Source organism: Lolium perenne, chromosome 2 (genome assembly GCF_019359855.2).
Source record: "Lolium perenne isolate Kyuss_39 chromosome 2, Kyuss_2.0, whole genome shotgun sequence".
In the NCBI taxonomy this organism is placed as follows: domain Eukaryota; kingdom Viridiplantae; phylum Streptophyta; class Magnoliopsida; order Poales; family Poaceae; genus Lolium; species Lolium perenne.
Window position 1 is genome coordinate 54808091 of NC_067245.2, and position 72089 is coordinate 54880179.

General features: G+C 43.8%; 2 protein-coding genes, 1 long non-coding RNA gene and 1 pseudogene across 6 annotated transcripts; 1 reads left to right on the forward strand and 3 right to left on the reverse strand.

Moving 5' to 3' along the window:
• Positions 1-5004: 5004 nt before the first annotated feature.
• Positions 5005-10018, reverse strand: LOC127332656 (uncharacterized). Its single transcript, XM_051358970.2, has 4 exons — positions 9814-10018; positions 9112-9490; positions 8820-9001; positions 5005-5321 (listed from the first exon to the last, which is right to left on the reverse strand). Exons 1-3 carry the CDS (start codon positions 9847-9849, stop codon positions 8829-8831), a joined length of 588 nt encoding a protein of 195 aa, XP_051214930.1. The 5' UTR covers positions 9850-10018; the 3' UTR covers positions 5005-5321; positions 8820-8828.
• Positions 10019-12062: 2044 nt separating this feature from the next.
• LOC127332654 (uncharacterized) lies at positions 12063-15449 on the reverse strand. Of its 2 annotated transcripts, none has more exons than XM_051358969.1 (10): positions 15089-15449; positions 14909-14965; positions 14711-14781; positions 14395-14596; positions 14216-14316; positions 13900-13975; positions 13718-13777; positions 13602-13652; positions 12961-13039; positions 12063-12401 (listed from the first exon to the last, which is right to left on the reverse strand). In XM_051358969.1, the coding sequence occupies exons 1-10, from the start codon at positions 15164-15166 to the stop codon at positions 12310-12312; spliced, it is 867 nt and encodes a 288-aa protein (XP_051214929.1). In that variant the 5' UTR covers positions 15167-15449; the 3' UTR covers positions 12063-12309. The 2 variants fall into 2 exon arrangements, with proteins under 2 accessions (XP_051214929.1, XP_051214928.1); XM_051358968.2 differs by having other exon boundaries at positions 14216-14319; positions 15089-15351.
• A 19418-nt stretch (positions 15450-34867) lies between these two features.
• On the forward strand, positions 34868-39111 carry LOC127332658 (uncharacterized). 3 transcript variants are annotated; one of them, XR_007870594.1, is made up of 4 exons: positions 34868-34922; positions 35014-35218; positions 36238-36419; positions 38853-39111. It is a non-coding gene; the product is annotated as an uncharacterized lncRNA (long non-coding RNA). The 3 variants fall into 3 exon arrangements; XR_007870595.1 differs by lacking the exon at positions 38853-39111 and adding an exon at positions 37443-38224; XR_011750880.1 differs by lacking the exon at positions 38853-39111 and having other exon boundaries at positions 36238-38224.
• A 4826-nt stretch (positions 39112-43937) lies between these two features.
• On the reverse strand, positions 43938-45989 carry LOC127332657 (vacuolar protein sorting-associated protein 27-like; annotated as a pseudogene).
• Between the last annotated feature and the right edge of the window lie 26100 nt (positions 45990-72089).

Here is a 72089-nt window from a genome sequence, read left to right on the forward strand (position 1 = left end):
TAACATGTATATCATTTATATACACCTGAGCTAGACTTTCTAGTCTTTTCTTTCTTTTTGCCAAAATATCTTTTGTAGTTTCTCTTTTAGCTTTCCTCATTATTCATAAAAACACTTCAACATCATTAACTTCTAGGTTTGTTGGTCAAATACCAATAACCTTGAGGTTCTTACTTTGAAGTTGATCATCATATGACAAGTGTTTCAGATTTCACTATTAGTAACCTTTTAATATGATGAACAATTTCACTCATAATTTTATCCATCATATCATGACAACTTTTCGAGACCATGTCTGTACATGTTAGGCTCATAAAGTTTAACCTCAGTATTCGCATGTGCAAATATGGCTTGCACCCGTTGTAAGCACACGTAGAATCTATAACACCCGATCATCACGTGATGCTTCGAAACAACGAGTCTTAGCAACGGTGCATACTAAGGACAATCACTTCATGGATATGCGAATATCGTTAGTGCCCCAATAGTTGGAGGATTGGGACGCCATGCGTCTTCAACCTTCGTACATTCCCATAAAACTTATGAGTTTATGTAGTCTCACCAAATTATATTCTATCATCTTGCAATAAGGTCTTAGATATCACATATATTTCATACCTTGATTATTTCTGAAAACTAAATTTTCAGCTCCTTACTTTTCAAACAGATTTGAACTTCAAGTTTCACGGAGACAAGATAACTTTAGGTACTAATTGAAACTACAACTCTTTGAATCAATAATGTGAGGTTTACTAAAAGTTTGCAATAGGACTTAATAATTTCTTGATTCTTTAACAATACGGTACCAGTCCGTAAAGTTTCTTGTCAGACTTAACAGTATTTCTATCTCAATTACAAGACTAGCGCATGGTAGAAAAACGGATTCCAATACTACAAAATTAATTCAAAATACTACTCAGAATATGTTTATGAAAATTAGTTCATGTTTTAATCTAATTACTAATGAACTCTCACTTAATACAACATCCCTCATAGTTGTTAAGTGGTACACGATCCACATCCACTACACCAAAACCGATCATCACGTGAGATGATGTAGCTTCAATGGTGAACATCAACATGTTGATCATATCATCCATATGACTCGTGTTCAACTTTCGGTTTCCGTTGTCCCGAGGCCATGTCTGTACATGCTAGGCTCGTCAAGCAAACCCAAGTATTCTGCGTGTGCAACATGGCTTACACCCGTTGTATGTTGAGTTTATCACACCCGATCATCACGAGATGCTTCAAAACGACGAACAATGCAACGGTGCATACGAGGGGAGAACACTTTATTATCTTGATATTAATGTGAGGGATCATCTTATAATGCTACCGTTGCGTTCTAAGCAAAATAAGATGCATAAAGGATTAACATCACATGCAATTCATATGTGATATGATATGGCCCTTTAGTCTTTGCGCCTTCGATCTTCATCTCCAAAGCACGGACATGATCTCCATCATCAACGGGCATGATCTCCATCATTATCGGCGTAGCGTCAAGGTCCATGGCGCCGTCTTCATGGTTGTTCACCTCATGTAGCAACTATTACAACTACTTTGAAATACTACTCAACATAAAATTTAAAGACAACCATAAGGCTCCTGCCGGTTGCCACAATACAATAATGATCATCTCATACATATTCATCATCACATCACGGCCATACCACATCACCAAACCCTGCAAAAACAAGTTAGACGTCTCTAATTGGTTTGCACATTTTACGTGGTTTAGGGTTTTCGAGTAAGATCCAATCTACCTACGAACATGAACCACAACGGTGATACTAGTGTTGTCAATAGAAAGAGTAAATTGAATCTTCACTATGGTGGGAGAGACAGACACCCGCAAAGCCACTTATGCAATACATGTTGCATGTCGAACGTGGAGCAAGTCTCATGAGCGCGGTCATGTAAAGTTAGCCCGAGCCGCTTCATCCCACCATGCCACAAAGATGCAAAGTACTCGAACTAAAGACAACAAAGCATCAACGCTCACAAACAATTGTGTTCTACTCGTGCAACCATCTATGCATAGACACGGCTCTGATACCACTGTAGGGATTCGTAGCATAGAAAACAAAAAATTTCGTACCGCGAGAACGCAATCCAAGCTAAGATGCAATCTAGAAGATGGGAGCAACGAGGAGATGAACGAGACTAACCCTTGAAGATTTCCAAAGCCTACAAGAGGAGGCTCTCGTTGCTGCGGTAGACGATCACTTGCCGCTTTCAAATGCGCGTAGAAAATCTTGACGGTGCCACAATCGGGCGGCACCTCCGTACTCGGTCACACGTTCGGTGTTGATGAAGACGACGTCCTTCTCCCCGTTCCAGCGGGCAGCGGAAGTAGTAGATCCTCATCGGAATCCCGGCAGCACGATGGCGTGGTGGCGGTGGTGGTGGAGATCTCCGACAGAGCTTCGCCTAAGCTATGTGGGAGAGAGAGGCAGGAGGAAACCGCTAGGGTTTCTGGGAGAGGGGGCTCTTGAGGGGGTGCGGCCATGGTTGTCTTGGTGTGGCTGGCCAACCCCTCCTCTCCCCTCTTTATATAGGTGGAAGACCCCAAAGATTAGGTCAAAGTCTCCGAATAAGACCCCAACATAAACCTTCCATATGACCAAACCTAGGGGAGTGGGACTCCCCCTTTTCCTTTGGTGGTGTGGCCGGCCACCATGGGGAGGAGTCCACTTGGGACTCCTCCTCCCTTAGGCTGGCCGGCCAAGGTGGGTGGAGTCCCAGAGGGACTCCACCTTCCATGCTGATTTCTTCCGGATTCTTCTAGAACCTTCCAGAAAAATACCGGATCATTTTCAAACCTAGAAAATGACTTCCTATATATGAATCTTATTCTCCGGACCATTCCGGACCTCCTCGTGATGTCCTGGATCCCATCCGAGACTCTGAACAAAACTTCAAACTCCATTCCATATTCCATATCTACTTAAACGACATCAAACCTTAAGTGTGTCACCCTACGGTTCGTGAACTATGTAGACATGGTTGAGACCTCTCTCCGACCAATAACCAATAGCGGGATCTGGAGATCCATAATGGCTCCCACATATTCAACGATGACTTTAGTGATCGACTGAACCATTTACATACGATACCGATTCCCTTTGTCACGCGATATTTTACTTGTCCGAGGTTTGATCATCGGTATCTCTATACCTCGTTCAACCTCGTCTCATGACAAGTACTCTTTACTCGTACCGTGGTATGTGGTCTCTTATGAACCATTCATATGCTTGCAAGCTAATTAGACAACATTCCACGGAGAGGGCCCAGAGTATATCTATCCGTCATCGGGATGGACAAATCCCACTGTTGATCCATATGCCTCAACTCATACTTTCCGGATACTTAATCCCACCTTTATAACCGCCCATTTACGCAGTGGCGTTTGATGTAATCAAAGTACCCTTCCGGTATAAGTGATTTACATGATCTCATAATCGAAGGACTAGGTAACTATGTATTGAAAGCTTATAGCAAATAACTTAATGACGTGATCTTATGCTACGCTTAATTGGGTGTGTCCATTACATCATTCATATAATGACATAACCTTGTTTATTAATAACATCCAATGTTCATGATCATGAAACTATGATCATCTATTAATCAACAAGCTAGTTATACAAGAGGCTTACTAGGGACTCCTTGTTGTTTACATAACACACATGTATCAAAGTTTCGGTTAATACAATTATAGCATGATGTGTAAACATTATCATAAACACAAACATATATAATAACCATTTATTATTGCCTCTTGGGCATATCTCCAACAGAGATCACCTCCAGCCCATCCTTTTTAGGAAAAAGGGTAATGTTGGTGGAGTTTAACCAATGAAAGTTGGGCACATGGAGGTCCCCAAAGTGATTGATAACTCGCATAACGTCTTCACGAATGATATCCCAACAATGTTTGTAGAAGACACCCGTATACCCATCTGGACCATGGGCCTTGTCACCCGGAAGAAGGTTAATGGCGTTTTTGACTTCATCCTCCGTGAAAAGGTCATCAAGAGAATCCAAATCTAGCTCCTCAAAGTGAAGGCTGGCCCAATTGAAGTCTGTGCGGCGACGTTGCCCTTTACCCATGACGTCCTCAAAATGGTCGGAGATGACCTTCCCTTTATGGCCGTGGTCAGTGATCCATCCTTTTTGGTGCTTAAGGCAATGGATGTGGTTCTTCCTTCTTCGTCCATTAACTTTCCTATGGAAGAATTTGGTATTAGCATTGCCCTCTCTAATGTTGGTGATCATTGAGCATTGCCTCTTACGGGTGTGCTCAATGACCGCAGAGCTCACCACCTTCCTCTTAAGCTCATCTCTCAAAGACCTTTCTTCATGAGAGAGAGCCCTTGACTCTTGTGCAATATCCAAATGCAAAAGGATGAGAAGGGCGGCATGGTGCAGTAGTTTGTTGGTGGAGAAAAGGTTACGACTTCAAGCCAATCCGGTGTGTTGGAGCTTGTGAAAAAGGATTTGGCATGGCTCTACATGTGCGCAAGGCGCTCCCCAAGCTTTAGCAACCTCGTACTTGAACCCGGGCACCCGCAACCAAAAGTTTCAAACTTGAAGGAACCGCAGGTAACAAGGTCCCCTATCATCGGCGAGAAGCAACGAGCAATGGTCCGAGAGAGAGGATGAAAGGGCGAAGAGGACATGAGAATTGAAGGCAAGGTCCCATTCGAAGTTGTAAAAGAAGGTGTCAAGCTTGCAAAGAGTGGGGTTGAGCCTTTCATTGCTCCAAGTGAACCTACGGTTTTGGAGATGAATCTCTTTGAGCTCGCAATCTTGTAAGGCGGACCAGAAGCGATTTATACGGCTACAGCTACGGTTGATATTGGTTTTGTTCTTTTCACTCGTCTGGTGGTTTTGATTGAAGTCTCCGAGGGCCACCCATTTGACCACTCCTAAGGGTTTTAACCCTCAAAGCTCGTTGAAGAAGTCATCCTTTCTCGCGGAGGTGGAGGGATCATAGACAGTTGTAAGCTTTGAACTCTTCCTCGGAATTGATAATACTCGTTCTACATGTGGGCTACTACTTACTAGAGTCTTGATGCCTATTCTACAGCTCATGGTGATCCTACTCGGGTGAGCAAAGCACTGAGCACGTACACATTGTTAGTCCGAACATTTCATTGTTGGTGTGAATTATCCAATTTTGGAGGATGACCCAGGCGCTGCATCCAATAATCCGGCATTCACTTCCAATGAGACGTCACGGCCATCGGTGCCCTCTTCTCTTGCACTGAGGCAGCCCACTTGTTGTAGTTCTTCCTTCATGGACGCAACGCCTACACACAAAATAATGTAAAGAAGTCAGGCCAACTATTCTGAAAAAAGAGTTTGGCCAACTATTCTGAAAAAAGAGTTTGGCCAACTATATATTACTAGCAAATTTACCCGTGCGTTGCTACGGGTTGCTTTTTGGTTTAATATTGTAGTTGATATCTAATAGATTACAGGCTTCTGATTTTCCAAAACATTGTGGCAGCTCGAATGTGCTGTCATCGAGTCTAGAGGTGCCACCGACTCGGCTGGCCATAGAAGGGCCTCGTACTAATACACAACACAAGGAAGATATATTGATCAATTTGCCGGGTGTGAGCATCATCACCATGCTAGCGATTTTGTAATCTGTGTAACTACTCTTCCCGCACATGCCTCCCCGATGACCTTTGGATATTCATGGTAATCATCTCGTGGCGCACCGGTGATGACATCGATGGCTCTCTTCTCGTGATGATTTCCTAGAGCAAGAGAAGGAGTACCCATGCTTTCAGGTGGAAGGTGGTGGTCCTACGTGGTAGCAGTGGCGGAAGTTAGTGTTGCTAGCCCGTAGTGTCTCACAAGTCTGTCCTATGTGTGCAGTCGCTCCGCGGCGAAATGAGGAGAGGAATTAGTCAAAGAAAATGAGATAAAATAATTGCTGAATTTTGTACGACATGTATGGTGTAGTGTATTTTGCTAAACTGTATCAAGGTTCATGCTAAATGGTAAATATTATTACGACTACCCGTCTAATAAATAGGTGTCTTAACCTTTTTTAGATACATGTGTATCTATAACTAAAATGTATCTATATACATCCGTATCTAAACGAAAGAGAGACATCTATTTTTAGACGGAGGAAGTATTATATTATAATTAAATCTTCATGATCTTTTCACTCGATTATGGCTAACAAATGATGCAACTTTTCTCATACACTCACCGATGCATATGCCACCAAATTATGAGGCTCATACAGAATAGAAGAGATGCACGATTTTTTTTCTGGCACCGCTCTAACACTGACACTATGTGTACAGTCCATGCGGCCGTCGAAATGCTAGACCTACACAACTCGGCCCAGTCAACATCCACGGAAAAAACGCCCCTTTCTCTCCATACAGATCGGCGGAAAATCCCCTTTCTCTCAATACAAATCGGCCTCCGTTCTCCAAATCTTCTCTCCAATTCAACATTCTCCTCTTCAAATCCATGTCATGTCATCCCGTGACCCGTAATCGCTTCTTAGGTCTTCATCGGCAGGAGTTCTTGGGACGAGCGTAGACGCAACTGTATGGTGCGATGACCGGTGTATGCTTGGGCTGGGCAAGTTCCTAGGCAAAACCAAGATACTGCATCGCGGAGCTTCGGAGAGCAGCCGAGGAGCGTCCACCGGATCTTGCGCGCATCGTCAGACAGAGCGTGGTCGTAGATCTCGCCATTGCAGTGTTAGGTTTCACTCATGCTTATATGAAGGACACAAGTGGCGGCGTGCTTGCATACCTTTGGTGCAGCGGCGGCGTGCTGGCATCCCTTTGGTTCAGCGGCTGCGGCAGTTGCTCTGCGCGAGGGCTTGTCGGGGATCTTATGGCGGACCATGCGGCCATGGAGTGGGGAACCTGGAATTGGATCGACGTCCAAGTCCAAAACTAAACTACCAACTATAGTCCAAATATACTCGATCCAGTACGCGTCCAGTTCAAATAAAAATGAATAACATCCAAATCCGTCCAATTCCACATATGCTGAAGTACAGGAAAAACCAATTCAATTCAAAAAAAGAAGTACAGGAAAAACCAAATCCAAATGGACTCCACCGTGAAGCAGTCAACCTAAATAAATTCCCCAAATTCGTCGTGCCACCGTTAATTCGACCATCGGCCGCAGCTGCGGTGAGGGCGCGAGGTCACGCCAGTCAGGGCGGAGCCCCAGGGCCCTTCTCCCGGAGCTCCAGCCCGTGGCGGACAAGTCAATGGGCGTCGAGGTCCTGGCGTGGCGCGCACCAGCCGCCGCCGGCGGCGGCGCTTCCTAGCTCGTTCGCCACCGCAAGGTCGCTCAAGGCTCACGCCAGCGCCCACCACGGCCGCCATCAACTACTCAATCCCCTCCCTATCTTGTACCCGAGGACACAGTCAACGAATTGCAGCCGAGGACCCGCACAAGCGCACGCAGCCTTAGCGCTGATGGGATGAACAACCTCAATCGCTAGCCAGCAACGTCCAATGAATCTTATCGTCTAAGCCCAACCTTATCCAGTATGTATTTGACATTAGCCCAACAGGTGTCCAGGTCCAGTATTGCCCTGATCCAAGGTGTGTTAAGTCCAAAGTCCATCGGCGACGGGAAGTTAGCCAGAGGGTGAACGAAAAAACGTTTCGCGGTGTTGATCTAACTTGGCGGTGGCAGAACAACGTAATATTCCAAATCGTATAAGGGTAAACTCGGAAAAAAATAACTTACCACGGTTGTATTGCAATTTAATAGTAAAGAAAGATTAGAAAGGTGAACAACATTTCTATTATGCTGTGTTTGGTTGCACAGAATTCGGGCTCGGAATTGGAATTGAGGTCCAAATTGGCGAATTCTGCTGTTTGTTTGTGCTTGGTATTGGATCCTGGAATCGATGGGCCAATTCCGAGGGCAGCCCGCGGGGCTATCTTTTGTGCGTACCGATTCTGTGGGTCAGTCCTGTGTTTTGCTCTGATTTGGAGAAGACGATCGCTCGCTCGCCCTGGCCGACCCTCTCGCTCCGCTCCGTCTGGCTCGCCCTGGCCAACCCTCTCGAGCGCCGCCGCCGACCGACTCTACGCGCCGTCCTCGACTCCCGGCGCGCCGTCCCCTCTCCGGCCTCCTCTCCTCCACCGGCCGGATTCCGACGCCGCCTCGCCGGCCCTCTCTCGGCGCCGCCATGGCCAACCGACCGGCGCCGTCCACGACTCCGGCGCGGTCGTCCCCTCTCCGGCTCTCTCTCCACGCGGCCGGATTCCGACGCCGCCTCGTCGGCCGGCCCTCTCGGCTCGCCATGGCCGACACTCTCCGGCGCGCCTCGCTGGCGCATCTCCGGCCTCCCCGCACCCGGCTCGGCACCCGGCAGCCCCACGCGGCGCGGCCCAGCCTCTTCCCTCGTCCATCCGCGGATCTCGTGCACCTCGCCGGCAGTCTGGCGCTTCTCCCTGCCCGCCGTCGTCAGAAGAATCTCGGGCTCGCGGGCCGATGGTCTGCTCCCCTTGCCCCATTTACATTTCGATTTTGCAGATTTGGTGGAGAAGAAGAAGTGCTGATTAAAATTGAAATTTTGCAATTCCACACAATGTGCATCCAAACAAGATTTAGAATTCCATTGATCTTTTGATTCTATAGCTGAATACCACGCGCATCCAAACAACATTTGTGGTATTGAATTGAATTGGTTGATTTGGTTTTCCATTGCCAATTCAATTCAGAGCCCAATTCGTTGCAACCAAACACAGCATTAGACGCAATATGACTGGTACGACTAAAAGGTAGTACTGAGTACAAACCTCTCTCTCTCACTTGATCATCCAACATCCATCGTATCGATCGTCAGCAGACTTGAGTCTCTTGTTGCCGCGACGTCTCCTCGATTCACCAATCCAGTTCGTGTCATCGACGTCCTCGTCAACGAAATTCTGATCTGACCCCTCCGATGAAACGCACGAGTAGGTGGTTCTCTTGCAAGTATCTGGCCATGTCACCCACCCAAGTTAGCGATCACTGCCGAATTTCAAGTGCTCAAAAATCCAGTATCAAACAAGATATCTTGACTGCCTGGCCTGCACAGATACAACGTACCTGCAGTCCTGGAAGGGGAATGCTCTCGCTTGCCAGAACGGCTCGCAGAAGACCGTCCATGGCTCGTCGCACTTGCTTCGGAGCTGCTGGATTCTTGTACCGTCTCGGTAGTTGACGCATCATCGTCCGTAGAGTGGTCTTCTCCATCTTCCTCATCCTCACAAGAGGAGAGTGGTCTGATCTGCTCAATCTTTCTGCAGGGCATGGCTCTGTCAACCGTGGACTTTGGTCTGGAAGGTCTTGGGGACAGACTGAAGAGTCCTTTGAAGCCGATTTCATGTTCGTGCAATCGGTTCACGAAAGATTCCTGCAGTAAGCTAAGGTAGACCTTGTGCTTCTGATCCGTCCATCCAGCAGAGGAGCACACCGCCAGGAAGTCCTGCCAGCAGAAAGGAAGAAGAACTTCATGAATCACGGCTCAGAGCTTAAACCATCCGAAAAAATTAGAGGTGTAGAATCTGTATACGCATGGCTGAGGAACAACATGAAAGGCATATATGCTACCATGCTAGGACATCCTAATATCAGCATGGTTACTGCCTAACAACACTCGTTTAAAGTTCGAATCCACAACTTTCTTCTACTCGACATTAAAGGACAAGTTGCTACGCCAGCCCACGCACGCACATGGCCAAAAAATCGACATCTGAATTCGCCATAACGAATCTTCAGGTATTCGCCGAGGAAGAAGAGAGTACTTACCGGCAAGCGTGCGAGCCCCCGCAGATCAGCCTCCATCGTCTTCTTCGCGATCGCTCCAAGCCTTTGCCTGCTTCGACTCGACTCCGGCGTGCTCCGGCCGAACGACCGGCCGATCTTTTATCCTTGGTGGCGTCGCTTTTCCACGTGGTGAAATATCTGGAAGCTGTTACTCGCGTCCAGGTGGGTGTGGGGAGACTCGCCGCACCGCCTACCTCGTGGCCTCTTTATTCTCATCCGGGTGGTTCCACGACATTGCTGGCTGGCTGCTAAGATATTTTGCAGGGCAGCGATATTTTCTTGTCGACGACATTAAGAAAGAAACACTGCTGTTCTTTTTTTTTTGTTTGCAGTTCTTTATACGGTAGAGGTACGGTATTTTCTGCTCGGCAATACTAAGGTTTGGGTTTGGACGTGCTGGTGGCTGCCGTGACGTCGCACCTTGTACTGGTAACAAAGTTTTGATGCATCTTTTGTTTGGGTGATTATATTACTTTACGGGACGATCGGCTGCTAGCCTGTTACATATCCGATTGCATCCATGATTCATCCAAGTCACCGTCGTCTTCGGCTGTCGCGGTCGCCGACGAGTTCAGTGGTCGCTGTCCATGGCAGTTAGCAGAATGAAGCTGCTTTCCAACAAAAAGAAACAACACTATGGAGCTGCATTGGGTCAGAGAGAAGAGATCGGTGAAGATGGATAAGACCCAGCACGCCAGATATTTCCGCCGGCAACAAAAGATCTGCGCGTGTTGCCGCGGCGGCGCTGACGAGGCCGTGATGAGCGCTGACTTCACATAGCATGGCCAGGGGTGCGAGGTGACAAGGACAGGGGCTGACATATAGTTTTTCTTCGAGCCACTGCCAACTACTGGTATCACGAAACACAGATACTCAGTAGCCGAGTACTCAGTTGGCCTATCTTGACCTTGCTCGCAAATACTCGAAAGAAGTGGTTGTTCTTCTCCCCTTCCCTTCTGGTTACTGTAGCATCTGTCTGAGAGTTCGTGCCTTGTGCCGGTTTGCCGCCGGCTCCTCTCCCTAGCTCCTCTGCCGGCGCTGCCGGTCGGAGTGAGGTGGGGAGGGGAGTTGTGTCGGCCTGTACAGCTTTTGCTTCGTGCCTTGTTGCCAGTTTGGAGCTTCACCATGGCGTGTGTGAGCAGCGCTTGGTGGTTGCTGGTTCCTTTCCCTGGTGGTCGTCCGTGGTGGCCGATGAAGATGGGGGCGGGATCTGGTGTTGTCTCCTTGAATAAGCTCGTTGTTGGAGCAGATCACGCAGGCATGGGTGCTTCTTTTTCCTTTCCTGGCCACCGTGGAGGTGGAAGAGAAGAGGAGGATGATTCTACTTTTTGTCAGCCAAGATCTACTCCACTGGGTCCTCTCAAGCTGAAGATGTGGCCGGATCCTCATCATCCTTTGCCGATCTGGTCTGTGAGCGCATCACCGTCGTATATCTGTACCAAGCTATGGCGCCGCCTGTGGCTGGCCGCCGATCTTGGGTACCTTGCGGTGGTATCTGCTGGCCGAAGGGCGGCCGTTGTCCAATTCCTCCTGGCCGTGTGCCATATGGGAGGCAGCCCTACTTCTTCAGAGAGGCCTCTCCGACGGTGTGCCGTCGTCGAGAGGCAACCATGGCGGACCAAGTGGTTCGTCCCCGGTGCTACCATGGCCAATCTTCTGGAGAGTAGTTTGAGGACTAGATTGCTTTCTACCTTTTTGCTGGAGGGTTCTCCTTGTAAAATTCCAGAATGGATATGCATTTTCTTTCATCTTCTTGTTCTGGATGTAATATGTCCGCTCCACGTCCTCAGTATAATATAATTCTGGGTCCTTTCTGGGCCCTTCTGTGTTAAAAAAAAAAAAAAAAAAAAAAAAAAAAAAAGATACTCAGATACGACAGTTCACAAAACTGTGTCAACAAGTCATCATCTTTTAGTATCAAGTACATAAAAAGTTCATTGTAACATACTACGTCCTTTGTAATCTTTTTTCCAAAACAAGTAAACCTACGCACTAAAACGCAACATTCGTATCTAGACCAAAGCTTTAAACACAAACGATATATGCCTGCTCGTATTCAAGTACTCCCTCCGTCCCATGACTCTTGTCGTGGTTTTTGAACTGAAACCGAGACAAGACTTGTGGAACGAAAAAGAAAAAAAATGGCCAACACTATGTTTCACACCATATCAATGCCAGGAACATAATTCACTTTTCAACATAGGGAGAAATCACTATATCCAAACATGAAAACGCGAAGAAAATGTGAGATTGGCCATAAATAAACTTATTATTCAAGGGTACAAAGAACAACCGCCTCTGACATTGCGACCTTAATACATGATGATGGTGTGATCCCAAATGAAACACCGTACCCCAGCAATGAGCTTTCAGTCCGACAAATGGTTTATTTGTAATCAATCATTCAGAAGCAGAAAACCATCTTTTGACATATGGGGAGGAGATCAGCTAGCAGAAAAGGCCCAAATGATGTCTTCCTCACTCAGCCCTTTGTGACGCAGCAAGCTCTTCCATCCTCTGCCGCATTTTGTATTGCAGCATGGGTGGAGCACAATCCAAGGCAGTTTCCCCTGCTCAAAAAGTTCACGAACGTCATCAACTTTATCACCAGTGTCATTTAAGCAGAGCAGCATTGATGATTAAAGTATCATTTTCAAGTGCTGATGTTTGGATATGCTGCTAACCAAGTTTATCTGCTTCTAGAGGCTAAAACACTGGATATGCTACTAACCAAGTTCTAACTTTACAAGGCTGATTGGAAAAGCCCATAGATATAGACTTTTCTTCTACCAGAACTTGTACATAAGTTAAGTGACTACAAAAGCAATAAAAACATCTAAACCACCAGGGAGCAGTTGCAATTCAAATAACTGACCCCCCCCTTTTCTTCATGCTAACTGCTATTTTGCTTTAAACTGAACGGATATATGAGCATAAAGAGCAATTTGACAGTATCAACATAAACTGAGTGGAAATGGTAGTCCGGATGGAAATATGTTGAACAAATAAAAGAAACTTTTGTGCTTAATGAAGGTTAATCAACTTCAGCAACACATCGATATACAGTATTTGAGAATGTATGCCATTCATTCCATGGCAAAACACCTTCAGATTGTAACAAAAACCAACCTTGACCATTTTTGCGTTGAATATTTGCTCCACTATCCATGAGAATAAGAGCAATCTCAGTCTGGTTAAACAGAGCAGCCTGCAATTGTCCATATGCAGATATTTATTAGATGGAGATTTGCTAATTTTATATCTAACTGCCAAACAAAACAATCTTCTGTAGTACAATAAAGGATAAGAACCAATAAGCTATTTATAAATGATGAGGATGAGTAATCATGTTGATATATGCATAGGGATTATCAAATTGCAGAAAATGATATAGCATCTGCATCTGGTGCATACATAAGCACTAATCAGGGAAGACAAACTGATCCAGTCAAGTCTATCCTTAGACATTTCATTTCTTGGCAGATACTCCCTCCGTTCCGATATAATTGACTTTAATTAGAGCCTTTACTTGTCCATTCCTTTGTCTCCCTCGCGTCAATTAAACGGAACAGAGGGAGTACATCATTTAAGTATTAATGCACACGTGTTGTATATATCATCCTAATGCATGAGTGTGCTGTGGCCTTTACGTTGCAAATGTTTTAACTCGTGTAGGACTATTCATTATAAGCAAATGGTTACGCAAATGGTAGAGTGATGTGTGAATATAATTTGATCACAGGGGAGGAGTTAGTAAAAATAAGACATACCAAATGTAGCAGAGTAAATCCTTGCTTGTCGCAGTAGTTAGAATCTACTCCCTGCCAATTTAATTATAAGAATCAAGTTGACAAAGATAAAACGAGAGAAAAGATAGAATAGCTACCTGGCTAAGAAGTTTCTTCACAGCTTTAATATCCCCACCTTTAATTGCTTCTCTCAGTCCCTAAAAGGAATAAAGACTGGATTTAAAGAAGAAACACCGAGATTTCCAGGCCAGAAATATCACATGTAGCCGATGGGTTAAATAATATATGAGGAGAACTATTGAGCTGTTTGTAGGCTCACCTCTCCAGTAACTTCATAGTCAGATGGAGTCTTATCACTGATATCGTTGCTCATCAGGCCAAGATTTAAGAATGAGCTGGAAGAACAGTGAGGAACACAAAGAGATGAGAAGATCAGTTACAAGAGCACTAATGCATATATGTAATCCTCCTACACAAAAGAGTAAGGTTTGTTACAGTAAGATAATGACCAAACTATGCTACAGATCTGGCCAAACAAAGTTGATAACATACTGCGAAAGCATACTTGAAGATCAACAGAGACATGTGACAATAAGAGACATCTTAACAATGCCCGAAAGTGAAGTCTGCCGAACCTTGAATTGTTGCTCGAAGTAGCTGAAGCCTTCTTGGTGCTTGATTCAGGTTTTTTCGGCTTTGGGTTTGGTTGTGCGGTTGACGAAGCATCGCTGATATTCTGCTACATAGGATAATTAGGTTGGTACACGGCTACCACAGACGATCAAATGGATCGGATTGTCGTCTAAGCGTCTACCTTTACAGGCGCAGGTTCTGGCTTTGGTGCCTCGCATATGCACAAAGGCATCCCACATTTGCACTCAATAACGGCGGCTGCACTCTGAACCGCGGAGTTTTTCCTGGGCGAAGCATCATCGTTATCCAAATTCAGCCCTGAAAAGGAGTCTGCAGCACTCGAAACGCTCTCGGGCGAACTCGCTTTATCAACACCACCACGTCTGCAACATTAAGCAGGAATGTGTTAATTGTACAGCCAAAAATTCTACTTATATCCAAACTAAACATAAGTGGAAGTGACCACGCAATCAGATTCCAGCAACCGGGATTGCTACCTGGAGGAGGATTTGTTGAAGCACTCGTAGCAGACCCTGGCGTCCGTGTATATCCCGTACTGAGGCAGGGCCTGGAACCAATCGAAGCAAAGAGTTCAATCATCTAAAGCTTCACAACCCATACTCCCCAGCCCAGGAGCCTCCATTGGTTAAAACATGATTCGTACACACAAGCTTGCTCAGGTTTTGGTTTCCTACCATGTGGTACGAAGAGTGCTCGTGGCAGAGCGTCCTCCCGCAGCAGCGGCAGTGATGCTGCAACAGCGTAAGATTCGTCAGAAAATCAGAGGCATGGTGTTCCAGCCGATCTACGGAGCGATTCGCAGCAGCCAAACCGAGAAGTATCTGCACGGATGTGAGAGGGGAGTGGGTGCGTACGCGGCGGCGGAAGGTGGAGAAGGTGCAGCCGCAGACGTCGCAGTTGGCGGACTCCTGGAACGGCGGCGGCGTCTCCATGGCCTCCTCCGGCGGGACCGGCGGCGAGCCTGAGATCGGATCGGTCGGTCGATCCGAGGAGCTTCCGGCGGTTCGCCTCGCCGATCTGAGCCAAGGGAGATGGGTGTGAGCCGGTGAATTTGGGAGTCGCCGACGACGACGAGAGAATTATTGCTCGATTTCAGATGCGCGAGCACGGATGGGGAACAGTGTGTTGCTGGAAGGTTTGGGGCCGTCGATTCGTGGTCAATCTACGGCCAAGATTGCAGCTCCCGTGTTCTCCTCTGACTCTTGCTCCGTTTAGGAAACAAGCAACATGTATCAATCAAGTCAACTAATAGCGCAATAATAACGCACATAATTTCAGCATACTACTAATAACTTCAGTTCTAAGTCCTAACACATTCAGAACATGAAGTGTGCCATTTAACATCTGACAGCAAAGAAGTGATTCAAGATCTTCAACGATCAATAATTGCAAATGTTTTTCTACAAGGGTAGTTAATTCAGCAGGGAAAAATAAGAGCAAATACAATAAGTACTAGTCAGCTGGCTATAAATATTAAAATAATATATTGTTGCCTAGTTGGAGGAGAGAGAAGAGGAGTGGGTTCTTATGCAAGAGGCAGCTCTAGCACGTGCTCCTAGGCACTATGTGAGATTGAACGGTAGGTCATGCACTAATAAAATAGTACAATTTTATAGCTCACGATTGTACATGTTGGCTCTAAGATGACTATAGATGACATGACACTTGACTTATAGCCAACAGTTGGCTCTAGTATTGAACTTGCTCTAATCAAGGCATGCATTCCATTGGGTTTCCAAATTCTGGAAGGCAAATCAATCAGCTGATCGTGATAGTAGAATTTCAAGAGTCGGACTCTAAGCAGCTTCGAAGGTAGGCATAGGATGATAGGAATCATTAGAACCCTCCATGCTAATCTTCAAATTCCATTCAGACTTTTCATGGTTGGGTTTCTTGATGACGGGCATTACTGCACTTCAGGGAAGGAAAACAAAACCTTCGGGTTTTCAAGTGAGTGACAAGAACAAGTGAACCCATGCATAATCATCTCACTTGCAGTTATTATATGGTTTCAGGAGTGAAGGCAGTACAAAACGGGTCAGATTTAAAATTCAAATTTGTATTATGAGGTAGACAGAAAATCTGCAGGAACAAATAACAATCTATAGAGTATTCCGACGAGGGCACATTAAAAATGTCCTGCGTTTTGAAAATAAGCCGTAGGAAACCTGGTTAAATCAAAGTCTGACCATTGAGGCCTCATCAATCGTCATATGGGTTTCCTCATTGGGAAGAACATCATCAAGAAAACCAAGGAGTTACAAGGAGAACACTGATCAAAGACAGGCCAGAATAGCTTCACTTTATACAACATAAATTCAAATAGTATAAATAAGACAAGACCACATAATCTTGCCTTAACATCAGTGGCATGACACTGTAATCACCAGGCACTTGCAATTCTCAAGGTTTCATAGTCATCATAGTTGGAAAAAATGCATAAACCACCTATGGATATTCGTTAAAATGAGCAAAGCAGTTTAGATTTAAAATCCAAATCAGTATGAAATGCAGAAATAAATAAGGTAGAAACAAATGATGATCTCAAGTAGACAATAAGTATAACTACTATATTAAAGGGCAACAAACATCTTTTTTCTCAGAATTTTGAGACCTCCTCTGAATTACTGTGGTGATTCTTCTGTGTGCAGTTCTGTGTTGCGTAGCAATTTCGGCTAAAGTGTTTCTTTGATTGTCGGCTGTCCTGGTATATCACTTGGGTGGCTGTAGCTAAATGATAGGTTGAGCGGTGGTGGGACATCCTGGTTTTGTGGGAATTGGTCAAAGCGGTCTCGCATCTTCTGTCGGACAATCCAGACTGCTCATCACCATCTTCCTTCTCCTAAATCCCCCACCATTTCTTCCATCGCCCAATGAAATCTCCACGCGCGTGACCCTCGACAGCCTAGATGTTCACAGTCGTGCAATTTCTAGGATTTGAGTGGAGGTCGCCGGCGATGAGTTGTCTGGCCATGCTCATCTCCGACCTAGCCGCGCCTCCTGCTCCATGCTCGAGTTTCCTCCTCGATAGAGCAACTCAGCCTTCCGACGAACGGCCGCCTCCATGAGAAAGCAGGGGATATGTAGGAGCCGGGAGCATCCCCGCAACACCAAGATGTCAGTGGCGGGGCGGCCAATCGCCACCAGTGGCGGATATGCATCTCCACCGGCCTCTCCCGCCCCCACATGATCTCCTCCCTACTCGACCCCCCTGCACGAGCTCTCATCGGCCGAGCCCTCCTAGCCACGAGCTCCTCTCTCCGAGCTGCCCACGGACGGGCGGCGGCTGTGCTGGATGCGCGCGAGGGCGGCGGCGAGGAGCGCGCCGGAGACACTACGAACTCAGCGTCCAACGACGAAGCGTACCGCGGAGGCGGAAGACCGAGCGCCGATCGTGGTAGGGCTCCCGTGAGAGATCCCAGCCGGTGCAGAGCAGCATCTCCACCTGTGCGTTGGGCGGTGAGGTTGTGCAATTGGAAGATCTCGCATAAGGTAGCTAAGCTCATCCCATTTATTACTTGAACTCTTAGATCAAGTTTACGATGTACTTTTACCTTAATTTTGCAAACTCACATCAACAGTCCTTCATAGTAAAAAGTTGTGGTCAGTTCCTTCATTCAAATCAGGTGCAATTTTTTCAGGTTGTGGTCTTCATCCTGATTGATGGTCAAATCCGAGACACTATTATATATCCAAAGAACACAGTGGTATGTACAATTATACCATGTTCAGGTTTGTACAGCCAAAAATCACACCTACATGTCAAATTATACAATGTTCAGAGAGTCGGGAGCAGTGAGCAGTTCGACGTGCTGACATGAAGCTTACAAGCCAATAGTCTAATTGAAATATTTCAGTACCCCTAATTTGAATCAGATTCGTTGTCAGTTCCTTTCTTCAAATCAGGTGCAATTTTTTCAGGTTGTGGCCTTCATCCTGATTGATGGCACAAACTTGACATACGCTGAGATGTATGAGCTGCAGTTGCTCTTAGCACGATACTCCACGCTTACTGGGATGTGCTTGCAGTCCCTCTTAGCACAACAATGCAACTTGCTCTTTTAGCATTTTTTTTCCTCTAGAAGGATTGGTATAGTGCATGTCTGAAATTATTATTTGCAAAATTCCAGCGATTCTTGCAGCGTGAGGATAGAACTGTTTTTATATTTAGTGCTGATTGGTATTTGTCAGGGATTCCCTGCTTGCTCAATCAATTATTAACATAGGGGATTCAGATATATATCAGGTTTTGCTTCCTTTTAATACCTATCTGTGGGGAATCCTGCAGTGTTAATTGTTTGTCAAGAGAAGTACCTAATTTCAAGTCCAATGTTGGTCATTTCGATACAAAATATTTGAGCAATGTGTGTCCAGGTTAAATTGTGCTAAGTCGTCATATTGGCACTTATAGGGTTGGCGTCTGGTATTTTTTTTTGGTCATCACACTGGCTCTTGGCACCATTGGGGCATTACATATGGTGGTACTGCATGCAGATAAATTATGAAATCCCGTCTTGATTGTGCCAAACTTGTTTTCTGAACGTATGATAATATACATGTCAGAACTGTCAAGACCGACCATTTTTTTTCTCCAGTAAGGTTCATTTCTGTTTTAATGACATGACAAGGCAAGGTACAAAATTATAAATTTATCCTGGCTTTTAGACATTCACGGATTGACTAACATGACTTTTCACCAGGTTGTTTTCCATTGACCCTTTATACTTCTCTATCTCACAAATTAGTTACATCATGAGGAGATAAGTTGTTGGCCGATAGAACCATAGTGTGATCAGCCATTTTCCTGGCAAATAAGAGCTGAAGTGTTTCTTCTTCTGAAAGTTGGGTATGCAATGCTCTTATATTCATGTTAACACACTCAGCTTTCTATGTACTTTGTTATTTACTCAATTTTTTTAATATAGCCAAGTTTTCATGTGTGGTAGCTCCTCTTATATCCATTTGTCTGCAAGCGTTGTATGCATTTCCAGTGGCTATGCATTAGATTTTCTCTTGGTGTAACTACTATATTAAAGGGCAACAAACATCTTTTTTCTCAGAATTTTGAGACCTCCTCTGAATTACTGTGGTGATTCTTCTGTGTGCAGTTCTGTGTTGCGTAGCAATTTCGGCTAAAGTGTTTCTTTGATTGTCGGCTGTCCTGGTATATCACTTGGGTGGCTGTAGCTAAATGATAGGTTGAGCGGTGGTGGGACATCCTGGTTTTGTGGGAATTGGTCAAAGCGGTCTCGCATCTTCTGTCGGACAATCCAGACTGCTCATCACCATCTTCCTTCTCCTAAATCCCCCACCATTTCTTCCATCGCCCAATGAAATCTCCACGCGCGTGACCCTCGGCAGCCTAGATGTTCACAGTCGTGCAATTTCTAGGATTTGAGTGGAGGTCGCCGGCGATGAGTTGTCTGGCCATGCTCATCTCCGACCTAGCCGCGCCTCCTGCTCCATGCTCGAGTTTCCTCCTCGATAGAGCAACTCAGCCTTCCGACGAACGGCCGCCTCCATGAGAAAGCAGGGGATATGTAGGAGCCGGGAGCATCCCCGCAACACCAAGATGTCAGTGGCGGGGCGGCCAATCGCCACCAGTGGCGGATATGCATCTCCACCGGCCTCTCCCGCCCCCACATGATCTCCTCCCTACTCGACCCCCCTGCACGAGCTCTCATCGGCCGAGCCCTCCTAGCCACGAGCTCCTCTCTCCGAGCTGCCCACGGACGGGCGGCGGCTGTGCTGGATGCGCGCGAGGGCGGCGGCGAGGAGCGCGCCGGAGACACTACGAACTCAGCGTCCAACGACGAAGCGTACCGCGGAGGCGGAAGACCGAGCGCCGATCGTGGTAGGGCTCCCGTGAGAGATCCCAGCCGGTGCAGAGCATCTCCACCCAGGCGTTGGGCAGTGAGGTTGTGCAATTGGAAGATCTGCATAAGGTAGCTAAGCTCATCCCATTTATTACTTGAACTCTTAGATCAAGTTTCTGATGTACTTTTACCTTAATTTTGCAAACTCACATCAACAGTCCTTCATAGTAAAAAGTTGTGGTCAGTTCCTTCATTCAAATCAGGTGCAATTTTTTCAGGTTGTGGTCTTCATCCTGATTGATGGTCAAATCCGAGACACTATTATATATCCAAAGAACACAGTGGTATGTACAATTATACCATGTTCAGGTTTGTACAGCCAAAAATCACACCTACATGTCAAATTATACAAGGTTCGTAGAGTCGGGAGCAGTGAGCAGTTCGACGTGCTGACATGAAGCTTACAAGCCAATAGTCTAATTGAAATATTTCAGTACCCCTAATTTGAATCAGATTCGTTGTCAGTTCCTTTCTTCAAATCAGGTGCAATTTTTTCAGGTTGTGGCCTTCATCCTGATTGATGGCACAAACTTGACATACGCTGAGATGTATGAGCTGCAGTTGCTCTTAGCACGATACTCCACGCTTACTGGGATGTGCTTGCAGTCCCTCTTAGCACAACAATGCAACTTGCTCTTTTAGCATTTTTTTTCCTCTAGAAGGATTGGTATAGTGCATGTCTGAAATTATTATTTGCAAAATTCCAGCGATTCTTGCAGCGTGAGGATAGAACTGTTTTTATATTTAGTGCTGATTGGTATTTGTCAGGGATTCCCTGCTTGCTCAATCAATTATTAACATAGGGGATTCAGATATATATCAGGTTTTGCTTCCTTTTAATACCTATCTGTGGGGAATCCTGCAGTGTTAATTGTTTGTCAAGAGAAGTACCTAATTTCAAGTCCAATGTTGGTCATTTCGATACAAAATATTTGAGCAATGTGTGTCCAGGTTAAATTGTGCTAAGTCGTCATATTGGCACTTATAGGGTTGGCGTCTGGTATTTTTTTTTGGTCATCACACTGGCTCTTGGCACCATTGGGGCATTACATATGGTGGTACTGCATGCAGATAAATTATGAAATCCCGTCTTGATTCTGCCAAACTTGTTTTCTGAACGTATGATAATATACATGTCAGAACTGTCAAGACCGACCATTTTTTTTTCTCCAGTAAGGTTCATTTCTGTTTTAATGACATGACAAGGCAAGGTACAAAATTATAAATTTATCCTGGCTTTTAGACATTCACGGATTGACTAACATGACTTTTCACCAGGTTGTTTTCCATTGACCCTTTATACTTCTCTATCTCACAAATTAGTTACATCATGAGGAGATAAGTTGTTGGTCGATAGAACCATAGTGTGATCAGCCATTTTCCTGGCAAATAAGAGGCTGAAGTGTTTCTTCTTCTGAAAGTTGGGTATGCAATGCTCTTATATTCATGTTAACACACTCAGCTTTCTATGTACTTTGTTATTTACTCAATTTTTTTAATATAGCCAAGTTTTCATGTGTGGTAGCTCCTCTTATATCCATTTGTCTGCAAGCGTTGTATGCATTTCCAGTGGCTATGCATTAGATTTTCTCTTGGTGTAACTACTATATTAAAGGGCAACAAACATCTTTTTTCTCAGAATTTTGAGACCTCCTCTGAATTACTGTGGTGATTCTTCTGTGTGCAGTTCTGTGTTGCGTAGCAATTTCGGCTAAAGTGTTTCTTTGATTGTCGGCTGTCCTGGTATATCACTTGGGTGGCTGTAGCTAAATGATAGGTTGAGCGGTGGTGGGACATCCTGGTTTTGTGGGAATAGGTCAAAGCGGTCTCGCATCTTCTGCCGGACAATCCAGACTGCTCATCACCATCTTCCTTCTCCTAAATCCCCCACCATTTCTTCCATCGCCCAATGAAATCTCCACGCGCGTGACCCTCGACAGCCTAGATGTTCACAGTCGTGCAATTTCTAGGATTTGAGTGGAGGTCGCTGGCGATGAGTTGTCTGGCCATGCTCATCTCCGACCTAGCCGCGCCTCCTGCTCCATGCTCGAGTTTCCTCCTTGATAGAGCAACTCAGCCTTCCGACGAACGGCCGCCTCCATGAGAAAGCAGGGGATATGTAGGAGCCGGGAGCATCCCCGCAACACCAAGATGTCAGCGGCGGGGCGGCCAATCGCCACCAGTGGCGGATATGCATCTCCACCGGCCTCTCCCGCCCCCACATGATCTCCTCCCTACTCGACCCCCCTGCACGAGCTCTCATCGGCCGAGCCCTCCTAGCCACGAGCTCCTCTCTCCGAGCTGCCCACGGACGGGCGGCGGCTGTGCTGGATGCGCGCGAGGGCGGCGGCGAGGAGCGCGCCGGAGACACTACGAACTCAGCGTCCAACGACGAAGCGTACCGCGGAGGCGGAAGACCGAGCGCCGATCGTGGTAGGGCTCCCGTGAGAGATCCCAGCCGGTGCAGAGCATCTCCACCCAGGCGTTGGGCAGTGAGGTTGTGCAATTGGAAGATCTGCATAAGGTAGCTAAGCTCATCCCATTTATTACTTGAACTCTTAGATCAAGTTTCTGATGTACTTTTACCTTAATTTTGCAAACTCACATCAACAGTCCTTCATAGTAAAAAGTTGTGGTCAGTTCCTTCATTCAAATCAGGTGCAATTTTTTCAGGTTGTGGTCTTCATCCTGATTGATGGTCAAATCCGAGACACTATTATATATCCAAAGAACACAGTGGTATGTACAATTATACCATGTTCAGGTTTGTACAGCCAAAAATCACACCTACATGTCAAATTATACAATGTTCAGAGAGTCAGGAGCAGTGAGCAGTTCGACGTGCTGACATGAAGCTTACAAGCCAATAGTCTAATTGAAATATTTCAGTACCCCTAATTTGAATCAGATTCGTTGTCAGTTCCTTTCTTCAAATCAGGTGCAATTTTTTCAGGTTGTGGCCTTCATCCTGATTGATGGCACAAACTTGACATACGCTGAGATGTATGAGCTGCAGTTGCTCTTAGCACGATACTCCACGCTTACTGGGATGTGCTTGCAGTCCCTCTTAGCACAACAATGCAACTTGCTCTTTTAGCAATTTTTTTTTCCTCTAGAAGGATTGGTATAGTGCATGTCTGAAATTATTATTTGCAAAATTCCAGCGATTCTTGCAGCGTGAGGATAGAACTGTTTTTATATTTAGTGCTGATTGGTATTTGTCAGGGATTCCCTGCTTGCTCAATCAATTATTAACATAGGGGATTCAGATATATATCAGGTTTTGCTTCCTTTTAATACCTATCTGTGGGGAATCCTGCAGTGTTAATTGTTTGTCAAGAGAAGTACCTAATTTCAAGTCCAATGTTGGTCATTTCGATACAAAATATTTGAGCAATGTGTGTCCAGGTTAAATTGTGCTAAGTCGTCATATTGGCACTTATAGGGTTGGCGTCTGGTATTTTTTTTTGGGTCATCACACTGGCTCTTGGCACCATTGGGGCATTACATATGGTGGTACTGCATGCAAATTATGAAATCCCGTCTTGATTGTGCCAAACTTGTTTTCTGAACGTATGATAATATACATGTCAGAACTGTCAAGACCGACCATTTTTTTTCTCCAGTAAGGTTCATTTCTGTTTTAATGACATGACAAGGCAAGGTACAAAATTATAAATTTATCCTGGCTTTTAGACATTCACGGATTGACTAACATGACTTTTCACCAGGTTGTTTTCCATTGACCCTTTATACTTCTCTATCTCACAAATTAGTTACATCATGAGGAGATAAGTTTTTGGTCGATAGAACCATAGTGTGATCAGCCATTTTCCTGGCAAATAAGAGCTGAAGTGTTTCTTCTTCTGAAAGTTGGGTATGCAATGCTCTTATATTCATGTTAACACACTCAGCTTTCTATGTACTTTGTTATTTACTCAATTTTTCTAATATAGCCAAGTTTTCATGTGTGGTAGCTCCTCTTATATCCATTTGTCTGCAAGCGTTGTATGCATTTCCAGTGGCTATGCATTAGATTTTCTCTTGGTGTAACATTTAATCACTATAACGATTCTGAGTTATTCGATGTGAACGCACATATTGTTTTTATGTCTAGCTGAACACCGCCTCCTTTAATTTTTTTTTTGTGTAGCTTCTGGGAATTTGTGTCAGAAAATCTTCAATATCTTCAAATTGAGCTCAACCTCAGTTGGTACATCTGCAATAGTTAATTGTTTGCAGTGACATTGTGATGGACTGATACACTAGAAGTGTGACCAACCTTAGCAATTGTGCGCAATGGGTGCAATTTTTTATGTTTAAATTGGCTAATTGAGCAAGGGAATTTTTGTCTCTTGCGGCATATGCTAATCCAATGAGTTTGGTAATTTAAGAGAACCTTATGTGTAAGATTTTTAAAACTGTTCTTCACCATTGTTCTGTGTTCAAAATCTGTTGGTATAGCCATGGGGAATATCCTGAACAGTCCTATCAGTTGTTGAATTTTTCATGATGTGCTTGCACTCTTTCCTGGGTGACAACCTAGATTTATCTTCTCAAACTCCAATACCATTATGGTTGCTACAGAGGTAGACGCTTTCATGATTCCTGTTGTGATTGACGATGCTACTGGTGTGTATACTTATATGTGGTTTCAATAAATCCTGAGTTGTTGTGGGGAATCCAGAAATGATTCCCACTGATTACGGTTGCCGCTCCGCTCCTTCCTCCGTGCGGCGCATGGTTTTGACTTTTGAGAGAGCTGACAGGTAGTCAAGACAACAGATAAAAAAATTAATAGTTCCATGTTTCTTCATTAATCATTTTGTGGAAAGGACACTTGCTCAGATGAAACATTTCCATGGGAGCTTGATTATTAGCTAGCTGAGCTGAAATGATCTGAGTGAACTGCAGGAATGAACAAGAAAGAAGAAATGTGGAGAGCACCAGTGCTAGGCCTGCAGCCATGGTGACCTTCAACGCCTAGGAGTGGCAAGCTGAAGCATGCACAATGCTCTACAGGACAAAACAACACATCGTTGTGCACGCCACATGCATATGTTGGCCTTAGCCGTCAGTTGCCCAAATTCAAGAGAGGAACCAAGGTATTTTTGTATACATTGTGCTGTTATTCAGCAAGCAACCTACATCTTTTATCGCTTCACTACAATGGTGCTAAATCACTTTTTCTTAATATGTAACCCGTGTCTTTCATCATTTTTACTCTATTCTTAATTGTACTCAGCGCATGTACATACTACTTTGATTTCCTTCACACCCTCATAAGAACAATTGTTTCTTCATACTTTTTAAATGTTTGGCATATGCCTAGATTATTATTTTTACTACTTTGATGTCCCTGCCCTGAAATTGTTTGTGCCAGAATTTTTTCTTTACTGCTTATTCGATTCTTCGAATTCGACTACATTTTTCCATTTGACACACAATCTAAATGGAGTATTATATTTGTTGTGTTTGTACAGGCTAAGTATGAGGCTATGAGTCAGGAACGCTATGTGGTCGACTCCCCCTCTCAATTTGTACAGTAATTCAATCTATTCCAGTGATATGACCATTCATTTGTCTACTAATGAAAAGATCATAAAGCCACTAGGAGCCGAGAAGGATTTTTTTGCATCAATTGGTCTGTTTATCGGTTCTCAGTATGACATATACTGATCTACCTAAGAAGTGCTTATCACATTACTAAAGAAGAAGACGGTGCACCAAGTGAAAGAGCTCACCATCGCCTCCTCCAACCATGAAGCTCTTAGCACTAACGACCCAAAGACATGGGAACACTGAAAAGACCCACCATATGTTCCACTTTAGCATCTCTGCTTAGCTTTTCTCGCTAGAAAAGTGTTGTCATGTATACTAAATAGAATTTACGGTCTATATAGGACAATTCCATGAACTATGTAATGAAGTTCCAAGTATATATTAATACGGCGGGCTAACTTCTATTTTATAAGTGGGATTTCCCTCCTATGTGTCACCCCTCACCAATGTTGTGACAAACTCCTCATAACCACCAATGCTGCCTCACGGGCGTGGCGTGCTTATGTACAGTACATGTGCTTGTGCTTATGTACAGTACATGTGCTTATGTACAGTATGATGATCAATATACAAGAGACCTACTCTTACCAGACTTAATTTCTGTGTCTTCCCGATGTTCGCTTATTTACTTGATTCTCGGAATCATTAACTTTCATGCATATTATTTCGATGTATGTTCTATCAAAAAAAAATCCAACCATCTTAAAACCCATTGTTTAAAAAACAAGTATCGGAAATTCAATTCGGCTCCCGGGTGCGTATGCTCCCTCTACCAAAAAATCATATTTTGAAATGTCGAAAAATTTGGACAAAAAAGTCGACATGTACATCTCCATAATATACGTGCGTTCGACAAGTTTCACGAAAAACCAATATTTTATGTGATCTATATAAAAAAAGAGAAAGTTTATCTTGTGAAAAGCATTATTTTTAGCACTGAATTTTGTCTTTTTTACACACCTGACATGATAAGTTATTTTTTATGAAACGATTTTGTGAGCACGTAGCACGTGAAGATGTACGTGCGAACTTTTAGTTTCATTTTTTTAAAATTTAAAATATATGTAAGATGCATTTTGAAATATAGGAAGCATATGCACTCATGTTCCAAAACACCGCTCTCAACAAGCATTAATTACTTTTATCAATTCAAGCGTGGTCTTAAATTTATTAACACCATCACATTATACGGTCGGCGCGGCGTGCCGCCATGCCCATTCCTGCTAGTATAACTACTATATAAAAGGGTAACAAACATCATTTTTTTCATAATTTTGAGACTTGCTAGGAATTAACGTGGAGCTGACACCTCTGATGTATGGATTGCTTAGTTTTCGCTGGGTTCTGCATGTGTACAGCTTTGGTGCTTTCTAGCAGTTCTAGGTGCTATGTGACTCGAACGGCTGCTGGCGCGTGTGAGATCAGCTTCACTTCTGCGTGTGAGATCATGTGGCTTTTGCATTTTGTGGTAGGCCAGCATCAGTTTCTGTTCAGGGCTTTGTCGGCACCGCTTTGACCTCTCTTCTGACCTCGGTCTAGAAAACTCCCGTCGATTCTCACATGCCACGCCGTGAAACTGCCTGCTCCTCCACGGTGGATTTCTCCGTGCATCACCTATTTCGGGTCTTCTTCTCCTGATCGCCATTCCCGTTTACTCGATGCTCCTTCCGCCGCTGGCCGGGCCGTGAATTTCTCCCCACACCCCCAGCGATGGCTGGGATGTTTGGGGAAGAAGGGGAGGGTCTGCTCCTGCCCAGCGCGGAAGCACTACATGCCGGCGCCACCACACCCCAAATCGTCCCTGCCGCTAGGGGCGCCCCGCGCTTCACTGCCTTCCCCGCGCCACCGTTGCCGGCAGCCCCCAATTCCCGCGTCGCGGCTGATTGGGAAGAGGCGCCGATGCCGGATTCGAGCGGCTGCGGCGGCAGTGGCGGTCTCTGTGGTAGGGGACGGGGCGGCGTGGCGGTCTGCCGGGGCCGGCTTATCCCCTGCTCTATCGCTCTTCTGGCTGCCGACTCGTGTGGCGCGCCGGCGCCTGGGCCAAATCCGGGCGTGAGACTGCCCAGCACGCCGCCTTTGGTACACCGACGCTCACCTCGCAGTGATTTTTTTTTGTTTGCCATGTCCATGGTCGCCGTCTGATTTGGTTTGTGTGCACGGGGACGGCTATCTAGGAGGATCTTGGTGTGCCGTAGCGTGCTTCTGAGAAAGGGGGCGATCCCGAGCTAGCCGTGCACAGGTGAGTGTTATCTCCCCTATGTCCAGCGTTGTAATTTCCTTCCCCATCTTATTTCTTCTTATTTAGCAGTGGCGGCTCAGCATCGAGATTCCCGGCTTAGGATTTGGCTTCGTCGAGCGGGATGATGCCGGCGTCTGCCGACGACCCTCTCATCATTGGGTGGTAATCTCGGTTCTCCGGTTTCCATTTGCATATCCTGTGCTACTGCCAATTGCGAAGGATGAGACGAGTCGTGATTCTTGCCTGCCGAAGATTGGTTACTGTAACTCTGTTCATAATTGGCTGAGCCGACCTGGACATCGGTTTTTTGGGATCGTTTATCATTACCTTGTTATAATAATAAATCTACTCCAGATGTGTGCTCTAACTTGTGGAATTGTGGAGATATCCGCTTTCACTTGTGATGTGTGCTGATATATAGCTCAGCAATGGAGCACGGGCCACCACTGAACGTCACCATATTAGGACGCCTACACCCCTCCTCCGTTCCCTTTGTACCTTCTCACCGTACGACCTCCCTGGGCTGCCTCACTACCTTCTCCACCTCCACGAGCTGTGCGGTTGAGTTGTTCTTCTTCCGCGGTGAGCTTTTTACTGCTAATCGATTGTGTGGTGAACCAGCGACTGCAGCCCTCTCCTACACGCTGCTGCTGCTGCTTTTTCTCGCACGAGCGTTGTGTAATTGTTGTGTACAAGTGTATTGCTGATAAGTTATCTAAAAATTAATTAATGGACAAAGCCTCCTTCCGTGTGACAACCTCTGAAAACCAGCAAAAATGATGCTGCACTTTTTTACTAATTCATCTGTAGTAAAAGTAAGTGTATGATTGTTGCATTGCTCTGACCATATATCCAACATGACAGAGGTTTACGGTGACCTGACCGTTGACTACTTGAAGAAGATGTTCCACCAACTGTCGTTGCTCTAGGACTATGAGTACATCTACATTTCTTTTCTTTTTACAGCTTGTGTACTTCTCAAGTTAAATTTGAACTGTTTGCAGCAAACATTCTTTTGCTACTGATGCGGAACTTCCTATTTAGTTATGTCAGGCAACTCCTTTCATGATAATTGATATTTGTTGACCTGCTTGATAACCTGACATGAGCCTTTTATGAACTTGACCTGCTGACATGAAGCTTAAGAGAGGTAAAATTATATCATGTTCATAGAGTCGGCAGCAGTTCAACAACTTGACCTGCCGACATGAACCTTTACAAGCCAACAGTGTATATTTCAGTTACTTCTAAGTTTGAATGAGATTCCGTGTTAGTTCCTTCATTCAAAGCAGGTGCATTTTTTTCAGGTTGTGGTCTTTTTGCTGATTGATGTACTGATAGGTGTTGTGACCGATTGGAGGCACAAACTTCACATTTGCTGGGATGTATGAGTTGCAGTTGCTCTTATTACAACACTTCACAACAATGCAACTTGCTTTTGTTAGCATTTTTTCTGGAAGAATTGGTATTTTTTTTTGGGAGAATTCTGGAAGAATTGGTAGTGCATGTCTGAAATTGCTATTTGCAAATAAGGACAAGAGTGTTTTTATTCTTAGATAATTGATATTTGGCAGGGATTCCCTGCTTAAAGCTCAGTCTACTATTAAAATAAGGGATTCAAATTTATATCAGGTTTTGCTTCCTCTTAAAATCTATCTGTGAGAGATCGTGCAATGGAAAGTTACAAGATAAGTCAGTGGAGGCAAATTAACAAAGCAAAATATCTTTTGATCCTCCGAGATAAGTCAGTGGGTATATGAACTTCTCTTTGTTTCTCACCTGAAAGTTACAGTGTGATTCTTAAATTAACTGGAGCTTACTTCTTATTATTTACTTATTAGTTCATCACGTGTTACTTTTGTTTGTATTCCCTGTGAAAATTTTGGTCGGCATGGCACATGATGAATGCTTTTGTCATATTTATCTTTTTATTTGCATTTACTTTTTATTCCATGCATTAGTCATTTACTCTGTACATCTGTGTTCATGTACAAGATGCAAAAATGCGGCTCTGTAATTTTTCCATGCACTCTCAATTGCTACCATACCAAATGATTTGATAGCAGTAACTGGTGGTGCCTGTCGATGAGTTGATATCCATGTTCTTCTTTTCTCTAGAGCACTTCTATTTGTAGGATATATCTTCATGGCTTTTCGTGCGAGTTCCATTGGTATTTGTTGATTTAAGGCATACTTAATCAATCTGATGAGAACTTTAGTCGGGACAGATGGATTTTAGTGAACTTGCAGAATTAGTATCATACAACCTTTTTAATAATTACTCGAGTGATCATTTTCCTAATCATGTGTAGTCATTAACTTTTTAGTAACTTCTCGAGTGATTATTTTACTGATTATATGTAGTCATTTACTTGAGATACTTTTTTCCATCAGGATCTTATGAAGAAGGATCCATTTAATGGCGTAGAGGTTGAAGCATCAGGGTGCAATGGACACCAGGTAGATAACCATCCTATGCTTGAAAGGAAATCTAAATCGATACCTGAAGATTGTGAACGAAAACAGTAAGTTCAGATAAAGCCAATGATAGGGGCAATCATTGGACCATTCGAGAGATGTCTCATTGCTTTGGCTTTCATTAAAGGTATCCTCTAATTGGTGACCAGTTGCTATCCGTTATTATCTTACTACATAGCATTGTGTTGTATATAGCTTTCTACACAGCGAACTGGTGTTCAAATTACATAATTCTATCAGGAATTGTTGATGCTAGCTTCCAAGAAAAACATACATATATTTTGTTCACATTATGTTGAGATGATCTCAACAAGGGAGATGTGTTTCATGCCACTGCAATTAGATAATTTTTAACTACAGATACATTCTGCAATATATTCTAAACATGTAGTTAGGAATTTTATGTGTTGGTTTGACAAGCAATAAAGGAAAGTGGCTTATTAGCATTTTTTCTCAAGCATATATGAGCATGGAGGAACCATGCTGGAAATAATTGTCCTTAATGATATTTAGAACCTGCCTTTTAGCTCACCTTAGCATTTGAAAGGGCAATCGGATTATAGTATTCATGTATGTCACATGTCACATAATTATGTAAGAATGATGTTGGCGGCCATGTGTCACCTGATTATGGTATCCGAATCAGTGTGCTTTTCTATGATACGCTGCCGTTCACTTAAATATGCTACCTCTTATTTCCCTATTTTTTGCCGATGGGTTTTTCTAGATTGAATTTACCAGATTCGATCTCAAATAAGCGAGTCAAAATTCACCCATTTGTAGTTGTATGTGTGCTACTGACTTTAGTGGTTTCACCATAAAGTTAAGGTTTTTACTCAACAAGATGAACAATTGAAGTTGGAGTGGCACATGACGAGCTAGAAGAACATCGGTCAAAGAGTACTATACCCACATAAGCTTATGAAACTGCCATGTTGAATTCCCATGGAATGGGTTGTCAGTGCTAATTTTGAGATTATGAGTTGGATGTTAATTACTGTGACACCAGTTGCAACCGGTACCGATCATTGTTCCATCACTTTTTGTGTTTCTCCTGTTTTTCTTTGTTTTCATGTTAGCTCATTGTCATGTTTAAAGTCTAACAAAGTTTTTTTAGTCCTATGTTGTACCATTAAAAGCTCGGTTATTTTCCTCCAAAGCCATCTGGAAGAGTTGGGAGATCAGACCCTCTCGACCATGGACAACAAAAGTGAAAGACCTAAGTGCTTTATTATCACTAACATCGTGCCTGTGTGCTCAGTTGTGTCCTCACCAACTGACATCCAGGTGAAGGAATGTGGGCGGATCATATGTTGAAAGGACTGGGCAAACAAGCATTGGCATCATGAAGGAAGGCGGGTCTGTGGTGTTGTCCGCCTGTTACAACATAGGTAACTCTTCGATGCCGAATAAATAGAAGCAACCGCCGCACTGCTGGGCATGAAAACTGATCATCTTGGAGACTGATTATGTTGTTGTCATTGCTGCGCTAATTTCTGGCACAAATAAGCGAGGCCCTTGGTGTGGTGCAGCAGGTCATGAAGCAACACAACTCTGTACAAAATTATCAAGGTGGGGAGAGAGAGTAACAGGGCAGCAGATGCCTTAGCCAGCCAAGCTACAAATCATGAGGACATCGAGGCCTCTCCCGACAATCGTCATAGATTTTGTCAAAAACGATTGTGATCCCGTGTCCTTTGATATATATAAAGTTCTTTTTTGCCTAAAAAAATATTTTTTAGTCAAATCAAGGTAGAAACTGGACTTGGTGTCACTTACAATGTGGTATCCTCATATTATCAGATCACACGCTTTGATAACCATAAGTTAATACCACATCCATGTAAGATAGAGGCAATAAGAAATAACGAGAAGCTGGACAAAATATCAAGCGATATCCTCCAACTGGTGAAGCACAAATGATGTTTGATTTTAGTCTTGGTTCAGATGGACTAAATAGGGAAATTAGATATGATTCTCGAAATGTATATGGCAACAAAATGACACAATTTAAGCTCATTTCATTTCACCGAAAATACAAGTTCAGAATCAATATCTTGGTACGACAATAGTACCTGCTTTGGTCAGTCAATGTAGAGGAATATCTACTTAGCTATAAACCTTGGTCTATTAATGCGCATCAATAGCAGGAATATATATTTATCTAGCAACCTTGGTCTATTAATGCACATCAATAGCAGAAATATCTACTTAGCTAGCAACCTTGGTCTATTAATATACAATATATCAGTTTCAGTCCAAGTCAAACTATAGATTCAACTAAAGTTGGATGTATGCCGAATAAACAATTTTCAGTTAGTAACATTTCTGTGACATGGTGACAAACAACAGATATTCAATATCGTTCACAGGGCATAATCGAGTTGTGCTACATAGATGGACAAACAAGTGAACAACCTTTAATCATAAATCACCTAAATTTGCTTGCTTCCAGTTTACTCGGACATCATTGTTAGAACCTACAAATTGAATAGAGAAAACCTCCATTTCAAGCATCCAACGTCTAGACCAACCGAGTGAACAGCTCGCTGACCATAAACGACCCTGCAAAACTCACCACTCCCATTCAGTAAACCTCTTCTCCAAAGCAATAGCTTCTAGGTACCAGGTCAAAGTCTACTTTTGATTGCTAGGAGAACAACAACCACCGTTGTTATCTGCGTTCTACTGTTCTGATGAACTGCTAGATGTCAGCAAACTCTATTGGTGCGCCGAACCATTATCTGTTGTAAGAAAAAGATGCATTGTCTGTTTATATTGCCAGTATTACTCATATGTTCCGTGTTGATTTGGATTCAGTTGAATGCTATGTTTAGTTCCTGTATTAAAATCAATATTTTAACTGTCGCATCTCACCAATCTATAATCCCAGACGTCACAAAACAGGCGCGGCGTGCCGCCGCGCCCGACCTGGCTAGTACTATACTATTTGGGAACAAACATCTTTTTTGTTAGAATTTTGAGGCATGCTCAGAATTAACTTGGTGTTGACACGTCTGCATTTTGGTGGTCTGCTTTGTGCTAGCTTTTTTCTTGTGTACGATTTCTGTGTTCTGTAGCGTTTTTATGGTGGTTCAGAATTAGTCTTACTCCTCACACGTGTGCAGTTTTCTTAGTTTCCATTGCTGCTACTTCCTTGATCATTTTCTTGGTGAACCAATCGTGTGGATGTAGAGGTGGCGGGTCGTTGGGAAATCGAGCGCCGCTTTGACCATAGAACAGTACTACGTAGCTGGCTAGCACGAAAGTAGGACAAGAGCAAACTCGTGGAGTCGTGGGTTATTGGGCGGTGCGTATGGGTTGATTGCCACGTGTGCACTTTGTTCAGTTTGTCTCATCTCTCCCGAATCATCTTCTCCTTCCTCGGTGGCTCAGTCCCTTTTTTATGGTTCTCCACTAACCTCCGTCTCCCGCCTGCTCCATCGGCCTCCCTCCTCCCGCTCCTATCTCTCATGTGCCCGTCATGGTTTCTCCCTGTCGAGCTCTGATGTGGCCGGCCTCTCTCAGCGGCGGTTAACTGTCGGAGGGACCGACGGCCGTGGCCCGTGTCCCGGGTCTGCTCCTCCTACTCGCGCCGAAGCGTTCCATCGACCCTCCGCTCTTCAGTCCTTCGACTAGATGTCGGGCGCCGAAGCCAGCAGTGCGCCACCGCCTGTTTTGGATCTAGGGGCGCGAAAACCGGCAGGTGGGCCTCGGCAGCGGCACACCAGCACTGATGTGGCCAAGAAGGGATTTCCAGTGTCGGAGTGCCCGCCGCAGGCCACTGCGTCGCCCGCACCGCCTGTGCTCGCGCTTGCGCCCGCTGGTGGGGTCGAGCAGCGTCCGGCTCCGGCGGAAATAAGGCGGGGGCGGCGGCCAAGAGTGGCAGCGTCGCTGCCGCTCTCTGCTTTTTTAGCCCCATCCTCTCTCCCCTCCCGTTTCCTTTTCTCCAACCAACCGACGAACTCGGCTAGGCCATATCGACCTCTGCCGTTTGCATAGAGCCACGGCTCTGCCGGCCGCCCTCCGCCCTCGGCTGATCCTTGCACTGCCCGCCTCCAAACCGATGTAGGTGCCGCCCCTCACCAGCCATGGCCGCATCCCCGAGTCGTCCTGCTCACTTCTGAAGCCACCTCCCCTCGCCGACGTCCCCCGACCGCCACAAGATTCGGTCACCTCTCCTCCGGTCTACTCACAGGTCTCCTGCGTCCTATACTTCTCTAGCATCAAGATTTGATGTTTTTTCTTTGTTAATTTGTGTGGCATATGTTGTTTCTTCCTGTTGCTCTCTTCGTGTTGTAATGTGTGCGGTTTTTTTCTGCACCTTTTCAGGTGAGTACGTGTTGCGTTTCCTGTCGGCGGTGAGGTCGGCCTCCTTTGATGTCTCCTTCTTCGGCTCCGCTTTGGCGTCGTGGCTTGGAGGTGTCTTGGCAGCTGGCCATTTGTCTGTTGGGCGGCGCCGTGGATGCTCCTGTCGCCCTGTCGGTCTGTGGCTTTTGGCCTATCCATGGGGACTCCAAAAGCTAGCAGCAGGTAAGCGGCTAAGCCATCTTTGCATATTCATCTGATCAGTTGCACATATACTGAAACATTTGGTTGATTGAGTGCTAATACAATGATCTAGGTGCTTCCTTGTGGAATTTAGCTTATGCTTTATTGATGACTTAGTGGAAGGGTTGTCTGCGTCAATTGCTACTACAAGCTCGCAGATAGAGATGGATACCGATCTCTCATCAGAGCCAAACCACATAGAGTATTTAAAAAGATGAAGTCGGTGTTTTCCATCGGCTTGAGGGGCAGAAAGATATCTCATTCCACTTAATCTGCAGGTAACTTTGAATTCTTAGTGAGAAAAGGTCTGAATGCTCAATGGAATTATCTAGCGAAGAGAGATCAATAATTTATAATTCTCTTCTTCGTTTTTTTACAGTTTTATTGCTGCTATTTTCGATTTTACTTTTTATTTCTCTAAAGCGGTGATTCAGGTTCCAACCTTCATTTCACTGGAAAAGAAGTAGTGCCATTCAGTAAACATGCTAAAAAAATTGATCATTCGGTTGACCCATTTTTGTGCACGTTGAATTGATGTGTGCTTTTGCGACCAAGTTCTGGTGCTAGGTTTGACTCCTGAAGATTTTTTTTTTCACAAACCTCATCATATTGTCTCCATTCTTTGATTTATAGGTTATCTTCCATTACAAATTATATCAAGAGACACATCAACATAAATTGTCTTTAGTTCAAAGTTTAGGCTATCTATTATTGCAGGTTATCAAAATGCCAACATATTTAATCCGGAGACGGTTGGATTTAGGGGGGGAAGGCTAAATTAGTTATTGCTTTTCTGGCGATAGCATTTTGTACATATCTTTACTTGCAACGGAAGGCATGCCAAGTACAGTTATATGTGCTTATTTATATATCCTTTTCTGTTTTTAAAATATTATATTATCCGTTGAATTTCATGCTTATTTTCTGACTTGTTGCTTCTGCTCACTGGTCTATGCTATGAATCTATATGTGCAGTCTAATGCTTAGATATATCAACTATTTGTTAGCTTGGTTGTTTAAACTCTTTGCTATGCTTTCCTACTGATGTCCTTTGGTCTTCATTATCCATGCCCTATTCCCCAAAGTTTAGATGTTTCTACCTTTGATATGTTGTGTTTGGCATGCGCAAATTATAGTGGTTTTAGGTATATGATCCAATTTTTATGTGTTTTCCTTACCTGGAATATTCAGGACAGATCATCAATGCTCATTTCTGCACCATTTATTCATGCAAAAAAAAATCATTGGAGTTTCATTATCAGTGTACTATGCTCATACGCGATTTGGTGAATTGCAGGTATATAGAGCGACAAGGAGATAGAGAGGGTGTCAACGCTGGACCTAGATCCACCAGGCTCTTCCACTTCCAACATGGGTGTCTCAGACCGCCACTAGAGGGTTACCTCGACAATGCATGTGCATGGCAGCACCCTACCGTGGATGTTCCCAGGCTATCAAGGAGCACAACCAACTCATAAGGTGTGAATGTCATTGCATAGAATTCATCCTTACTTTATGAAACTGCAGCGCCTCTTGCTATTTGACACTGCAATTTAATTTATTTATTGAACGAAAGATATTTATGTGTTATCTGGATGACAACTGTATGCATACCCATGTTGAGTGAGCATATTTTGGATTCCATGCTTGGTGTTGGTCCTCGATTATTGAGACACTACGCACTGAATATCTGGATAACAAAAAGTAGAAGTTGTGTGAGGGAAAAAAAATTATGCATACTGAGCAAGCACCAAGCACTGTTTTTCATATCTGTTGTGTGAGCATGTTTTGGAAACTTCTACCTTTTCATCAAATGCTTGCAAATTAGTTCAAAATTTCCATGGTCTATTAGTTTCTATATTACCACAACATGGAAATTACTAGACCAAGCTATTTGCTGGGCACAGATCTATCCTGAAGTATGGGTTAACTTTCTGTCACTCCCTTTGAAATCTCACAGCAAAACCAACTTAATATATTGCTCCATTTGAATTCTTCGTAATCATTGTATTTTGTTTTCTGTCTGGGTCTCTACAAAAATGATAACTTATTTTTTAGGTTGCTGCAAAATAAGCATATATTTTAACTTACTGGGAACTAAGTGAGCATGAATTCAGAATTATTTGGCAACCTGCTTCCATATTCTGGAAGTTTTCTGATAGCATTCTTACGCATGTAGTTATGTATTCTGTGAAATATCCATGTCAATGAAGTACTCTGGTTGACTAAATTCGCTATAGGATCGTTGCTAGAAGATCTAGAGCAACCTTCAAAATTAAATTATAAAATGAGAGGGAGACAGAAATAGTGTGATCAGAGGATTGAACACTGCACCCATTCTAAACCTGAAGATAGCATATTGTTCATGCTTTGTCACGATATTTTTTTCCTGGTTTTTTTTATAGTGAAGTAGGAGAGCGTCACAACTTGCAGTTTGTTTTAGTTCTCTGTTTGAAGGATTTTTGTTGTGCGTTCAGGGCTGAATCATATAACTTGATGCAGCCTCTCCATTATAAATCCCTGGGGAACTACAAAACACATGTGGAGTTCTTTCCTAGGCAACTACGCTGCTGATACTGCACTATTTTTAGAATCTTTATGTTTGTCCAGCCTTAGGAGTTGTTTCCCAGTAAATCAAATAGTAGGGCTCCATGCAGCTGTGAGGATAATACAGTAGCATAACCAAGGTAATCTTCTTTTACAAATTGTGTTTTTATTTAAGACAAGTAGCATGTTTTTTCCTATCATTTTGTATGATCCTCATTTGTGCTGAGCTTCCATAGTTCACGGTATAAATACATGGCCTCAAAACAACGCTTCAGTATGACAGTGCCAAATGTAGTAAGTCCCTAGACTCCATTGGTAAGTATCTATCTCAGAACCTAAACATGGAAGGCTGCATTTTTATGTTGTAATTTTTGGTTCATACAAACGATTAGAAGGAGAAAATGCTTGCATGGTTCCTATGCACATTTACTGTTGGAACTTAGGTACACCAAGTTACAACTTATTTTCCCACCCCTAACGAATATCTGACGCATTTCCACTCATGCTGCCGAGAACCTTCATATTCCTCTTCGCGGGTTAACTTTGTGTACAAGTATAAGTACAACCTGTGACGCTGGACAGTCCTTGCCACAGTTTAATTTCAGGTGCACATGAACTAAGCTCTTGCAGAGATCATGGTGCCATTTCATTTTCTAATATTTGAAGTTTTAGTTCTTCTACATGAAATAATATAGTGAAGAAGTCCAATAAAAAATGTACTTGCTATTAAAAGTAATAAGTTTCTATACATGGTAAGAGTGTTACTTGTTCCAATCAAGCTAGGTATAAATGTGAATATTGCAATAGGTAAATAAATCATACATTTTCCATCTAGCTAGACCAAGTAGGTCTTCTTACCTTCATACAATTTTGAGTGGTATGTTCAGCAAAATATGGTATCTCAATAAACTTTAGGTCTAAAGGCGCAATGTGATACACATTATGATACCTAGGTACTGCTAGGTACACAATGTGATACACATTATGATACCTAGGTACTGCTAGGTACAGGTAAACAATCGTTTCCATTTTTAATTGTAGGGCTGGTATGTTCTTTCTGTAGATTACATGGCAGAAATCTCTGTTTTTCTTGGTTGTTTTTGTTCATTTTTACTAGAATGCATTCTGCAGATTGACCTACCAGTTTACGTATCCCTATCTTTTGGAAATACGCTCTTCTATAGAGATTGATCACCTGCGAGCAACTACATGATTATATTATGTTTATAAGAAATACGATCCTTCTCCTATACTTTTGCTTTCTGTTTCAACCATGATTTCGTTCATTGCACAAAGTTTTTCGATGGATATGTTATTCTTTTAATATTTTGTAATTTTCAGTAACCATTGTATCTTACAACATAGGTCCGGCGCATTCCATGGGCTACTAATGTGATAATCCTATCATTGAGTGGCTATATTGCTTCAGTTGCCCATTTGTGAATTATTCTTGATGAACATTTTGTCACCAGCTATTCGTCTATACGTATCTAAGATGCCATCGGCTGAACAGAGAGTGCAAATGTATTGTTGTCATTTGTCAAGTCCATTTGATTTTTTATTGGCATTGTACTTATGCATTATCACAGTCTAGCTTCACTTTGTTTGAGATATCCCTGCAAGTCTAAGCGGTTTATCCATGATATTTCACCTACTTTTCCATCAGTCAGCCAACATACTGGCGCGGCGTGCCGCCGCGCCGATCATTGCTAGTTCAAATAAGAGCAAATTAAAAGGTCTTGCATTTAGACAATAAAACCCTCAAAAATCTGGTTGAATCAAAGACCAAGCGTTGAGGCCAGGTGTGTCATACGGCACTTGCAATGCATGAATTTCATCATTGGGTAGAACAAGGTCAAAAGCAAGCTAGAAGTAGCTTCAAATTATACAAAAAAACATGTAAAAATGCAAACAAATGTTGAATAATAATAAAAAAGATAACACCATATCGAACATGTGGTGATATAATTGACATGTCCATTCTTTTTTTTCAAGAAAAAAAACCGTTGCATTTCATTTCATTTAAAAGATAGAAGTTCAGTTACAACAGCTGCACTTTTTAAGGTCTCACCAGTGGACAAAGGAGGGATATAAATGCACAAGAAGCCACGGGAATGCAATTTGGCTCCCGAGCATATGTTCATGCATGTGGAAAAATAAACCAAAGTGAAAGTAAAAAATGAGCAGTAGAAAACGGTACAGATTTAAAATACAAATCTTGTGTAAGAATAAATTAAGCTCACAAGTAGAAAATTCCATGCAGTAAAAAGGTCTTGCATCTAAACAATACAAGCCCTTAGAAACCTGTTCATATCATAAACCAAGCCTTGACGCCTAGTAATGTCATACGGCACTTGCACTGCATGAGTTTTCTCATTGGGTCACAAACCAATCAGAATTTCTATTGGATGCCTTTGCTATATTCTTTTTTAAACACGCTAGAAGTTACTGAGAATTAAAATCCAAATATGCACAAGAGACGGAAATTAACTCTGCAGCAATAAAAGATCCTCTCAAGTAGACATTTGAAGCAAATTGCATTACATTCAGGACTAGCCTACATCTAGCTGCTGTTTCAAATACATCCCACGGGTGGTTACAACCATCCAACAAGTTTTCAGAAAATAAAATTACATTCAGGACTAGCCTACAGCTAGCTGCCGTTCCAAACAACCTTCAGTGGCCTCATCACCGTCATGTCATCAAGCAAAAGAATGTTCTAATCTACAAGACCGGTCATACTTGACCTTCTGGTCTTCATGCAAACCTTCTAATCTAAAAGACTAGTTAACCTCCTCGCTTTGGTGTCTTCAGCAGACAGAAAAGCAAGCAACAACTTTTCCTCATTATACAACACAGGACTAGCTCTTCCTCGTAATTCAGTAGGATAAGGTATTGTCCCAACAACTTTTTCACACTGAAATCGCCATTTTTTATCATATAGATCCAGAATCACCTGTTCTCGACCCAGCTTAACTTCAAGGCATCGAAGGAAGACTCCCCCTTTGATAAAACAGAAAAGAGCATCGTTCTCGAGTCCCATCCCTTAGCTCCAATATGGCAAGGAATAACCAAAGCCCAACCATAGAGAGCCCTGATCAAACATTGTACTTACTGTATTAGTATTTAAGCAGCCCCTGTCCATCTGGTCAGACCACTTGTGGATAAGCCTATCAATCACTAATGTGTCGATCTCGCACTTTCAAACATATTTATACTAAAATCTTATACATGTTTCTAGTTTATTATCTTAGGTTTATAAGTTTGAATATTAAACTAAGTTACTATATTTTGTACAGTTCTGATGTCCATTAGTGCATACATTTAATGCACAACTAAAACTTTGATTGTTTATGTAAACAAATTTGGGCCATCTAAAAAATATATACCAAAATTTATTTCCCCTCAAATTCTTAGAAACTAAAATAGTAGAAAATTCATCAATATATTTTTAGTATGTGTGATCTAGGCATACTATCTTCTTTTATATGTTATGTACATTTTACAATTAGACAATTGGTAGACCATTGTATAGGTATCGAAGTGAATGAGCATAAATATATCTCAATACTATTCGCAAAAAAAGCATATCTCAATACTAACTGATATATTGATAGAGTTTAAGTGTAGTTACATAGAAAATTCTGGAGTACATGACACAAAATTAGGCCAACACGAATTTTTATAACAAACCATCGGCATGATCGAATTCAGCCAACACGAATTTCTAACACAAATCAAGAAGAAGAAAACACGTCTATATCCAAAATATTTTCGTCCTGCCCCTACGACTCTGCCTCCATGTTCTCCTAGAATAAAAGTTCATGCTTCAGAGCAATGAATGAGATCTTGCATCCATACCATCGTGGTGTGCGGCATTGGGCACCAAGACAAGGCGAACTCGTGGCACGCTAGATGAAAGACACGAGTCGAGGCGGCAGCCTGTTGTTAGCGGGATATCCTAGTACGAAGCCTTCTAGGACAGTGGCCCGGCCGTACAATTACAGCATATGGAAGTAGATTGTGGAATTGCAGAAGAAGGGCATATGCGGTCCCTATAAACCGAGCTGATAGATCTCAAAAAAGAAAAACGAGCTGATACGGCTAAAGACAGGTTCCGAAAGTTGGCAGAGAACCTGATGAGCACAGTTGTGAGCTGATCAATGGAGGAAGTTACTTGTGCTTTTCTCAATGCCACCACCAGGTCATGACACTAGAGTTTTTCTCAAGCACGGCAAGGTGCACTCAGCCAAAGTAACCACAATACTACATCTAAGCACCCTGCATGCATACAAATGAAGATAAAACCCCATATAATAGTCCCTCCAGATCCAGAAAATAATCGCAAAGGAAACACACAACAAGAAAAATTGCCTAATCCTGCAGCCAGGACTAACGGTTAAGGTGCTCACAAAAAATTTAGAAGGGGTGAAAATTGGCACAAGTTTGGCTAAATGGGGTAATTTCGATGAAAAATTACTAAATAGGTTAATTAGTGTCAAAAGGTCAAAATAGGGGGTAAAAAGTGAAATTCACTCTAATAAAAAAGAGGGAAAAATATGTACAAAAAGTTGTTGGAGAGCAACAACAAAAAGGATCATAGATCCCAAACAACAAAATCTATCTAAAAAGTTCTAGCCACGATGATAAGCCATGATATGGTTTTCTCTTTGCCTTATGAACAAGGAGAGCCATTTCATTCTTGATTTTTTACGGGTTCTGTAAATGCTTGGGGGGCAAACAGGTTTATCGAAAGCAATACAATACCAACATATTCTTTCTTCTTTTTTGCCGTAATTTTACCGATGTATTAGCAGTGCAAAGAACTCAAAAGTAATAAGATTATAAACATGTCCATAGACCCCCGGCACCAAGCGATGACTACATATATTGGCAATGGTATACAGTGCAGTACCAACGAATTCGAACAAATAGGTGAAGCGGAAAACAATATCAAATAAACACATCAAGAGAAAAATAATATCAACCGATTGATTCAAGCGAACTAGCGAAATTATAAGGGCTGTGTGACTGACTTCGATTGAGCGATAATGAGTCCTACTTGCCCGGGCCTGAAGACAACATGTATACCGTGAGGATCTACTAGCTGACCGCGCCTACCGGTGCGGCTGCAGAAGAACGGCGCCACCAGCAGTGGCCGGCTAACGCGGCTGATAGATAGCGTGGGGAAGTTTTGGTGTGCGGCCTGGTTCATCTCACCGGTGTGTCTAGAGAAGAACACGACGCCGAAGAAGGTGTCTAGAGAAGAAGGTGGGCTGGCTGCTGGATTAAAGACGAGCAGGGCGCGCGTTCGAAAGTTTAGGCACGCGAGGGAAGTGTATGCTGGTGTAAATTTCCCCCTCCCCTTCTTTTTTGGGTTAATCTATATCTATATTTATACCTCTATCTATCTATGTATATACATGTTTTTTATATTTTTTATATATAATATATGAGTTTTTGAATTCGAATTTTTTCACTCATCTCTACAGCCTTCCCGTCAATGCACCTTCAAATTAATTGAAGCCGTTGATTTGCAGTTTAGAGGTGTCGCAAAAATAATATAGTTTGCATGCATATTGTGTGACACTGATAGAAAAAAATACTGAAGAAATTTGTAACCTCGTATATATGTTGTTGTAAGAGTTGAGAGCACACTCTGCAGCTGAAGATTTTTCTGATTAAGGCTCTTTCGTGATAAACATGAATCCACATCTCCATTGTGACTTCTTCTTCCACTGGCCACTCACTTATGTATGCTTAGAAAGGGAATCTGGGATTAGAGCATCTGATATGGGACTCTGGTAGAGAGGGTTGTCGATTTATAATTAAATACCTGGTTGAGCTCCACTCCTCATCCTTTGAAGTTGGAATGCCTGCAATTCCCTGACTTTAGCTGACTAGCATGTGGGTCACATATAGGATGGGTCCCACTTGTCGGAGACTCAATGTTAGAGTAGGACACTTCACGGGATCCCGTTTGGATCTACCACCCAATTTTTGGTAGAGATGTGCGTCTTCACGTGCAGGGGCGGAGGGTCTTGGAGACCATACAGGGCTCTGGCCCAGTCTTTAGAAAATTTAAAACACAAACTGCATGTTAAATAGCACGTCTATTCATCACTAATTGCTCCAATTTGCTCCATCTGGCCCAGGCTACTCAAGCTTCGATGGGTTGCAACGTTGTTTGGCCCATGCTTTGTTTATAATCACGCTCCGCCACTGTTCACGTGGCCAGCGAATCTATACCAAAGCTTTAAACACAAACGGGATATGCGTGCTCGTATTCAAGTACTCCCTCCGTGCCATGACTCTTGTCGTGGTTTTTGAACTCAAACTAAGACAAGACTTGTGGAACGAAAAAAAAAAAAATTTGGCCAACACTATGTTTCACACCATATCAATTGGCAGGAACATAATTTCACTTTTGAACATAGGGAGAAATCACCATATCCAAACATGAACACGCGAATAAAATGTGAGATTGGCCAGAAATAACTTATTATTCAGGGGTACAAAGAACAACCACCTCTAACATTGTGACATTAATACATGATGATCGGGCCATCCCGAAATGAAACAGCGTACCCCAGCAATGAGCTTTGCAATGAGCTTGTCAAATGGTTTTATTTGTACGTAACCAATCAGAAGCAGAAAACCATCTTTTGACATATGGAGATTAGAGCAGCTAGCAGAAAAGGCCGAAATGCTGTCTCCCTCACTCAGCCATTTGTGACACAGCAAGCTCTTCCATCCTCTGCCGCATTTTGTATTGCAGCATGGGTAGAGCGCAGTCCAAAGCAGTTTCCCCTGATAAAAAAAAGTTCATGATCGTCATCAACTCTATCATTGTCATTTAAGCAAAGCAGCATTGATGATTAAAGTATCATTTTCAAGTGCTGATGTTTGGATATGCTGCTAACCAAGTTTATCTGCTTCTAGAGGCTAAAACACTGGATATGCTACTAACCAAGTTCTAACTTTACAAGGCTGATTGGAAAAGCCCATAGATATAGACTTTTCTTCTACCACAACTTGTACATAAGTTAAGTGACTACAAAAGCAATAAAAACATCTAGACCACCAAGGAGCAGTTGCAATTCAAATAACTGTCCCCCCTTTTCTTCATGCTAACTGCTATTTTGCTTTAAACTGAACGGATATATGAGCATAAAGAGAAATTTGACAGTATCAACATAAACTGAGTGGAAATGGTAGTCCGGATGGAAATATGATGAACAAATAAAAGGAATTTTTGTGCTTAATGAAGGTTAATCAACTTCAGCAACACATCGATATACAGTATTTGAGAATGTATGCCATTCATTCCATGGCAAAACACCTTCAGATTGTAACAAAAACCAACTTTGACCATTTTTGCGTTGAATATTTGCTCCACTATCCATAAGAATAAGAGCAATCTCAGTCTGGTTAAACAGAGCAGCCTGCAATTGTCCATAGGCAGATATTTATTAGACAGAGATTTGCTAATTTTATATCTAACTGCCAAACAAAACAATCTTCTGTAGTACAATAAAGGATAAGAACCAATAAGCTATTTATAAATGATGAGGATGAGTAATCATGTTGATATATGGATCGGATTGTCGTCTAGGTGCCTCGCATATGCACAAAGGCATCCCACATTTGCACTCAATAACGGCAGCTGCACTCTGAACTGCAGAACTTTTTCCGGGCGAAGCATCATCTTTATCCAAATTCAGCCCTGAAAAGGAGTCTGCAGCACTCGAAACGCTCTCGGGCGAACTCACTTTATCAATGCCACTACGTCTGCAACATTACGCAGGAATGTATTAATTAACAAAAAAAAGATCTGCTTATATCCAAACTAAGGGACCACACACTATCAGATTCCAGCAACGGGATGGCTACCTGGAGGAGGATTTGTTGAAGCACTCGTAGCAGACCCTGGCGTCCGTACTGAGGCAGGGCCTGCAACCAATGGAAGCAACAGAGTTCCGTAGGTAGAGTATAAACATGATCCCTACACAGAAGCTTCATCAGCTCTGGGTTTCCTACCATGTGGTACGAAGAGTGCTCGTGGCAGAGCGTCCTCCCGCAGCAGCGGCAGTGATGCTGCAACAGCGTAAAATTCGTCAGAAAAATCAGAGGCACGGTGCTCCCGCTGCTTTCAGCCGATCTACGGTGCGATTCACAGCAGCCAAACCGAGAAGTATCTGCACGGATGTGAGAGGGGAGTGGGTGCGTACGCGGCGGCGGAAGGTGGAGAAGGTGCAGCCGCAGACGTCGCAGTTGGCGGACTCCTGGAACGGCGGCGGCGTCTCCATGGCCTCCTCCGGCGGGACTGGCGGCGAGCCTGAGATCTGAGCCGAGGGAGATGGGTGTGAGCAGGTGAATTTGGGAGTCGCCGACGACGACGAGAGAATTATTGCTTGATTTCAGATGCGCGAGCACGGATGGGGAACAGTGTGTTGCTGGGCGGTTTGAGACCGTCGATCGGCGGTCTATGTACGGCCAAGATTGCACCTCCCGTGTTCTCCTCTGACTCTTGCTCCGTTTAGGAAACAAGCAACATGTATCAATCAAGTCAACTAATAGAGCAATAATAACGCACATAATTTTAGCAGACTGTAATAGCTTCAGCTCTTAAGTCTTAACACATTCAGAACATGAAGTGTGCTCTTAAATTATTTGTTCAAGCAACTGACTGGAAGGCAAATATTCTTAACACATTCAGGGCCGGCTCTAGGATTTGGAGGGCCCCAGGGCGAACTTTATAAATGGGCCCTATTTAGGCTGCGTGCATGCTAGATGGGCCTAATTTTTTTCTTCTACCTTTTCCTATATGCACTGTGCTAGAAATAATGGGCCCCCGTTTTGGTTGGGCCCCGGGCGGTCGCACTTCTTGCCCTGGGCCAGAGCCGGCCCTGAACACATTCAGGAAAAATAATCAAGGCATGCATTCCATTGGGTTCCCAAATTCTGGAAGGCAAATCAATCAGCCGATCGTGATAGTAGAATTTCAAGAGTCAGACTCTAAGCAGCTTCGAAGGTAGGCATACGATGATAGGAATCATTAGAACCCTCCATGCTGATCTTCAAATTCCATTCAGACTTTTCATGGTTGGGTTTCTCGAGGACGGGCATTACTGCACTTCAGGGAAGGAAAACAAAACCTTCGGATTTTCAAGTGAGTGACAAGAACAAGTGAGCCCATGCATAAACATCTCACTTGCAGTTATTATATGGTTTCAGGAGTGAAGGCAGTACAAAACGGGTCAGATTTAAAATTCAAATATGTATTATGAGGTAGACAGAAAATCTGCAGGAAGAAATGGCAATCTATAGAGTATGCCGACAAGGGCACATTAAAAATCTCCAGCGTTTTGAAAATAAGCCGTAGGAAACCTGGTTAAATCAAAGTTTGACCATTGAGGCCTCATCAATCGTCATATGGGTTTCCTCATTGGGCAGAACATCATCAAGAAAACCAAGGAGTTACAAGGAGAACACTGATCAAAGACAATCCAGAATAGCTTCACTTTATACAACATAAATTCAAATAGTATAAATAAGACAAGACCACATAATCCTGCCTTAACATCAGTGGCATGACACTGTAATCATCAGGCACTTGCAGTTCTCAAGGTTTCATAGTCATCATAGTTGGAAAAAAATGCATAAACCACCTATGGATATTCGTTAAAATGAGCAAAACAGTTTAGATTTAAAATCCAAATCAGTATGAAGTGCACAAATAAATAAGGTAGAAACAAATGATGATCTCAAGTAGACAATTCAAATAAGAGCAAATGAAAAGGTCTTTCATTTAGACAATAAAACCCTCAAAAATCTGGTTGAATCAAAGACCAAGCCTTGAGGCCAGGTGTGTCGATCATACGGCACTTGCAATGCATGAATTTCATCATTGGGTAGAACAAGGTCAAAAGCAAGCTAGAAGTAGCTTCAAATTATACAAAAAAACATGTAAAAATGCAAACAAATGTTGAATAATAATAAAAAAAGATAACACCATATCGAACATGTGGTGATATAATTGACATGTCCATTCTTTTTTTTCAAGAAAAAACAAAAACCGCTGCATTTCATTTCATTTAAAAGATAGAAGTTCAGTTACAACAGCTGCACTTTTTAAGGTCTCATCAGTGGATAAAGGAGGGATATAAATGCACAAGAAGCCACGGGAATGCAATTTGGCTCACAGAGTATATGTTCATGCATGTGAAAAAATAAACCAAAGTGAAAGTAAAAAATGAGGAGTAGAAAGCAGTACAGATTTAAATTACAAATCTTGTGTAAGAATAAATTAAGCTCACAAGTAGAAAATTCCATGCAGTAAAAAGGTCTTGCATCTAAACAATACAAGCCCTCAGAAACCTGTTCATATCATAAACCAAGCCTTACGCCTAGTAATGTCATACGACACTTGCACTCCATGAGTTTTCTCATTGGGTCACAAACCAATCAGAATTTCTGTTGGATGCCTTTGCTATATTCTTTTTAAAACACGCTAGAAGTTACTGAGAATTAAAATCCAAATATGTACAAGAGATGGAAATTAACTCTGCAGCAATAAAAGATTCTCTCAAGTAGACATTTGAAGCAAATTGGGACTAGCCAACAAGTTTTTAGAAAATAAAATTACATTCAGGACAAGCCTACAGCTAGCTGTCGTTCCAAACATCAGCCTTCAGTGGCCTCATCACCTTCATGTCATCAAGCAAAAGAATGTTCTAATCTACAAGACCGGTCATACTTGACCTTCTAGTCTTCATGCAAACCTTCTAATCTAAAAGACTAGTTAACCTCCTCGCCTTGGTGTAAACAAGCAACAACTTTTCCTCATTACACAACACAGTACTGGCTCTTCCTCGTATTTCAATAGGATAAGGTATTGTCCCAACAACTCTTTCAGACTGAAAACGCCATTTTCATCATATAGATCCAGAATCACCTGTTCTCGACCCAGCTTAACTTCAAGGCACCGAAGGAAGACTCTCCCCTTGATAAAACAGAAAAGAGCATCGTTCTCGAGTCTCATCCCTAGCTCCAATATGGCAAGGAATAACCAAAGCCCAACCTTAGAGAGCCCAGACCACTTGTGGATAAGCCTATCAATCACTAATGTGTCTCGCACTTTATTTATACTAAAATCTTATACATGTTTCTAGTTTATTATCTTAGGTTTATAAGTTTGAATATTAAAGTAAGTTACTATACTTTGTACAGTTCTGATGTCCATTAGTGCAAACATTTAGTGCACAACTAAAACTTTGATTGTTTATGTAAACAAATTTGGGCCATCTAAAAAAATATACCAAAATTTATTTCCCCTCCAATTCTTAGAAACTAAAATAGTAGAAAAATCATCAATATATTTTTAGTATGTGTGATCTAGGCATACTATCTTCTTTTATATGTTATGTACATTTTACAATTAGACAATTGGTAGACCATTGTATAGGTATCAAAGTGAATGAGCATAAACATATCTCAATACTATTCGCAAAAAAAACATATCTCAATACTAACTGATATATTGATAGAGTTTAAGTGTAGTTACATAGAAAATTCTAGAGTACATGACAGAAAATTAGGCCAGCACGAATTTGTATAACAAACCATCGGCATGATCGAATTGCCAACACGAATTTCTAACACAAATCAAGAAGAAGAAAACACGTCTATATCCAAAATATTTTCGTCCTGCCCCTACGGCTCTGCCTCCATGTTCTCCTAGGATAAAAGTTCAGGCTTCACAGCAATGAATGAGATCTTGCATCCATACCATCGTGGTGTGCGGCATTGGCCACCAAGACAAGGCAAACTCGTGGCGCGCTAGATGAAAGACACGAGTCGAGGCGGCGGCCTGTTGTTAACGGGAGATCCTAGTACGAAGCCTTCTAGGACAGTGGCCCGGCCGTACAATTACAGCATATGGAAGTAGATTGTGGAATTGCAAAAGCAGGGCATATGCGGTCCCTATAAACCGATCTGATAGATCTTAAAAAAAACCCGAGCTGATACGGCTAAAGACAGGTTCCGAAGGTTGGCAGAGAACCTGATGAGCATAGTTGTGAGCTGATCAACGGAGGAAGTTACTTGTGCTTTTCTCAATGCCATCACCAGGTCATGACACTAGAGTTTTTCTCAAGCACGGCAAGGTGCACTCAGCCAAAGCAACCACAATACTACATCTAAGCACCCCGCATGCATACAAATGAAGATAAAAACCCCATATAATAGTCCCTCCAGATCCAGAAAATAATCACAAATGAAACACACAAGAAGAAAAATTGCCTAATCATGTAGCCAGGACTAACGGTTAAGGTGCTCACAAAAAATTTAGAAGGGGTGAAAATTGGCACAAGTTCGGCTAAATGGGGTAATTTCGATGAAAATTACTAAATAGGGTAAGGGTGTGTTTGGTAGCCTGAGACAACTAAGAAAATCTCATCTTCACACAATTTTTTTGGAGGAACATGTGTTTGTTAGCCCGTATCAACCAATCTCAGCTATCCCACCTCATACGGAAAAGGCTCCTCAGCCAGGCCCGGTTGTGAAGGTCAAATCGAGCTTCACAACTCAGCCTAGCTGAGTCCATCCTGCAAAATTGCACCGCGGACCCCCTAGACCCCCAACTCCCACCTCTTTTCCATTCATTTGCATCAACCGCAAGCCCCTGAGCCCGAGTCTCCTCCGTTGGCCATCCTCCGCCTCTCCCGTCGCCACCCACCTACCGCGTCCCCAGTGACATGCGCCGCCGCCAGCAGGAGCAAGAGCCGCCGCCTCCGAGCAGAAGCAAGCGCCGCCTCCAGATCTCCCGTCATCCGAGCACGAGGCCCAGGCTCATCCGTCGGCCACCGTCGTCATACCGTAGGCCGCCTTCCGCCTCTCCCTTCGGCAGCCGTCCTCCCGTGTCCCAAGCCACCCGCGGCGCCGCCGAGTAGAAGCAACGGCCGCGCCGCCGTCGAGAAGCAGCAACGGTCTGGTCGCCTCCCTCCACATCTCGTGCCGGCTGCCCACTTGTTCTCCCGCCGAGCACCAGCAACAGGCGCACCACCGCCCGTCGGCGCGTCGCCCACCGCCAACCACCTCGCGCCGCCGGAGCTCCACTGCCCGCCGCCGGCGCTCCACCGCACCCTGCCATGTTGTTCCAGAGACAGGGACCCGATTGATTTTTTTAATTTTATTAAGGGTCTTTTGTGTAAGAGTTTGGACTGGTATGCAATTTCCTATGTTTTGGGCCAATCTCAACCTAGAGACGTTGCCAAACAATGTATTGGTTCAGATTATCTCAACACAAACGGGCTACCAAACATGCCATAAAATCTCAACTCAGCTTGTATGAGATGAGATATCTCAAGTGGGAGAGCAAATTTGAGTTGCCTCGGGCTACCAAACATTTGTGTCACCTTGGTGGAGGACCATACGCATTTCCGGTCCCCGTTGGAGATGCCCTCACCCATCTTCCCCTGCCCCAAATTCTTCCCATCACGAGCCCTTCCATGACTTGGCCGGCGGCCTTGCCTGTCCTCGGACGTCGTGGTCATCATCGAGCCCCTCGCGTCGCCCCGCAGAGCCGCATGGCCAGAGGGACTCCCGGTGGCGGCGGTCCTCGTGTGGTGCTCCGTGAGCGGCTATTCCTTGGGCCATGCCACGCCACGGTGATACAGTGGGAGCAGCGGTGGGCAAATAGGGCGAACTGTCGAGCGCTGCCACAGTCTCCTTCGTGGCCGTTAGCTCTGGCCGGTCGGGCCTTCCTCGGCGTGGTGGCCCATCAGGGAGGCGATTATGATGTCCGGCTCCGCCTTCCTCAGGGAAACTGCTCGGTGGCGCGCGCGCTACAGAGCATCGTTTCGCTGAAGGTTTCGCGGTCATGGGCCGGCCCATCTGTGTGGAGCGGACGAGCTAAAAACCAAGTTGAATGCGACGGACTTGGGATTCGAACTCGGCATCCAGGCGACCAACGGTTCCACTCGCTCCTGGGCTATTCGGATGTTGCTGATTAAAAACGCGCATCATTGTACTTTTTCTACTGCGAGACGTGAGATCTGAAAACCTAGACAAAAGTATTTCCGTCTTCCGCTCGATGTGTTTCGAGTATTTTTCTTTTAGTTGTTCACTTGTTCAGCATTGTTCCTAGGCGGTTCTTTTCTCGTTGTTTCTAGCTTTAAATAAGAATTTTCTTTTTTTCCTTCTATATATTCTTCCTTTTCATATATGCTTCCTTCACATATTTTCTTTTCTATTTTCCTTCTTTAACATTCTTTTCTTCTTTCTTATATTTCTTTCTATACATATGGATTTTTTTATTTTCTTCCTTATTTCTAATATTTTTTATTTGTACATTTCTTTTCATTTTTATGTTTTAGTAGAATTTTTTCATCTAAGTTTATTTTTTCTTCTTTCTCTAAATATTTTTTGTTTTCTTCCATCTAAAATCCTATTGTCCCCATCTGGGTTGTTGTTCCCCATCGTCTAGGATGTTGTTTCCTACCGTCTAGGCTATTGTTCCCCTCCATCTAGATTGTTGTTCTATTCCATCTAGGTTGATGTTCCCCTCTGTTCAAGTTATTGCTCCCCACCGTCTAAGTTGTTGTTCCCCACCATCTAGGTTGTTATTTCCCTTTGTTCAGACTTTTGTTCCCCACCGTTTAGGTTGTTGTTCCCCTCTTTCCAGGTTGTTGTTCCCCTCTGTTCAGACTTTTGTTCCTCACCGTCTAGATGTTGTTCCCGTCTTTCCAGGTTGTTGTTCCCCTCTTTCTAGGTTGTTGTTCCCCTCTGTTCATACTTTTGTTCCCGACCGTCTAGGTTGTTGTTCCCCTCTTTCTAGATTGTTGTTCCCCTATGTTCTGACTTTTGTTCCCCACCATCTAGGTTGTTGTTTTGCTTCGTCCAGGTTGTTGTTCCCCGCCATGCAGGCTGTTGTTCCGCTCTGTTTAGGTTGTTGTTCCCCTCTGTTCAGACTTTTGTTCCCCACCATCTAGGTTGTTGTTCCCCTCTTTCTAGATTGTTGTTCCCCTATGTTCTGATTTTTGTTCCCCACCATCTAGGTTGTTGTTTCCATTCGTCCAGGTTGTTATTCCCCGCCATGCAGGTTGTTGTTCCGCTCTGTTTAGGTTGTTGTTCCCCTCTGTTCAGACTTTTGTTCCCCACCGTCTAGGTTGTTGTTCCCCTCTTTCTAGATTGTTGTTCCCCTATGTTTTGACTTTTGTTCCCCACCATCTAGGTTGTTGTTTCCCTTCGTCCAGGTTGTTGTTTTCCGCCATGCAGGCTGTTGTTCCGCTCTGTTTAGGTTGTTATTCCCCACAAATTAGATTGTTGTTCCCTTTCGTCCATGCTATCATTCTACTCCGTCTTGTTGTTCCCCGTTGTATAGGCTCTTATTCGCCACTGTCTACACTGTTGTTCCCCTCCGTCTAGCCTAATGTTCACATCCATCCAGATTGGTGTTCCCCTCCGACCAGGCTGTTGTTTGTCTGAACTTTCAGGAGACTAAAATTATTTTTCTATCATTTAGTACTTCCTCCATCTGAAAAAGTATGTTAAAAATTTGTCAAAATTTGTCAAAGATGGAGTAGTTAGTACTGATAAATAGAATATATTTATAATATAGCCGGAGTGTAGTGCTAACGTGCACATGCCCGCGATGTCACGTATTTTTTCCTCCTTGTCTTCTTTAAAACGTTATACGAAGTGTTAACTACAGTTTATTCACCAAGGTTTGTACAGTACCTTTTTCCAAGCGTGTATCAGCTTGTGTCCGTACACGTGGGGAGGCCAAATAAACTACTAGCAGAATAGAAACTGCATCGGGCAGCAACGCAATCAAACCAGCCTTTTAGTGCGCGTGGAGACCTACACACGCGGAGACTGTCTCGTGGCCGCACTTGTTTTTAGTCCCACATCGGAAACCCAGGAAACATCTGACCAGTTTAAATACCGAGTTCCTCTCATGCGATGCATCAAGTCAGTTGTGTGTCCGTCCGCTCGAGGAAAACACGCATCGCTAAATGGGCCGTTTAAACCTGCAGACCCAATCAAGCATCCTTCGAGCGATCCAGAAGCAAGAAGACGCGCGGGCGCCAGGGAGAAGGACCCTTCCTCAGTGTAGCTCCTCACTTGGATGACGGCCCCGGCCCTGCCGGATTGGTTCGCCGACCAGCACATCGTCGGCCTGCTCCAGTTCTAGGCAGTAGTGGAGAAGAGGCCTTTGGTCCCAAGCAAATGTCCCGGTGCAGAACCAAACCGGGACCAATGATCCCACTAGCTGGAGCCTGTCCGGTAGTGGCCTTTGGTCCCGGTTTGTACTAAAAACTGGGACTAAAGGGTCCGCGGCAGGCCGTGTCAGGCGTGGGAAACCTTTAGTTCCGGTTTGTATTACAAATCGGGTCCAAAGATCCCCCTCTGGACCCGGTTTGGACAAACCGGGACAAAGTCCCCAATCTGGCTATATAACCTTGCCCATGCCCAAGTGTGAGCCACACTTGGCCATTTTTTCACTTTCTTCACAAGAGAGGTGTATTGCTCTCCTCTCTTCTTCACATGCACAACAGGTGTTCGATGAAATGCTTAAGAGGATTTGCCACTTGAGTTTACACAAATCAAGCCACACTTAACTTGCTTTTTTCTTCTTCATCGAGGTTAACAACTTTATCCTTTTCATCTACAATTGATAACATGCATGTGTATATATACATCGTGATGTTCTGTAATGGTTTTGATCAGCTTAATTATATCATGCAGATGAATCGGCAATGGATGTACATTGACCGACAATTTGACGAGTTCACTTCGGGCCTGGATAATTTTATGGCCGTGGCGGAGGCAAACAAACATGGTGGCTTCATGTATTGTCCATGTGTTGACTGCAAGAATACCGTAAATTACGCTCACTCGAGTCTCATTCACAGCCACCTTCTGCGATCCGGTTTCATGCCCAGTTACTATTGTTGGACCAAGCACGGAGAAAGAGGGGTTATGATGGAAGACAATGAAGAAGAGGAAGAGGATGATGACGGTTATCCCAATTTCCCTGAATACGATGATACTGCAGAAGGCAATGAAGACAATGAAGTAGAAGATCAAGAGGCACCAGATGAGCCTGCTGATGATGATCTTGGTCGGGCCATTGCTGATGCAAGGAGAGAATGTGAAACTGAAAAGGAAAGATTGGCCTTCGACAAGATGATAGAAGATCACAACAAATTGTTATACCCAACTTGCGAAGATGGCCATAAAAAGCTAGGCAAAGACACCGGAATTGTTGCAATGGAAGGCGAGAACGGTGTCACCGACTCAGGATTTGGAAAGTTCTTGTGATGAATTAAGAGGAAGCTTCCAAGGGGTAACGAATTGCCCGCCAAAGACGCATTTAAGCGAAGAAGATTGTCTGCCCTCTAGGATTAGATGTGCAAAAGATACATGCATGCATTAATGACTGCATCCTCTACCGCGGTGAGTACGAGAATTTGGATGCATGTCCGGTGTGCACTGCATTGCGGTATAAGATTAGACGAGATGACCCTGGTGATATTGAGGGCGAGCGCCCCAGGAAGAGGGTTCCTGCCAAGGTTATGTGGTATGCTCCTATAATATCACGGCTGAAACGCTTGTTCAGAAATAAAGAGCATGCTAGGTTGTTGCGATGGCACAAAGAAGACCGTAAGAAAGACGTGATGTTAAGGCACCCTGCTGATGGCTCCCAATGGAGAAAAATCGATAGAGAGTTCCCAAACTTTGCACAGGATGCAAGGAACTTAAGGTTTGGTCTAAGTACAGATGGCATGAATCCTTTTGGAGAGCAGAGCTGCAGCCATAGCACCTGGACTGTGATTCTTTGTATATATAACCTTCCTCCTTGGTTGTGCATGAAGCGGAAGTTCATTATGATGCCAGTGCTCATACAAGGCCCGAAGCAACCCGGGAACGACATTGATGTGTACCTGAAGCCATTAGTCGAAGAACTTCTATAGCTGTGGTCCCTAGCAGGAGGAATTTGACCTAAGAGCGCTGCTTTTCGTAACCATCAATGACTGGCCTGCTCTTGGTAACATTTCAGGACAGTCAAACAAGGGATACAATGCATGCACGCACTGTTTACATGAGCTCGAAGGTGATTATTTGGAAAAATGTAAGAAGGTCGTGTACCTGGGGCATCGTCAATTTCTTAGGACTACCCATCCCGTAAGAAAGAAAGGCAAGCATTACAACGGTGAGGCTGATCACCGGAGGAAGCCTCCCCATCGTGATGGTGTTGATATATTTGGTATGGTCAAGGATCTAGATGTAATATTTGGAAAGGGTCCTGGCGGACGGTCTGTTCCGAATGACGATGCCGGACACACGCCCATGTGGAAGAAGAAATCTATATTTTGGGATCTACCCTATTGGGAAGTCTTAGAGGTCTGATACGTCCCCGACGTATCCATAATTTCTGTCGTTCCATGCTTGTTTTATGACAATACTTACATGTTTTGCTTGCACTTTATGATGATTTCATGCATTTTCCGGAACTAACCTATTAACGAGATGCCACAGTGCCGATTCCTCGTTTTCTGCATTTTTGGTTCCAGAAAGGCTGTTCGGGCAATATTCTCGGAATTGGACGAAATCAACGCCAAACCTCCTATTTTTCCCGGAAGGCTCCAGAACACCGAAGAAGAGTCGGAGGAGAGCCAGGGGGGCCCCACACCATAGGGCCGCGCGGGCCAGACCCTGGCCGCGCCGGCCTAGGGTGAGGCCACCCTGTCGACCCTCCTGCGCCGCCTCTTCGCCTATATAACCCCTTTCGACCTAAAAACACCGTAGCACTTGACGTAACTCGAGAAAGACTCCAGGGGCGCCGCCCCCATCGCGAAACTCCAATTCGGGGGACAGAACTCTGTTCCGGCACCCTGCCGGAACGGGGAAGTGCCCCCGGAAGCCATCTCCATCAACGCCACCGCCACCGCCATGCTCCGTGAGTAGTTCCCCCATGGACTATGGGTTCTAGCAGTAGCTATGTCGGTATACTCTCCCCCATGTACTTCAATACAATGGTCTCATGAGCTGCCTTACATGATTGAGATTCATCTGATGTAATCGGTGTTGTGTTTGTTGGGATCCGATGGATGATACATTATGATTAGTCTATCTATAAAGTTTGTGAAGTTATTGTTGCTGCAATCTTGTTATGCTTAATGCTTGTCACTAGGGCCCGAGTGGCATGATCTTAGATTTGAGCTTTATAATTATTGCTTAGATTGTATCTACAAGTTGTATGCACATGTCACTGTCCGGAACCAAAGGCCCCGAAGTGACAGAAATCGGGACAACCGGAGGGGATGGCGGTGATGTGAGGGACACATGTTTTCACAGAGTGTTAATGCTTTGCTCCGGTACTCTATTAAAAGGAGTACCTTAATATCCAGTAGTTTCCCTTGAGGCCCGGCTGCCACCGGCTGGTAGGACAAAAGATGTTGTGCAAGTTTCTCATTTCGAGCACGTACGACTATAATTGGAAAACATGCCTACATAATTAATAAGCCTGATGTTCTATCTTAATGCTTTGATTCCTATCAATTGCCCAACTGTAATTTGTTCACCCAACACTTGTCACTTATTGGAGAGTTACCACTAGTGTAGATCGCTGGGAACCCCGGTCCATCTTTCATTATTACATACTCGTTCTATATGTCATTGGAAGTAGTATCAACTATCTTCCGGTGCCATTGCTCTCATATTGCTATTACTGCTGTTGTGTTACTGTTACTATTGCTCTCATATTACTGCTACTTTCACATCACCCCTGTTACTAGTGCTTTTCCAGGTGCAGCTGAATTGACAACTCAGTTGTTAAGGCTTATAAGTATTCTTTACCTCCCCTTGTGTCGAATTAATAAATTGGGTTATACTACCCGCGAAGACTGATGCGATCCCCTATACTTGTGGGTCATCAAGACCGTTTTCTGGCGCCGTTGCCGGGGAGGCATAGCTCTACTCATAAGTTCACCTAGGGAGTACACTCTACCTCTCTCTGTGTTTTATTTTATTTTGTTTTGCTTAGTTTACTATTGTCTAGTTTATTTGTGCTTAGTTTATTTCTGTCTAGTATTATTTTGCGTAGTTTACTTTTGCTTAGTTTATTTTTGTCTTGTTTTATTTCTCTCATATACCCAAAAATCCATAAAAATTTGAAAAACCAAAAAATTAAAAACTGCTGTTATGGGAGAACCAACAACCTACTTGGAGCTTATGGAATGTTATAATTGTTATAGAGAATCAAGAACTGGTAAAATAATGAGTGCTATGATAGAAAAATTGAATACAATGGCTAGAATCTTGCTTAGACGCCATGATATAAACTGTTGCTCTCGACAGGATACTAAACATCTTAAATTTCAATGTGGCTTTAGTGAGGAATATTTTATTAAGAGCTATAATCGGAATTGCTATATTCATTATGGGTTCGAAGAGGTAGAACAATTTGTCTTATTTATGGGAGCCTCCGAGATAGAATCCTTCATGGTTGAGAATTATGAAACTTGTGCTATTTGTAAGGACCTTAAAGATTATGTCTCTAGTATCCTTAATTCTTGCATAGAATGCTACAGTAGGAATCCTTATATCCTTGATTATAAAGAGAGACACATTAATGCACAAGAATGCACTCACAATTTGCAGGAACCGGAGGAAGAAGAAATTGATGAACCTGAAAGCTCATTGGATGAAAAAGAGGAGGAAATTGATGAACCTGAAAGCTCATTGGATGAAAAAGAAGAGGAGAGCGACGAACAAAAGGAGGAAGAATGGATTAGCTACCCATGCCAACCTTCTAATGAGAGTAACTCTTCATCTCTTACACTATTTGATTGTCCTCCATGCTTACCGGAAGAGGTTGAATGTTATGTTCCTGTGGATTCTCTTGAAATATTACCTATGAGTAAAACTTGTGAGAATAATTATGCTACTGTTATATATGATAATCCATGCTACTTTGATAAATCTTATGATAATGCTTTGTTTGTGCCTGATGTCGAAATGCATGGTACTAAAGAATTTTGCTTAGCAAATGTTTATGATAAAGCTCTAGATGATGGTCCTATGTTACTTGATACTATTAATTGTACTACTAATGAAAATGGGATTGGAGAGTCCTTGACTTATTCTATGAGTCCCATATCTCTTGAGATTGATCAACTACCTTGTTATATTATTAATAAAAGTAAGTTTGAAAGTTTTTATTCCACTATTCTTGAACTTGATAAAATTTATGTGTTTGGAAATCATGAGAAGCATGCTGCATGTGATAGTTATATTGTTGAGTTTGTTCATGAAGCTACTGAAAATTATTATGAGAGAGGAAAATATGGTAGTAGAAATTTTCATGGTACTAATACACCTCTCTATATGCTGAAATTGTTGAAGTTACACTTGTTCTATCTTCTTATGCTTGTCACTTTGTTCTTCATGAATTTATTTGTGTACAAGATTCCTTTGCATAGGAAGCATGTTAGACTTAAATGTGTTTTGGATTTTCCTCTTGATGCTCTCTTTTGCTTCCAATACTATTTCTTGCGAGTGCATCATCAAAACTGCTGAGCCCATCTTAATGGCTATAAAGAAAGCAACTTCTTGGGAGATAACCCATGTGTTATTTTGCTACAGTACTTTGTTTTATATTTGTGTCTTGGAAGTTGTTTACTACTGTAGCAACCTCTCCTTATCTTAGTTTTGTGTTTTGTTGTGCCAAGTGAAGCCTCTAATCGAAGGTTGATACTAGATTTGGATTTCTGCGCAGAAACAGATTTCTATCTGTCACGAATCTGGGCTGTTTTCTATGTAGAAAAATCAGAAAAATATGCCAATTTACATGCGTGTTCCTCAGATATGTACGCAACTTTCATTAGTTTTGAGTTTTCTGATTTGAGCAACGGAAATATTTATTTAAAATTCGTCTTTACTGGCTGTTCTGTTTTGGCAGATTCTGTCTCTGTTTTTTTGCATTGTCTCTTGTGGACTTTAAGCGAGGTTTTCTAGACGTAGAGGGCTGTAGCTAATGTTTTATTGAGTTCTTGCAATGTGCCACTACAGGACCAAGGTGGATTCAAATTTTTTTGAGTACTAACCCCTCTAATGAAGTTTATGAGAAGTTTGGTGTGAAGGAAGTTTTCAAGGGTCAAGAGAGGAGGATGATATATGATCAAGAAGAGTGAAAAGTCTAAGCTTGGGGATGCCCCCGTGGTTCATCCCTGCATATTTCAAGAAGACTCAAGCGTCATCCCCTTCTTCATCAACTTATCAGGTTCCTCCCCTGAAACTATATTTTTATTCGGTCACACCATATGTGCTTTACTTGGAGCGTCTGTGTTTTCATTTTCGTTTTGTTTATGTTTGAATAAGATCGGATCCTAGCAATCCTTGTTTGGGAGAGAGACACGCTCCGCTTTTTCATATGAACACTTGTTCTTCGTTTTACTTTTAATGTTCAATGATAAAAGTTGGAAGCTACAACACTTATGGTTATTTGGTTGGAAACAGAAAATGCCTCATAATGTTTTGGATAATTTGACACTTGGCAATTGTTTTGAGCTCTCAAGTAGATCATAAGTTTTTGCATGTAGTTTAAACCTATTAGTGGAGAACTACCGTAAAGCTTGTTAAAATTGGTTTGCATAATTGATCTCTCTTAAGGTCTAGATATTTTCTGGTAAAAGTGTTTGAGCAACAAGGAAGACAGTGTAAAGTATTATAATGCTTGCGATATGTTCTTATGTAAGTTTTGTTGTACCGGTTCATACTTGTGTTTGCTTCAAACAACCTTGCTAGCCTAAGCCTTGTACTGAGAGGGAATGCTTCTCGTGCATCCAAAACCTTGAGCCAAAAACTATGCCATTTGTGTCCACCATACCTACCTACTATGTGGTATTTCCTGCCATTCCAAAGTAAATTGCTTGAGTGCTACCTTTAAACAATTCAAAATGCTTCTCAATTTGTGTCAATGTTTTATAGCTCATGAGGAAGTATGTGGTGTTTATCTTTCAATCTTGTTGGGCAACTTTCACCAATGGACTAGTGGCTTCATCCGCTTATCCAATAATTTTGCAAAAAGAGCTGGCAATGGGATTCCCAGTCCCAAATTAATTAACAAAAATAGACACTCCTCCATGGTATGTGATTGTTGGACGGCACCCGAAGGATTCGGTTAGCCATGGCTTGTGTAAGCAAAGGTTGGGAGGAGTGTCATCATAATAAAACTAAAATAAAAAGGCACTCCTTCATGGTATGAGATTGTTGGCAGGCACCCGAGGATTCGGTTAGCCATGGTTTGTGAAAGAAAGGTTGGAAGGAGTGCCACACAAAAATAAAATAAAATGGGAGCCGCTCTTTGAAGGTTTGTCTGGCAAGGGGGTTAGAGTGCCCACTACCATTCGTTGACAACAACAAGCACCTCTCAAAATTTAACTTTTTATGCTCTCTTTATGTTTTTCAAAACCAAAGCTCTAGCACAAATATAGCAATCGATGCTTTCCTCTTTGAAGGACCTTTCTTTTACTTTATGATGAGTCAGTTTACCTACTTCCTTCCATCTTAGAAGCAAACACTTGTGTCAACTGTGCATTGATTCTTACATACTTGCATATTTGCATTCATCATATTACTTTGTGTTGACAATTATCCATGAGATATGCATGTTGAAAGTTGAAAGCAACCGCTGAAACTTATATCTTCCTTTGTGTTGCTTCGATGCCTTTGCTTTGAATTTATTGCTTTATGAGTTAACTCTTGTGCAAGACTCTTGATACTTGTCTTGAAAGTACTATTCATGAAAAGTTTTGCTATATGTTATCTATTTGTTAGCAACTATAGACCATTGCCTTGAGTCACTTCATTCATTTCATATGCTGTGTAATAGTATGATCAAGGTTATGTAAGTAGCATGTCACTACAGAAATTATTCTTTTTATCGTTTACCTGCTCGGGACGAGCAGGAACTAAGCTTGGGGATGCTGATACGTCCCCGACGTATCCATAATTTCTGTCGTTCCATGCTTGTTTTATGACAATACTTACATGTTTTGCTTGCACTTTATGATGATTTCATGCATTTTCCGGAACTAACCTATTAACGAGATGCCACAGTGCCAGTTCCTGTTTTCTGCTGTTTTTGGTTCCAGAAAGGCTGTTCGGGCAATATTCTCGGAATTAGACGAAATCAACGCCAAACCTCCTATTTTTCCCGGAAGGCTCCAGAACACCGAAGAAGAGTCGGAGGAGAGCCAGGGGGCCCCCACACCATAGGGCCACGCAGGCCAGACCCTGGCCGCGCCGGCCTAGGGTGAGGCCACCCTGTCGACCCTCCTGCGCCGCCTCTTCGCCTATATAACCCCTTTCGACCTAAAAACACCGTACCAATTGACGAAACTCCAGAAAGACTCCAGGGGCGCCGCCACCATCGCGAAACTCCAATTCGGGGGACAGAACTCTGTTCCGGCACCCTGCCGGAACGGGGAAGTGCCCCCGGAAGCCATCTCCATCAACGCCACCGCCACCGCCATGCTCCGTGAGTAGTTCCCCCATGGACTACGGGTTCTAGCAGTAGCTATGTCGGTATACTCTCCCCCATGTACTTCAATACAATGGTCTCATGAGCTGCCTTACATGATTGAGATTCATCTGATGTAATCGGTGTTGTGTTTGTTGGGATCCGATGGATGATACATTATGATTAGTCTATCTATAAAGTTTGTGAAGTTATTGTTGCTGCAATCTTGTTATGCTTAATGCTTGTCACTAGGGCCCGAGTGGCATGATCTTAGATTTGAGCTTTATAATTATTGCTTAGATTGTATCTACAAGTTGTATGCACATGTCACTGTCCGGAACCAAAGGCCCCGAAGTGACAGAAATCGGGACAACCGGAGGGGATGGCGGTGATGTGAGGGACACATGTTTTCACAGAGTGTTAATGCTTTGCTCCGGTACTCTATTAAAAGGAGTACCTTAATATCCAGTAGTTTCCCTTGAGGCCCGGCCACACCACTGGTAGGACAAAAGATGTTGTGCAAGTTTCTCATTGCGAGCACGTACGACTATAATTGGAAAACATGCCTACATAATTAATAAGCCTGATGTTCTATCTTAATGCTTTGATTCCTATCAATTGCCCAACTGTAATTTGTTCACCCAACACTTGTCACTTATTGGAGAGTTACCACTAGTGTAGATCGCTGGGAACCCCGGTCCATCTTTCATTATTACATACTCGTTCTATATGTCATTGGAAGTAGTATCAACTATCTTCCGGTGCCATTGCTCTCATATTGCTATTACTGCTGCTGTGTTACTGTTACTATTGCTCTCATATTACTGCTACTTTCACATCACCCCTGTTACTAGTGCTTTTCCAGGTGCAGCTGAATTGACAACTCAGTTGTTAAGGCTTATAAGTATTCTTTACCTCCCCTTGTGTCGAATCAATAAATTGGGTTATACTACCTGCGAAGACTGCTGCGATCCCCTATACTTGTGGGTCATCAAGGTCCGCTCTTCAATCAATTTGATGCACGTGACGAAGAATCTTTGCGTGAATCGTAGTTATCACCCAGGTATATAAATTAATTAAGCCGCTGTTGATCGACTAGATGCATTAACTAATTAAATTATACTGACTACGATTTTTTAGCCCTCCGGATCGAGCACTTCTTCTGTAAAGTCGAAGAAGCGAGGCCCGGCCAAAAAGTTGGACGACGGTGTTAGGCACGACATCACCCATATTGCTAAGGATGGTAAACCGATTGCTCCAGAGAAAAGTGCAAAGTCATTTATAGCTCAATGCGGAGTGCTTGTTAGGGACCACGTCCCGATCACCGTTCGAGAATGGAACAAGCCAAAGGGACTAGTGCTGTCTGCAGAGGAAGAAGCTCAAGGTCTTTATATCGATGATGTAGCCAAAGACAGCATTCTGACCAAGCTCATGTCACATTTCAACATAGTACCCGAAGAGGGGGATGCCGCTGAAAAGGCCAAGATGGAGCAGGCCCTCCGCGACTTTGCCAAGAAGAAGATGGCCGAACTATTCAAGAACCACAAGAAAAGATTGCGCGGCTTTATCAAGAAAGACAAGACTCCGGACAGTGAGAAGGTAAAAGATCACTGGGACAAATTCGTGAAGTACAGCACAGAGTCAGAAGAATTTAAGAAAAGGTCGGCAACAAATAAGGCAAATGCTCCGTTGAAGCTATATCACCAAATTCTGGGTCCAGGTGGATACAGGTCTAACCGTCCTAAGTGGCAGGCAGCTGAGGCGGAACTGACCAGGAAAGGGATCAGATTAGGGACACACGGTTGGATCGAATGGTGTAAGGAGTGGTTCTACGCACTACAAGAAAAGTTCTGATAGACAACGTCTCAAAATCGTCCGCTAAGGGGTATTTTTCGTCGCCTATGGGCCTAACCCGACGATATGGGTTCTGTTGTCGAAACTGCGTCAGGCAAAGTCCTACGACGATTTTTTCGTTCCGTCGCGCTTGGGCGCCCTTCCGCCACGGAAAATCGGACCGTTGCAGAAGTGTTTCCGGGAGCCCGTTGACTGCTGACGTCACGCAAACTGACACGTGGCAGACGCCGTTAACTGGCAGTTAACGGCATTAACCGCTGAAACCCCGTGGTAGATGGTAGGCCACACGAGGCCTGCCACGTCTTAAGCGGGTCGGCCCATTTAGCTTGCGGGCCGGGCCAGCTGACTTAGTTTGACCGGTCAACTATATAGCTGGGCTGGTCCATTAGTTACGTGGGCCGGGCCTAACCTCTAAGGTGACTGGTCAAAACATTAATGGGCCGGCCCACTAAGCATGTGGGCCAGGCCGAATGCACTCCTTTGACCGGTCAACAGGCAAAAGGGCCGGCCCACAAAACATGTGGGACCCACTTTGATGTTATCGGGCCGGCCCATTTACCAAGTGGGGTCCACCTTAAAGCAAGTGGGCCGGCCCAAGAAGTTATTGGGCCGGCCCAATTAGCATGTGGGTCCCACTTTCCTGCTATCGGGCCGGCCCATTTAGTGCGTGGGGTCCACATTAGATCAAATGGGCCGGCCCACCAAGCCGATGGGCCGGGCCAAAAGCACGAGTGGATCCCACTTTCACGTTAATGGGCCACCCATTTAGTATGTGGGGTCCACCATATAGCAAGTGGGCCGGCCCAACAAGATTGTGGGTGGGCCAAAAACACAGTGGGTCCCACTTTCCGCTTAAAGGGCCGGCCCATTTAGTATGTGGGGTCCACCATATAGCAAGTGGGCGGCCCAACAAGCTAGTGTGCCGGGCCAAAAGCACAGGTGGGTCCCACTTTCCAGTTAAAGGGCCGGCCCATTTAGTATGTGGGGTCCACCATATAGCAAGTGGGCCGGCCCAACACGCTAGTGGGCCGGGCCAAAAACGCAGGTGGGCCCCACTTTCCTCTTAAAGGGCCGGCCCATTTAGTATGTGGGGTCCATCATGTAGCAAGTGGGTCGGCCCAACAAGACAGTGGGCCGGGCCAAAAGCACAGGTGGGTCCCACTTTCCTGTTAACGGGCCGACCCAGTAAGTAAGTGAGCCGGCCCAAAATGAAAGTGGGTCCCACACTACTGTTAATGGGTCGGCCCAATCTGTTATAGGGCCCTGGTTGTTTGACTAGTCAACTTGCATTAAATTTCATGAGCCTAAAATCTGATATCAATGATACACACAATTACATACACAAATAAAATAACTAGGAAAAATTACAAGGCAATTAATGTGCCCAAATAAAAAAAATTACATAGAATCATTGAGGACTTCTATTAGCATCATCAATAACACGTTGACATTTGGCAATTGCCTTGATTGAATCTTGTGTACTCCTGGTCAACATATCAGCTACAGACCTTAAAGCAGCAATACCATGTCTTTTATAAAGTACAGCCTTGAGATGTTCACTATTTGATGAAAAGAATGGTATAGGTTGACGGCTATGAGAGGATGCATCAGAACAAAGATCAGAACTTATTGTGGGCCTCTCTTCTAATGAAGATTGCTTCATCGTAATCGCATTACGATAATAATGCAAAAAGAGTTAAACGATGAACTATGCAAACATGTATTAAGCATTGTCGATATGAGATAGTCACAAGTACTAAGCGCAGACTTACATTATATCGTTGCATAGGCTCACGCCGGAACCTTTTTGCGCTCTATCTTCTACTAAGGACTTCTTCATTACAACTGCATTCTAGTAATACTGCAAACATAGTTACAACAGTGAACTATTCAAACATTTATTATGCAATGTAGATATAAGATAATAACAAGTTGCATAAATAAGACATTGTATGGAACTTGTACTAAGCAAACTTACATCATAATGTTGCACAGGGTCGCTTTGGCGACTATCTTCTAATGATGACTGTTTCACTAAAACTGCATTCTGGTAATATTGCAAAAATAGTTACAACAATTAACTATTCAAACATGTATTACGCAATGTAGAGATCAGATAACAGCATGTAGCAGAACATACTGGCTCGCTGCAGGTCCTTCTCTTGCGTGCACTAGTCGTGGTCGACATGCCTATCATTTTAGGTTCAGCCATCAAGTGAAATGCTAATCCTCCTGCTCCATTGTCCTTAATCTGTGTTTAGATATCACATTTAAGACCAAGTCAGCTGGTTTCAAAAAAAAAAAAACTTGAGCTGCCAAATGAATAAGCCAATATTTACCAGATATCAGATTAAAACCAACTAGATGTTGCTTTGCATGAGATACGAATTTCAGACATTCAGATTTAGAGTAGGGTAATGCCAAGGTTTTCCACATAAAGTAAACTGGCATTAAGAATGACCAAATGTCAGGTTCAAATCACCTTCGCAGTTGCTCCAAGACAAGCATATCAAATAGGCAGAAACATAGTAAAGCATGGATGGCATTGCTATGGCAGGGTTCCAAGTGTTTATCTCTTGCATAAGGAACAATGCATAAAGGTTATAGATAATAACGGAAGTAAACTGCCAAAGTTACCAACCAAGAACTTAGATTCCAACCTTCCCTAGCGTCCCCGCTGTTAATGTTGGATATTCTAATAAGTGGTTCGCATGATCAATCCCTAGGAAAAATAACATTGACAAGTTAGTCTACGATAATACAAAGACCAGACATGCACGCAGCAATAACTATACAAGCTGTGCGACAGGAGCATTCATGGAAAAAATAGCTATAAGCTAAAGACGAGGTATAAGAGCAAGCAGATTGGAAATGCACATAGCATGATCATAAAAGCAGTAAAAGAATAGCAGACACGAGAAAACAGCTAGCGGCTAGCGGTGAGCTAATGACGTGGTATAAGAACAACCAGATTGGAAATGCCCATAACATGACTATAAAAGGAATAGCATGCAGTACAAAAACAGTTGGCAGCAAATGAATGGGTCCCCTATAAATATGTGGATGCACACAGGTGTCAGTAGAATGAACAGGATGGTAGCGACCGGATAATGCTTTGGTACTGTACAATATTTAAACGAACTTCATGCGAAGTAACACATCAAGAAATTTAATGGCATATGAGATCTGCAAATAACTACACAAAACATGGCTAAAGAAACACCGCGATCTAACGGGCCAGCGTACTAACCAAGCTGCGGCGGGGTGGACGGGGACGGCAACTTGCATTCCAGTGGCGGCGAACGCGGGAGACGATGAGTCGACCCTGTTTCAGTAGAAGCGGGCGTTAGTGAAGCAGATCTGGTTGGCTGGCAAGGAATTCGGTGAAGTTGATACAGCCGCTGCGCCGAGGTAGTCGGTGGAATAGATCGGCTTCTGTGGAGGGGGGGGGGGGGCGCGGTGAAGTAGACACGGTTCCGTTGGAGAGGATCCGGTGCGTCGACAGGAAAGGCGTTGATTGCTACGCTGTGGATGAGGTCGGCGGTGAAGCAGATCCGTCGGTGGCGAGGTCGGCGGTGAAGCAGATCCGTCGGTGGCAAGGTCGGCGGTGAAGCAGATCCGTCGGTGGCGAGGGCGGCGGGGGAGCGGATCAGGTGGGTGGACAGCCAACACGATCAAGGCTACGCTGTGGAGGAGTATGCCGGCGGCGAAGCAGATCTAGTACTGTAGAGAGTCAGAGCTTTGGCGTGTGAGAGTATTTTTGAGCTAATGGGGCGAATGGTTGGTGGGTGGGTGTGGGCCTGTGGGGAGGGTTCGGGATCTAGGCAAGATATTTCATTGTTACCGAATGAGCCCTCCATGGTCGGTGGGTTGTAGCTTCCGGACCAGGGTTAAAAGGGTAAAACTGGTCACGAGATTTTCGAATGGATGCGGCGGGATGATTTGGCGCGCGGCCGAAATTTTCAGTTTCAAGCTACGAGCAAAACGACAAAAATAATGTTCTTCCCCAGGGAGCTCTCATTTCTTCCTCTTCTCTTTCTCTCTCGAGTCTCTCCCACTCCCCTGGCTCCTCTCCCCCTTCTCTCCGGCAGCCTCGCCGGCCAGAGACGAGGCCGACTTCTCTCTGTATATCGTACACCCTCCGAACTAAATTAATTGATTCAACTTTCCTTAGACGTGTATGTATCTCGAGTGAAAACATGTGTGGATACATCCATATTTAGATAAGCAAAGTTGAGTCAGTTAATTTGGATCCGAGGGAGTTCATGTTGTTGTAAGCTTAGATCCAGTGTTTCCCATGAGCAGAATGGCGCAATGGAGTCGGGGATCTCGTCATCGGCTTCAGATCTGGCCTACGGTGAATCTGGCGGATCTTGCCGGCCAAACCCCGATCTGGTGCCATCAAGGTGATGGCGCTAACGGTGAGGCTTGCTTTGGTCAGTGCTTCAGATCTGGTCAACGGGGAAGTCAAGCTGCTAACGTTCACAAGCTCGGGGCATATGACGGCGTCATCCGTCTTGCCCGTGAACATCTTGGCCTTTCAGCGGCCCTTCTCAGAGCCAATGTGCCGTTGCTGAGGCCCTTCTTCTCCTTCGTCCTGGCGACTACCGGCGACACCGTCCCAAGTGGTGCATCCCCGACGACGGAGTTGCTGGAAAGGATGCGGAGTAGAGATCTGATGTGCGGTCCAGAAGGACTCGATTGATTTTTTTCTATATGGTTTGGGGTCCTTTTTGTAAAGTTGCAGGTCCTATTAGTTATTGTCTAGTTCTCTTGGACCTCTATGTAATTTTTTGGACTAGTTTCCATTTGCACCGATAAACTTGAATTTTGACAAGTTCACGGGAAAAAAAATTCCTTTGCACATATGGCCTATCATGTATGAACATTCTTGAGTTTTAAACTATATGTAATGGCCAGCACTTGCGCAAGGGGCTCGTCTAGTGCGCACTAGTTTCCATTAGCACCAATAAATTTGAATCTTGACAAGTTCTTGGAAGAAAAAATTGATTCACATATATCCTATCATGTATGAACATTATTTGGATTCAAACTATACATAGATGGCCAACACGTGTAAGAGGGGGTCCTCTAATGTGCACTAGTTTCCATTAGCACTGATAAATTTGAATCTTTACAAGTTCTCGAAAAAAAATTGCTTCACACATATGCCCTATCATGTATGAACATTATATTGGGATTCATATTATATATAGATGGCCAACACTTGTGCAAGGGGTCCTCTAATTCTTGGGGATTTCAATCTATCTATCTCTCTCGATCTATCGTTAGTGGCCAGAACAACACACATATGCATGCACTTTATGCGCAAAGGCGCGGGTGCCTCTAATAATTCATGTGTGTGCGTATATTTGAACATATTCTTGGGGATTTCAATCTCTATCTCTCGATCTATATATCGTTGGTGGACAAGAAACACACTTATATATATACGCATGCACTTTATGCGCAAAGGCGCGGGTGCCTCTAATAATGTGTGTGTGCACTCGATCGATGATCCCTAAACCTTAAACCCTAAAACCCTAATCCCTAATTATACCCTAAACATACACCCTAAACACCCTAAACACTAAACCCTAGACCCTAAACCCTAAACACTACTCCATATACCCTAAACCCTAAACACTAGACCCTAAACCCTAAACCCCAACCCTTGACCCTGAACCCTAAACCCTAAACCATAAACCTAAATATATTTCAATCTCTCTCTAGATCTATATATCGTTGGTGGCCAAGAAACTTACTTATATATATATATACGCATGCACTTTATGCGCAAAGGCATGGGTGCCTCTAATAATTATTAATGTGTGTGTGCACTCGATCGATGATCCCTAAACCTTAAACCCTAAAACCCTAATCCATAATTATACCCTAACCGTACACCCTAAACACCCTAAATACTAAACCCTAAACCCTAGACCCTAAACCCTAAACCCTAAACACTAAACCTAGACCCTAAACCCTAAACACGTACTAAACCCTAAACCCTAGACCCTAAACCCTAATTAACCCTAACCCTAAAACCCTAGCTAGCTAACCCTAAAACCTAAACCCTAATTAAACAATACATATATATATATATATATATATATAGGCCAACGACACTTAATTGCGCATCAAGCAGGCGACCAAATAATTAGCGCTGATAAATTAATTAACTTGAATCTTGACAAGTTCTCTCGAATGAAAACACATTTGATTAAGTTGCCTCTGTTATCACCAGATTTTGGACAAATCCAGAGGTGGGCCGTAAGAGAGATGGGCTTGGAAGACTACACGTGGAAGATCTCTGAAGCGGCCTTGCACGGAGAATTTGGGCTAGTTTGCCCGTGTATCTTTAATTATAGTAGATTATGTTCTAGATCAAGATTAGAGTTTGTATCGTGCACGGTGGGATATTCCCACGTAGGAAAGTCCCCTGGACTATAAATATGTATCTAGGGTTTATGGAATAAACAACAACTCACGTTCAACCCAAAACAAACCAATCTCGGCGCATCGCCAACTCCTTCATCTCGAGGGTTTCAATCAGGTAAGCGACATGCTGCCTAGATCGCATCTTGCGATCTAGGCAGCACAAGCTCCACGTTGTTCATGCGTTGCTCGTACTGAAGCGTCTTTGATGGCGAGCAACGTAGTTATCATAGATGTGTTAGGGTTAGCATAGCTCTTCGTATAACATGCGTACGTAGTGCAGCCCTTGCATGTCTAGCCGCCCTCACGCCTATCTCAGGTGTGGGGGCGGCACCCTGCTTGTTCATCATCTAGTAGATCTGATCCGTTACGATTGCTCCTTGTTCTGCAAGGATTAGTTTAATATCTGCAATAGTTAGGCCTTACAAAGGGGGGGAGGATCCAGCGGCACGTAGGGTGGCGTTCGCAAGTCCTAAACAGGATGTTCCGAGGATCAACGCCATGTTGGTTTTTAGGCCTTGTTTAGGATCGGCTTATGAGCACCGTGCGTGGCCGCGAGGCCCAACCTGGAGTAGGATGATCCGATTATGCGGTGAAAACCCTAAATCGTCGTAGATCTCATTAGCTATATCTTGATCAAGCAGGATCACCAAGTATTCGTGCACCCCGTACGAATCATGGGTGGATCGGCTCTTTGAGCCGATCCACAGGATAACTTTGAGAGCCGATCGAGGCTCGTATTTAATGTTTACGTGTATGCCATGCAGGAACTAAGCGAGGCATCCCCATCACCTTCCTGACCAGGTATAGGTCAGGTGGCACGCCCTTGCACTTCGCATCGCCGCGTGTGACCAGAAGAGCATTGCGGGCCGTCGCTCGAGGGGTCTCGGCCAGCCGCAGCTCTAGGCTCTTCCCGGCTCTACACCGTGTTGACAGCCGCTGCCCGCCGGTGGGTTTTGGCAACCAACACATTCTCGCACGCCGGTGGGTCAATCGTCTACATCAACCACATCGCCATCTACATCTGAGATGGCGGCGGACGGCACGCCAGTCACCTACGAGGAGCTGCCTGACGAGCTCAAGAAGAGATACGACGAGATCAAGGTCACCCTCGAAGCCGACCTCATCGGCTCTTTTCAGAGAACCCGTTCCCATGGCATCAGATGGAAGGGATTCTCACCGCAAGGTGCACTCGATGGGATAGATCTCTCGCCCCGTCGGAGGAACGCACCAGGGCCTACGGCAGGAGATCAACTACTTGGTGGCTCACTCACTACACCGCCACTCGAAAACTTGGTCAACGTGTTGGAGCGTCTCGCTCTGCGCGTGATCCAGGAGATCATGAGCCACCGGTACTCGCCGTCGGACCAGCTCTCGGACGCATCAAGGAGAGTTGCCGCTCCAGCCCCGTCCACCGCTGCCATATGCGTTGGCAGCACCGGCGAAGTGCCGGCTACACCGGCATTCGTCGTCTACAAGATTGGTGGTGACCCTAGTGACTACCAGTTCTTGGCTGAGGCGCCCAAGGAGATCCCTCAAGGATACGCGTGCACGTATGTGCCAGATTGTGGCAACTGGGCACTCTCAAACCAGGCCACAACATCAGGGACTCCGGCGAAGACAGAGGGACGTCGGCGACGAGCTTGAAAAGCGAGACGTGGCTAACTAAGTACGCCACCCCGACGAAACTCCGAGAGCCCGGCTCCTGCAGGTTGGCTCGTAGCTGGAAAAGCAAACATGGCTGGCTAAGTACGCCACCCCGGCGAATCTTCGAGTGC

Excerpts from the sequence above, each read along its gene's own strand:
- LOC127332656 (XM_051358970.2), bottom strand. The coding sequence starts at position 9,849 with ATGGAGGCTGATCTGCGGGGGCTCGCACGCTTGCCG. Across the intron at positions 9,491-9,813 it reads GGGGGCTCGCACGCTTGCCG|GACTTCCTGGCGGTGTGCTC; the intron begins GTAAGTACTCTC and ends TTCTGCTGGCAG. Across the intron at positions 9,002-9,111 it reads TTCCCCTTCCAGGACTGCAG|ATACTTGCAAGAGAACCACC; the intron begins GTACGTTGTATC and ends TGACATGGCCAG.
- LOC127332654 (XM_051358968.2), bottom strand. The coding sequence starts at position 15,166 with ATGGAGACGCCGCCGCCGTTCCAGGAGTCCGCCAACTGCGACGTCTGC. Across the intron at positions 14,782-14,908 it reads AGCACTCTTCGTACCACATG|GCCCTGCCTCAGTACGGGAT; the intron begins GTAGGAAACCAA and ends GATTGGTTCCAG. Across the intron at positions 14,597-14,710 it reads TTCAACAAATCCTCCTCCAG|ACGTGGTGGTGTTGATAAAG; the intron begins GTAGCAATCCCG and ends TTAATGTTGCAG.